The following is a 72,089-nucleotide window of genomic DNA, read 5'->3' on the forward strand; positions in this document are numbered from 1 at the left end:
TGATATACCATCACCTAACACAAGGAGGCCAAGAGGCAGAACAGAAGGGACATAAATGAGGATGCTACGGAACGATAGACCAACTCCTACTAAAGGCCATACTAGAAAATTGCAATACAAGAACAATATTATCCACATCATGGATAGACTACAAAAATGCTTTTGAGAGTATCCCACGTTCATGGATGATCCAATGCATGCAATTGCCCAAGATCAACCCCCAAATAATCAAATTGATAGAGAAAGCAATGGAGCTTTGCAAACTTCTGGTTCTATATCATCATGAGAAAGGGGCATGGCAGCTATGTTTACATCATCTTTCTCTTACAGACTGTACATTATTATCCATGTACAAAACCCACTGAGCAATCTAAGAAGAGGTCAAATATCCTCATCCAAAAGACCCAGAAGTCATAAAACATGCCAAAGACCCAAAACACAATGGAGACCCAAAATACCCCGAATACCCAAAACACCCCGAAGACCTAAAAGTCCTGGAAGACCCAAAAGTCCCTGAAGACCCAAAAGACCCCCGAAGACCCAAAACACCCTGAAGACCCAAAACACCCTTAAGACCCCAAAGACCCTGAAGACCCAAAAGACCCTCAATTACCCTGAAGAACCAAAATACCCCAAAAACCCTTAAAGACCCAAACGTATTGACATACCATATTGATATTACAGCATTCGGAAGGAAATATCGAAATACCAGGAGGGTAGATACTTTGAGGAATCTTCCAGTGAGATGGCCTATGTTTTGCCTGGCACTAGATCCACTGAAAAACTGAACCTCATTAATGAGCAAGGACATGGATACACCCTGACATCAAATAAGAGAACTCCAAAGAGACTAAAAAGGTGACACATCTACTTTACAAGGATTATTTAACAATATTTGCACCAAACGACTAAAAATTGGCAGAAAACTCAAATTAGTGAAACAATATTCCGACAACAGTCATATGGAATTTCGCCTGGATAAGTGTGCCAAGTGAACATTCATACAAGGTAGATCAACAACAACGGACAACATCAAAATTGACACAAATACAACAATACAGGAGCTAGATAACGAAGCATCATAAAATACCTTGGAGTATAAGAGGGCCACCAAACATGTCACAAACAAATGCGCAAAACAATTACCAAAGAATACCTGTGTAAAACGAGGGTGATCCTGAAACCATACCTATCTCCAAGGACCGACTGTGAGAAGATCTGCTTGGTATGCCCACAGTGAAGCCATCCTCCTGTCGTGGAAGTGGTTTGGGAATCAAGACTCCAATAATAATCGGAAACAGGTTTTACAAAAGGTCATGACTTTATTAACTAGTTGTTCAGTTCATTCAAATAATAATAACTACCGTTAACTCAATGGACCAGATAACTCTATCCGCATAGTCCCTCTTTCTCAGCCGATGTTTCTCCGTAGCGCCGTACTCGTTCATTCCATCGGGCAGGGCTTCTGATGGCAAGTGATCCTGACTCATAGTTTGCTCTGGTTTATATGGGCCTTGTCGCGCTAATCCCTTCTCCGCAAATGCCCCGAGGTCATGCATGCTCGCCCCCCTGCTGGGGAGTTCCTTCACCCTCTTTGCATCCCGATGTCCCAAGTCAATAGTGAAGGCTTGGGAATGTGTGTTAGCCCGGGGCCGTGCTAAAGCTACACAACAGGACTCCCAGCTTCGACAGGGCGAGATGCATTCCTGACATTCTTACGACCACGTGCTCGTACCTTGGTTCGTTACCAGTTCCAACCAATGAGTTACACTGAGTTACACTTCCACAATTCCCTCATCTTTTTGTTTTTGTTTATATTAACCATTAATCTAAACATCAATATAAGTAAACAATCAGTCACTACAAGTAAACATCAATACAAGTACTCAATCAATCACTACAAGTAAACATCAATACTAGTACTCAATCAATCACTACAAGTAAACATCAATACAATTTCCTTAGGCATACACCGTCATCCTGCAAGAATCTGATCACAAAACATTTCGTTGGTCTTTGACTCCTTCCATATTGTTAATTCAATCTATTTCATTTGCATCAAAAATATCTTTGCAAAACAACACTTCACCATCACCAAGATACAACAATTTTGCTTCACCATTTTCAAGTTTTTAAAGCATCTGCAACATCTGGCAAAAACGTTTCCCTCCAAACAAATGTTGATTCTTTGTTTGAAAGGAAGGGCTGATCACTTGTGTTTGAATTCAGGTATGAAACATTTTCTTCTGTCTTTATAAACACCTGCACTACTTCGTGTAGGATTTCGCTGTTGTGGTAACGGTGCGGAGTCATAGACTGACCCTGCTCTCCATGTAGCATTCTTGCCACTCTTGCTGTGAACCATAATGATTCCTTGAACAAGGCCTTCGCCCAGTTGTAGTCGACTTGCCTCCTCCCTCATTATGAGTGGGCAGCAAGTGTTGGTGTAATGTTGATTGGCCAGCAAGATGTGGAACAGGGATGCTGGATGCATCCACAATGATGTTGGGACCATGGTGTTCAGGTCATTCATGGTCCATACCAGGAGCAACCAGCAGAATCGTGCACAGCTGTTGTGACAAGGGCACAGCCGTTATTTGCAGCTCCATGCTGGTTCCCCGGACGTTGGTGAAGTAATAACATATGTCCCCGCATTTCACAGAGGTTGCAGGTAAAATGTCGTTGTCCTGCAACTTCTGATGTGATGAATGTTCGAAGCCTTCGAACAAGAGTAAGTGATCGCCTTTCTTTCATATGTTGCAGTGTGATCCAGGCAAATGGTCACATAAATTTCCTTGGTGAAGGTAAGCATCCATCTCCAAGTTACATGGGAGAATGTCTTCATCATTCTTTGAGAAAGAGGGTGTATGCCACGATTAACTTCATTTTTTAGCCACAAATTTTCTTTCTCGAACTTCTTCCCAATTCCGTTAGCACCCCCTTCAACTGTGATCTCGTCTTATCCTTATGCTCAGTCACATCTGAATCTGCTTTCCACACACACTGAATCAGATAGGGTGCATCTTACCATGAAATCAGCATAATTATGTATATCTTCCGACAGTTTCACATTCAACAATTTGTTGTTTTCCCTTACAACATTCAAAAAGTTATATTCATTTATATGCGTCACACAAGTAATATTCAATCAGGTATTGAATCAGGAAAATAAATTGTATATGATTACAATCACAAACAGGAATATCTAATTCCCACCAAAAATTTCTCCCAAACCAACAATTAAGCATAATGTATTATTACCATAATTCCTCCCCACTTTTCCTTTTCCTTCTTTTTTTTTTTTTTTTTTTACTAACAGTGTGTCACTCGTGGTGATATGAGTTCACTGATCTTGTAATTGACACAACTCATAACATTGTCGTTATGTCATTATCTTAATTCTACTGTATTCATTTGCAACATCACTTGATTTAATCTTTTCATCTCAGTATTTATGTCGCCATAAAAGTCTTCCTCTTGTGGTTCCACATTTCTTTCCTCATTTGTCACTTCAAGCGTTATCATCGTGTTGTTGGTTACCTTATTCAAACACACCGTCACTAAGGCTTTCAAGCAAGCCACCACTAAAACAATTGCCAATATAACTACTAAATCCACAAACAAGTCTGCTACTCCTTGTATATATTCATACCTATGACATAATTATATGTCGACGACATTCAACATTATATACCAAACTAACAAGCTTCCTAAAAGGTAAAAAAAGAAAATCCCTTAATATGTAACATAAATCAGATTATTTGTCTTACCCTGATCCCCCTATCTCCTGGGGTCGAACTAAATCCCCTAATCATGAGTGTAGTTGTGATACATTATCCCTCATGCTGTATTAATATCAGTAGGTAATTGTATGTCATGTAGGCAAATAAATGTCACTATCTTCCCTAATTCAAGTAGGAATATTAAATGTTGAAAATGTAATGTTTATCAATGCAAGGGGTGTTAAAATGTAATTCAAATGAATGTAAATCACGATTATCATTTGTCTCCTCCACTGTATCCTGTATCCTTTTTATTTTAAGTTCTAGATCCGTTATCCGTTCTTGCTGTTCCCGTTGTCTGGATTCACCATCCCAAAGATGGAATGCAAGCCAGTCTACTGTTAGATTCTGTCTCTTCCTGGCTTTCAATCTTTGTTCCCATCTTTCCAATCGACTTCGCTCAAATGTACCATCTCTTGGAAACTCCTCATCATGTCCCTTTGTCCACAAATACCAATTCTCGACCTGCCTTATAGCTTCGGCACCATAACGGTCGTACATATGATGTGTACAAGTACCTTTCTGTGGAATCTCTGGTTGTCCTTGTGTATTCTTGCAGGCTCCATTTCCCATTCCGCCTTTTATCAAAGTAGCGTTGGATGTGTTGTAGCTTGTTCCTCTAAAGCTTCACTCGTACCTCCAGGAAGGATCTCTCCACCTGTTCAAACGGTGATTTCCAGAGAATCTCTCTCACCTGTGGCTTTTGCACAATCCAATCTCACAGATCAGTATTTGCAGATGACCCAGATGGTCAGTATGAAATGGGTGAATCCTCAGGTGTCCGCTCTGTTGAAGGGGAAATCACACAATGGTAACCGCACATATATATCTATATATAAACTCACCACCTTGCTCAATTTTCCAAGGTTGTCTTCACATTGATAATATCTCACAAAGATATCAAAGCTTCTTTCTTGAGACCGCATTTTCATCAATCCGAATGCCTCAACTCTGTGCTTGCCTCAAAATCTTTAGTCCCAAACCCATCTCTCTCTGTCCCCACCTTTCCCAGTCGAACCCAACTGCTCCTGGACTCTGTGTCCTTCTCTCCTGACAAGGTGGAGGAGTTTTTGTCTAACCTCGACTCTGATTCTGCAACTGGACCAGACGGCAGCAGCCCACGGATCCTAAAATCCTGCTCTGCCGCTCTATCTCACCCTCTCTCTGTTCTTTTCACCCTATCTTTTGCTCAAGGTCATCTGCCAGCATCCTGGAAATCAGCAAACATTACCACTTTACACAAAAAAGGTGCAAAAACAGATCCTTTTAACTACAGACCAATCAGCCTGCTCCCAATTATCAGCAAAGTCATGGAATCCATCATTGCTTCGGATATGAAATCTTTCCTCTTCTCCAATGGCTTGATCTCTGATCATCAATTTGGATTCAGACCAGGTCACTCTACTCTGGACATGCTGCTTCTCCTGTCTCAACAATGGATGGAGGTCCTCAATGCCAAACAGGAAATCAGAGCTGTCTCCCTCGACATATCACGTGCCTTCGATACGGTCTGGCACCCAGCTCTGCTCACCAAACTCTACTCCTATGGTATCCATGGAAATCTCCATGCATGGCTTGCGGACTTCCTCTCTGGTCGTAGTCAACGTGTGGCCCTGAATGGATTTCTCTCATCTCCCCTTCCTGTTCAGGCTGGAGTTCCCCAAGGCAGTGTGCTGGGCCCTGTGCTTTTTCTGGTCTTTATCAATGATCTCTCCGACTCTCTGGAAAATCCTCTCTATCTCTTTGCTGATGACTCCACTCTCTGCCGCTCCATTCCTCTTCCCTCAGATCGGCAGTCTGCAGCCTCCTCACTCTCTGAAGACCTGGACAAAATCACAGACTGGTCAAACAAGTGGAACATGTCTTTCAATCCTGACAAATCTCACACTCTTACTATGTCTCTCCGAAAAGATCGACTGGACAACCCTCCCATCTACTTTCTCAACAATCCTCTCCAAGAAGTTCTGTCGCTGAAGCTTTTGGGTCTCACTATCTGCCATGATCTTTCTTGGGAAAACCACATTTCCAAGCTGGCCTGCAAAGCCAGTCGCCAACTGGGCATCCTCCGTCGTGCGAAGTCCTTCCTTGGCACACCTGAGCTCCTCACCACGTACAAGGCTTTCATCCGCAGCTCAATGGAATACTGCTCTCCCCTCTGGGCTGGTGCTCCTGCCTCACACCTAGCTCGGCTTCACGCTGTTGAAAGCAAAGCATTCAGAATCATTGGAATCTCCCGTGATGAAGCTAACTCCAAGGGCCTCTCACTCACTCACCGCAGGCAGGTTGGTGGTCTTTCCGTCTTCTACCGACTCCTCTCCGGCCTTGCTCCCCCAGCTCTCTCTGTGCTCTGTCACCCAAATATTCCTACAGGTCGCACAAGATCTGCCAGCAAGCCTCTGATGGTTAAACTGCCGAAATCTCGGCTCTCTGCTCACCTTCACTCCTTCATTCCTCTTTTCTCCCACCTCTGGAACAAACTCCCACACTCCCTTCAATCCCACTCCTCCCTCCAGGTCTTTAAAACAGCTGTTCACCACCATCTCTTATCTTCCCCCATCCAAAACCTTGATCTTTTCTACCCCCACTAATTCACCCCAGATCCACCTTGTTTGTAATTCCAACTTCTTTCCTGGTAGTCCTGGCAGTGTCCATATGTTTTATGCCTCTCCCACCCCCTTTCCAATGCCTCCCCCCCAAAGCCCTCTCCCTCCCACAGATCTCTCGATGTCTCCATGTCTCTCGGTCCCTGCTCTAAAATGTTGTGTTTGTGTGCTTCCCCCTCTCTCCCCATCTTGTCTACCGCTCCCGATGTTATTTGTTCTATGTGTCGGTTTGTCGGTTATGTGTCGGTTTGTCGGTTTGTCTTTCTGTGTGATAAATGTTCGCTCTTTCACGAGCCTCGATCTTGTATACAAAAAAAAAAAAAAAAAAAAAAATCAAACGATCAATATATTCAATTCAATTTATTCAATTCAATTTATCCAGTTAAATTTATTCAATTAAATTCAATCAATTAGATTCAATCAATCAACAATTCAATCAATTATTCAATTTCAATTAATTCATCAATATTCATCAATAAATCAAATTAATCATTTTGGATGACTCCTTGCATAAGCCCTTTCCCCAATGATGTCAGGACAGGTCCATCCATTGACTGAGATCGTAGCTCATCGGTCGTCACCTCTGGTTCATACCTCATGTCAATTGATGAATCACCGTTCTGTCCTTGGGTCATATCTGACATATTTCCCCATTTTGCCTGGTCTCCACAAATTTTCTTTGCAACCACTAAAGGCAACTCATCCTTCATTCGTGAGACAGCCAAAATGGATGGCAGATATTAAAGTTCATTGGGAAAAATATCTGATCATTTTTCTTTTAATAGTACCCAAAATCTCTTGGCAATATAATTTTCGTAAAAGTCCTGAAATGGGACTGTCAAATTCCTTCAATCATGCTAAATTTTGAAACTCCATCGCTTGTAATACCCAATTTATCCCATAGGGCTTGAAAGTTCTTTTCCAAGTTCGTGCAATCATTCTGCATTGGAACCCTATGATATCATTCATAATAATCATCATGATTTTATAATCATGGTCATATCATAATCATCTATTTGAAAAACAAACATTTCCTTTATCACCACACCTATGTGGTATAATCAACAATAAAATAAACTGTACATAGCAAAAGGCTACCTCCTGACCACTTAGTATACCTATTGACAATAAGTCATAACAATATCGAATAATCATTGAACAATTAAAAAATCGCTTCTACTGCTCCAGCCGCAGCATTCATCATTTTGTCTGCTCATCCGCGTGACCAAAACGAAATAAAGGGAGCTCAACCATTACACAGCGCTTTTAATGGCGCATGCCATAGGAACTCAACGCAATTTCGACTCGGCCAGAAAAACGAGCAAATTTTGCAGGATGTTAACTGGAATTAGCCGTGAAAATATATACAAAATACACAAAGATACACACCCACAAAAATAAACAACAAAACCCAAACAAAACCAAGGTCGACCATAAATTACACCATTTCAGCATCGTATTGATTGCTGAACTGTTCATGGGTTTATACACACCTTAAAAGAGGTATGCTTTGTGGTGTTGCCCACCTACCACGTTTAATTAAATTACATCATTTCAATTAAAAAAAGAAACATCGCTTCTACTGCTCCAGCTGCAGCATTCGTCACTTTGTCTGCTCATCCGCATGACCAAAACGAAATAAAGGGAGCTCAACCATTACACAGCGCTTTTAATGGCGCATGTGTTACGTGGTCCTCCCTGTGACTACCTGGTCTCGGTGACCCCCAGACCGTGAGAGGAACTCCGCCAGAAAGATTTATTATGTATGCGCTTTCGTAACGCAATCAATATGAATTCCAACCAAGGAAAAACCCCACACCAAGGATCCGGAATAATCAATGATATATTCCCCGAGCAATGAACCATCAACAATCCACAATCAACAATCAATCCCCGAGATGATTAAGATGGCCATCTTACATACGTGTGTCCCCTTTCCCCACTCCCGACCCCTTGGGTACTCACGACCCCTTTGGTCTCTGTCCCTCACAATGTCTCTGGGCCCCTCCTGACCATGATGATGGTCGGCTTCGCCGCACACGGGCGGTTGATCGAACCCCGGACGGATGTGCTTCCACCGGGCACGTACCGTACCGGGAACCACGGCTGCAGCGCACACCTCCTGGCCAAGCAAAGCGGGCAAAGCGGGCAAAGCAAGCGCCGCTTGCAACGCGCGCGAGGCCCCAAAGTGCGACCCGTACGCGTCCTTGTAGACGGTGCGGTGAACTGTGCCGGACGCTGGGTCGGTGCACGGCCCCACGGCAACTTGACGTGTCAAAAGAGTAGTTACACGTCCCGGTAACTCCTCTCGCCAGACAGGCTTGGGAACGCAGCTTTTCCACGCTGCTCAATATCGATCCCAACTCTCGTCGGAGCTGGGCGAGGAAGAAAAAGAAAACGTCGCTTCTCCCGGACCTCGTGTCTTTTCTTCTTCCGTTTCCGGTCTCCTTTTTCCCAGAAGGGCTCCTGACCCTTTAATCACAACAACCCTTAATCGACTACACATTGATAAGCAAAGACCTGAATAGTAATTCACATACATTCACATAAATATGTAACACTCCCCCCCTTCAAGAAAGAAAGTTTGAACCCAGCGAAAACTTTCTTTGCCGGCCAACTTGGATAAACAAACCAGATAACTCACCCCCCCCCCCCCCAACTCATCAGTTCCCCCCGGGCACAGTCATCACTTAAAAATAAAGCAACAAAATTTCACACAATCCCCTAGATTAATTCCCTCTGGACCAAGCGTCAACCACTTCTAGTTTCTCTTGAATGACGGTTAAGAGGTGGTGACCAAAGCCCCCAAATTTAAACCTCTCTATAGCACTTTTTCGGGAGGCCCAGCGGAGTATTCCCTACATGGACGCCTTAAGGAATGTGGAGTTCACGGTTAGTCCGGGGAGGAAAGTTCATTACATGGACACCTTTAAGAACGGGGAGTTCATGGTTAGTCCATGCAGGCAGGAAAGTTCACTACCTGGACGCCTTTAAGAACGTGGCGTTCACGGTTATTCCGTGTAGGAGCCCTGGCTCGGCGGCTCCCCCGTATATATAGTGTTTCAACTTCTCCAGACTCCTAACAGTTACGGTGGGACCACTTGTCCCAGCCGTTACCTGACTGGCGGTCTCCTTCTCGGCCAGTGCTCTGACATTCATTTTTTCGGGAGGTGCCGTAACTCTGGGAGCCTCCATAGTAATATCGGCTGCTGCCAACCCCAAAACTACTGCCAAGTTGTCCTCTTCTGTAGACCTCTCGACGCCTACGAAATGCCTTCCCTACTGTTATGGTCCGACCCTCCAAATCCTTACCATTCCAATTCTTCTCTGCCCCCCTGGCGTCTCTTGTGCTTGCAAACGTGACAAAGCCGAACCCTCTTGACCGTTGTGTTTTCCTGTCTTTTACCACCCGCACTTCCACCAGCGGCCCATATCTGTTGAAGACAGAGGTCAGAACTTCTTCCTCTGTGTTGAAGTTCAGTCCCCCTACAAATAACTTGGAACTTTTGTCGCCATCCCGAGCTGGTGGGGTGTTATTTTCCCTGCTGTGCTCTTTACCAACCCTCGGGTTACCATAAATTTGCCCCCCGGCCAAATCATTCCCAATAATCACAGATACTCCCTCTACAGGAAGCGTGGCTTGTAAACCGACTGTAACCGGTCCTGACACCAAATCGGATTCCAAATGGATGACATGAAGTGGGGCACTAACACAGCCACCGATCCCTTGTAACCGAACACTATCACCCGTTGCGGTACTCTTTGACAATGGCAAAATGCCTTCAAGCATTAAGGATTGATGGGCTCCTGTGTCCCTCAAAACCCTAACCGGTCTTGGGTTAGTCAAGTCTCCCTTGATTGAGACCAACCCCTCATAAATAAATGGTCGGTAACTCTTCTGTGGGCGATTTCTTACGCTTGCCATCGCATTTGGAGTGGTAATAGTCGGCCTCCGCTCTGGTTCTACCCTTTTCATGCGGTAACAAGTGGACATCAAGTGTCCAGGTTTCTTGCAAAAAGCGCAAGTAGGCCCGGAGGAAAAACTCGTGGTCTGCCTCGGGCCCCCCGAAATATAAGTTTGTCTTGGGCCCGCAGCCCTCTGATTTCGAACAGGTGGGGTATCCGCGTTGTCCCCATAATCCTCTCGAGGCCGCCGCCATCTATTGTCGTTCTCCGCACCTGCTGTTCCCCACCTCCCCTGCGGAGATCTAGGCGAGGAGTTAGGTTCGTGGACCCCTATCCGGTGTGTTAAGGCATAATCATCTGCCATGGTGGCTGCGTCCCACAACTTCGGTACTTTCTTTTCCTGCAGGTACACTTTGATGTCCTCGTGGACACACTGTTGAAATTCCTCCACCAGGATCAAGTCACGCAATGTTTCGAAGTCTTTCCCGACTCCTTTTGACTCACACCACCGATCAAACATGTTTTCTTTCACTCTGGCAAACTCCACATGGGTCTCACTCTCCCTCTTCCTGGCATTCCTGAATTTTTGCCGGTAAGCTTCCGGAACCAACTCATAGGCTTTGAGGATGTGCTTCTTCAATACCTCATAATCTGCACATTGGTCCATTGGTAGCGCCGAATAAATCTCTTGAGCTTTTCCCACAAGCACACTTTGCACTAGTATGGTCCAGGCCTCCTCTGGCCAGTTTAACTGTCGAGCCACTTTCTCAAAGTGTGGAAAAAATTTAGCGACTTCCTTTTCACTGAAGGGTGGAACCAGCCTCACATGTCTGCCCACATCCCAGGTGTTCTGGCGAGGTGTCGACCCCGTCAGCAAGGGTGGTACCTCTCCCCGTTCTCTCATTAACTGCAGCTCCTTGAATTTAATTTCTTGCTGAAGCGCCATGTCACGTTCCTTCAATTCCCTTTCCGCTTTTCTCTCCTCTGCTTCGAGTTCCCTTGCAGCTCTCCTCTCCTCTGCTTCTGCTTTCCTTTCCTCTGTTTTCATCCTTTCTAACCTTTCCTGGAGTTCTTGTTCCACTCTCCTTTCTTCTTCTGCTCTTTCCTTTTCTGCTTTCCTTTTTTCTTCTGCTAACCTTTCCTGGAGTTCTCGTTCCACTCTCCTTTCCTCTGCTTGTTTCTCTTCTCTCCTCTCTTCTGCTTTCCTTTCTTCTTCTTTTAACCTTTCCTGGAGTTCTCGTTCCACTCTCCTTTCCTCTGCTTGTTTCTCTTCTCTCCTCTCTTCTGCTTTCCTTTCTTCTTCTGCTCTTTCCTTTTCTGCTTTCCTTTCTTCTTCTGCTCTTTCCTTTTCTGCTTTCCTTTCTTCTTCTTTGATCCGTTCCTGGCTCCGTAATTGCAACTCCAGTTTCCGGAGCTCAACGTCTTCTGGTTCTTCGGGTAGCCACTGCCAGGCTAACTCGTCCCATGTTCCTAATCCCACCATAGACTGTATCACCGTGGTCTGCAACTCTGCCTTCCTCAAATTAGTTCGGACCTCCAAGTTAAAATGTTTGGCCAATTTCAAGAGGTCCGACCTTAGTAACGCTCGGAACTGTGCCTCACTCGGGGTTTCCGCCAAGTTCTGTGCCACAAACGCCATGGTGCCTATCGTTAACACCTGTTAACCTTCACCCAAGACTTTACCCCACTTTCCCCAAAAATTTACCAATTAATACTTAATTAATAAATTTTAATTAATAAAAATATTATTTTATACAATTTTAGATCCCGGACGTAGACCCAATTGCGAATCCGCAAATCGTAATTTGGACGAGCCCCCAATTCTGTTACGTGGTCCTCCCTGTGACTACCTGGTCTCGGTGACCCCCGGACCGTGAGAGGAACTCCGCCAGAAAGATTTATTATGTATGCGCTTTCGTAACGCAATCAATATGAATTCCAACCAAGAAAAAACCCCACACCAAGGATCCGGAATAATCAATGATATATTCCCCGACCAATGAACCATCAACAATCCACAATCAACAATCAATCCCCGAGATGATTAAGATGGCCATCTTACATACGTGTGTCCCCTTTCCCCACTCCCGACCCCTTGGGTACTCACGACCCCTTTGGTCTCTGTCCCTCACAATGTCTCTGGGCCCCTCCTGACCAAGATGATGGTCGGCTTCGCCGCACACGGGCGGTTGAACGAACCCCGGGCGGACGTGCTTCCACCGGGCACGTACCGTACCGGGAACCACGGCTGCAGCGCACACCTCCTGGCCAAGCAAAGCGGGCAAAGCGGGCAAAGCAAGCGCCGCTTGCAACACGCGCGAGGCCCCAAAGTGCGTCCCGTACGCGTCCTTGTAGACGGTGCGGCGAACTGTGCCGGACGCTGGGTCGGTGCACGGCCCCACGGCAACTTGACGTGTCAAAAGGGTAGTTACACGTCCCGGTAACTCCTCTCGCCAGACGGGCTTGGGAACGCAGCTTTTCCACGCTGCTCAATATCGATCCCAACTCTCGTCGGAGCTGGGCGAGGAAGAAAACGAAAACATCGCTTCTCCCGGACCTCGTGTCTTTTCTTCTTCCGTTTCCGGTCTCCTTTTTCCCAGAAGGGCTCCTGACCCTTTAATCACAACAACCCTTAATCGACTACACATTGATAAGCAAAGACCTGAATAGTAATTCACATACATTCACATAAATATGTAACACATGCCATAGGAACTCAATGCAATTTCGACTCGGCCAGAAAACGAGCAAATTTTGCAGGATGTTAACTGGAATTAGTCGTGAAAATATATCCAAAATACACAAAAATACACACCCACACAAATAAACAACATTTCTTCCGTTCAACAGAACAAACATTTCCTATATCATGACATGCATGTCTTCAAAATTATATGACCAAGAGAAAAAGTAAAACTAATTAAAACTGCGGGCATTGATGATCCGGGGACCATACCGCTCCATCCTGATTGGACGGATGCATGCCAGAGTCGTTAACAACGACAGTCCAGATCCGATTGTTCAAAATTTCAACTCAATCGATCGAAAAATGAACGCAGGGATGCATTTTAAAGGTGCAGTGGCACTAACTGAGTTGCCACGAACTCCAATATGGCCATCACAAAATATTTTCCTTAATCAATTGGCTCATAGCATAACCAATCTGCAAGTATTTCATCCGAAGATGTATCTCTGAGGAATTTTAATTAAATAAGTCATTTATAAATCAACGAGTTAATTTATTAAATGATTAATCAATAAATCAAAATTTTCCTTGACAGCCACATCACTTGGTCAGTGTCATGTCCAAATATCAGCTTCCTTACTCAAAAGGTGCCTGAGTTAATGTAATGTAATTACTGTAATAAGATTACTGTAATTACTGTAATGATTACTGTAATTACTGTAATTACCAGAACTGTAATTACTGTAATTACCTCAGGTAATTACTGTAATGTAATTACTGTAATGTAATAAGAAATGTAATTAATTAAATAAGTACTTCATTAATCGCTAATAATTAAATAACTCGTGAATTCTTATCCGATTTACTTAACATTTGAGTGTCCCCAAAACGTTGGAGCAAAACGTTGCAACAACGAAAGTGAAACGTTGTAGCGACGTTGTGGAAACGTTAGCAAAACCCAACATTTGAATGTTCCCAAAACGTTGGAGCAAAACGTTGCAACAACGAAAGTGAAACGTTGTGGCGACGTTGTGGAAACGTTAGCAAAACCCAACATTTGAATGTTCCCAAAACGTTGGAGCAAAACGTTGCAACAACGAAAGTGAAACGTTGTGGCGACGTTGTGGAAACGTTAGCAAAACCCAACATTTGAATGTTCCCAAAACGTTGGAGCAAAACGTTGCAACGACGAAAGTGAAACGTTGTAGCGACGTTGTGGAAACGTTAGCAAAACCCAACATTTGAATTGGATTTGCTTATCAGCAAACTGAAATTGAACCAACATCAATTTATCAACTTCTGTCTGTCTCTCTCTCTCTCTGTCTGTCTCTCTCTGTCTGTCTATCTCTCTGTCTGTCTGTCTCTCTCTCTATCTATCTCTCTCTGCCTATCTCTCTCTGTCTGTCTGTCTCTCTCTCTGTCTCTCTCTATGTCTGTCTCTTTCTCTGTCTATCTCTCTCTTTCTGTCTGTCTATCTCTCTGTCTGTCTCTCTCTGTCTGTCTGTGTCTCTCTCTGTCTGTCTCTCTCTCTCTGTCTGTCTATCTCTCTGTCTGTCTATCTCTCTCTGTCTATCTCTCTCTGTCTGTCTGTCTCTCTCTCTTTCTGTCTATCTCTCTGTCTGTCTGTCTCTCTCTCTGTCTATCTCTCTCTGTCTATCTCTCTGTCTGTCTGTCTCTCTCTTTCTGTCTATCTCTCTGTCTGTCTATGTCTCTCTCTGTCTGTCTCTCTCTCTCTGTCTGTGTCTCTCTCTGTCTGTCTCTCTCTCTGTCTGTCTATCTCTCTATCTGTCTATCTCTCTCTGTCTATCTCTCTCTGTCTGTCTGTCTCTCTCTCTTTCTGTCTATCTCTCTGTCTGTCTATGTCTCTCTCTGTCTGTCTCTCTCTGTCTATCTATCTCTCTGTCTGTCTATCTCTCTCTGTCTATCTCTCTCTGTCTGTCTGTCTCTCTCTCTCTTTCTGTCTATCTCTCTGTCTGTCTATGTCTCTCTCTCTCTGTCTGTCTCTCTCTGTCTGTCTATCTCTCTGTCTGTCTGTCTCTCTCTCTGTCTATCTCTCTCTGTCTATCTCTCTCTGTCTGTCTGTCTCTCTCTGTCTGTCTATCTCTCTGTCTGTCTATGTCTCTCTCTCTCTCTGTCTGTCTCTCTCTGTCTGTCTATCTCTCTGTCTGTCTGTCTCTCTCTGTCTATCTCTCTCTGTCTATCTCTCTCTGTCTGTCTGTCTCTCTCTCTGTCTCTCTCTATGTCTGTCTTTTTCTCTGTCTATCTCTCTCTGTCTATCTCTCTCTGTCTGTCTGTCTCTCTCTCTTTCTGTCTATCTCTCTGTCTGTCTATGTCTCTCTCTGTCTGTCTCTCTCTCTCTGTCTGTGTCTCTCTCTGTCTGTCTCTCTCTCTGTCTGTCTATCTCACTATCTGTCTATCTCTCTCTGTCTATCTCTCTCTGTCTGTCTGTCTCTCTCTCTTTCTGTCTATATCTCTGTCTGTCTATGTCTCTCTCTGTCTGTCTCTCTCTCTCTGTCTGTGTCTCTCTCTGTCTGTCTCTCTCTCTGTCTGTGTATCTCTCTGTCTATCTCTCTCTCTGTCTGTCTATCTCTCTATCTGTCTATCTCTCTCTGTCTATCTCTCTCTGTCTGTCTGTCTCTCTCTCTGTCTATCTCTCTCTGTCTATCTCTCTCTGTCTATCTCTCTCAAAGCTTATCAATTTTTTTTTTTTTTTTTTTTTTTGAAGCTTAATCGCAGATAAATCTTTCACCTTTCAATAAAATATTTGTACCAACCAAATCTGCGAGCATGGGGCGCAGAGAAAATACACAAAAAAAACAATAACCCTGCAGTAACAACTTCAACTAGGTTGAGGTTGAGGGTTCACACAAACGCTTTGCTCCTCGCAAAGCGTCCGCCAATGGGAACTAAAGGGAGGGAGAAGGAGCGGGAGCAAGAGACAGGTAGCCGGAATGAACATGAGGGACAATGAGGGACAGTGAGGGAGTGTCGGTATGCAATTTTCATCCAATTTGAATGAGAGAGAAAAAATATCTGTATTCCAAGTGCCACACAAATGTACCGGCCTTACAAGACTTGGGAGCCGATCGTCTCATGGTGCACTCATGGCAGGATGTTGCTCCAAGTACATGGTAAGGCTTCTAATAACCAGCGTCGAACTGGCGCATTTATTTACACAGCGCAAAAATACGTTAAACACCTCGGATTATCGTTATGTTACCTATATCGCGGCATGTTACCTATATCGCGGGATGTTACCTATATTGCGGGAAGTTACCTATATCGCGGGAAGCCCCACACCACCTCCTCAACCATGTATGTACAAGAACTAAACGCAGGTTTGTAGATCATATTTTGGACAAGAATAACAAAGAATAACTTACCTTTTCAGATGTTGTGTCCAAATTGACCCCTATCTGGCTCGCCAAATTGTCGTGGAAGTGGTTTGGGACTCAAGACTCCAATAATCGGAAACAGGTTTTACAAAAGGTCATGACTTTATTAACTAGTTGTTCACTTCATTCAAATACTAATAACTACCGTTAACTCAATGGACCAGATAACTCTATCCGCATAGTCCCTCTTTCTCAGCCGATGTTTCTCCGTAGCGCCGTACTCGTTCATTCCATCGGGCAGGGCTTCTGATGGCAAGTGATCCTGACTCATAGTTTGCTCTGGTTTATATGGGCCTTGTCGCGCTAATCCCTTCTCCGCAAATGCCCCGAGGTCATGCATGCTCGCCCCCCTGCTGGGGAGTTCCTTCACCCTCTTTGCATCCCGATGTCCCAAGTCAATAGTGAAGGCTTGGGAATGTGTGTTAGCCCGGGGCCGTGCTAAAGCTACACAACAGGACTCCCAGCTTCGACAGGGCGAGATGCATTCCTGACATTCTTACGACCACCTGCTCGTACCTTGGTTCGTTACCAGTTCCAACCAATGAGTTACACTGAGTTACACTTCCACACTCCAAACACTGCTGTGCTCTGAGGATCAGAAGGAGAGGACTGAGGGGGTGGAGAGAATCCTGGCCATCAGGGGAGAGGGGGACCCAGACACTCAGCTGGGGGACTCCTCTGTCAGGACCAGAAAGACACCTGACATCAACTGTGATGCTTCCAGCATTGGTAACTTGTTCAGCTGGTCAGAAGGTGTGTCAGAGCCACCTCTCACCTGCTCCCTAAGCACCTCGGAGGTGAAGAACTTCATCAACACCCCTATGGTGGTGTTCAACTGGCCTTGCCACACACAAAGCATTGAGAGGGTTGTTAAAATGTTGACTGAGGCTTCTGCTAAGTACTTCTCACAGGGAAAGAGGGATGGAGGCATCAGGGCTCTGGAGACCACCAGGAGGCTGATGTCCAAGAATGAGTCAAAGCAGGACTTGTGCAACCTGGTAAAGTTCAAGAAGTAAGGAGATTGATCTTTGTAATTGTAACCAGTGATATACATGCAGTTCACCTGTTAATAAATATGTACATTTGATTTGGCTGTGTCAATATGAATGATTTCCCTTATATCTTTTAATATCTTATAAAGGGGTTCGAAAGGGTAAAATTGGCAATTTAGAAATACAAATTGATGTAGGTTAGAGTTATCCTATCCAAAAAATAAACTCATATTTGAATTCCCCATAAAAAACACATCATATAGACAGACACCCCTCGTGTTAGGATTTCCTTCAGATTCATTTTGGCACCTGAGTATGACCCGCCCTAATTGTAGCAATATAAAAAGCGTCTAAGTAGTAATATAACAAGTGTGCATGCAGCAATATAACAAGCGTATAAGTAGTAATATAACAAGTGTGCATGCAGCAATATAACAAGCGTATAAAGTAGTAATATAACAAGTGTGCATGCAGCAATATAACAAGCGTATAAGTAGTAATATAACAAGTGTGCATGCAGCAATATAACAAGCGTATAAGTAGTAATATAACAAGTGTGCATGCAGCAATATAAAAAGTGTGTAAGTAGTAATATAACAAGTGTGTATGCAGCAATATAACAAGCGTATAAGTAGCAATATAACAAGCGTATAAGTAGTAATATAACAAGTGTGTATGCAGCAATATAACAAGTGTGTAAGTAGTAATATAACAAGTGTGTATGTCGCAATATAACAAGTGTGTATGTCGCAATATAACAAGTGTGCATGCAGCAATATAAAAAGTGTGTAAGTAGTAATATAACAAGTGTGCATGCAGCAATATAACAAGTGTGTAAGTAGTAATATAACAAGCATGTATGCAGCAATATAACAAGTGTGTATGTCGCAATATAACAAGTGTGCATGCAGCAATATAAAAAGTGTGTAAGTAGTAATATAACAAGTGTGCATGCAGCAATATAAAAAAGTGTGTAAGTAGTAATATAAAAAGTGTGTAAGTAGTAATATAACAAGCGTATAAGTAGTAATATAACAAGTGCGTATGTAGCAATATAACAAGCATATAAGTAGTAATATAACAAGTGTGTATGCAGCAATATAAAAAGTGTGTAAGTAGTAATATAAAAAGTGTGTAAGTAGTAATATAACAAGCGTATAAGTAGTAATATAACAAGTGCGTATGTAGCAATATAAAAAGTGTGTGTGTATCAATATAACAAGTGTGTATGGAGCAATATAACAAGTGTGTATGTAGCAATATAAAAAGTGTGTAAGTAGCAATATAAAAAGTGTGTATGTAGCAATATAACAAGTGTGTATGTAGCAATATAAAAAGTGTGTATGTAGCAATATAACAAGTGTGTATGTAGCAACATAACAAGTGTGTATGTAGCAATATAACAAGTTTGTATGTAGCAATATAACAAGTGTATAAGTAGTAATATAACAAGTGTGTATGTAGCAATATAACAAGCGTATAAGTAGCAATATAACAAGTGTGTATGTAGCACTATAACAAGCGTATAAGTAGAAATATAAACAAGTGTGTATGCAGCAATATAACAAGTGTGTATGTGGCAATATATCAAGTGTGTATGTAATAATATAGCAAGCGTATAAGTAGTAATATAACAAGTTTGTATGTAACAATATAGCAAGCGTATAAGTAGTAATATAACAAGTTTGTATGTAACAATATAGCAAGCGTATAAGTAGTAATATAGCAAGCGTATAAGTAGCAATATAACAAGTGTGTATGTGGCAATATAACAAGTGTGTATGTAACAATATAACAAGTGTGTATGTAGCAATATAACAAGCGTATAATTAGTAATATAAACAAGTGTGTGTGTATCAATATAACAAGTGTGTATGTGGCAATATAACAAGTGTGTATGTAACAATATTACAAGTGTGTATGTAGCAATATAACAAGTGTATAAGTAGTAATATAACAAGTGTGTATGTAGCAATATAACAAGCGTATAAGTAGCAATATAACAAGTGTGTATGTAGCAATATAACAAGCGTATAAGTTGTAATATAAACAAGTGTGTATGTAGCAATATAGCAAGCGTATAAGTCGTAATACAAACAAGTGTGTGTGTATCAATATAACAAGTGTGTATGTGGCAATATAACAAGTGTGTATGTAACAATATAGCAAGCATATAAGTAGTAATATAACAAGTTTGTATGTCGCAATATAACAAGCGTATAAAGTAGTAATATAACAAGTGTGTATGTAGCAATATAACAAGCGTATAAAGTAGTAATAAAACAAGTTTGTATGTAGCAATATAACAAGCGTATAAGCAGTAATATAACAAGTGTGTATGTAACAATATAGCAAGCGTATAAGTAGTAATATAACAAGTTTGTATGTAGCAATATAACAAGCGTAGAAGTAGCAATATAACAAGTGTGTATGTAGCAATATAAGAAGTATGTATGTAGCAATATAACAAGTGTGTATGTCGCAATATAACAAGTGTGTATGCAGCAATATAAAAAGTGTGTGTGTGTATCAATATAACAAGTGTGTATGTATCAATATAACAAGTGTGTGTGTATCAATATAACAAGTGTGTGTGTATCAATATAACAAGTGTGTATGTAGCAATATATCAAGTGTGTGTAGCAATATAACAAGTGTGTATGTAGCAATATAACAAGTGTGTATGTAGCAATATATAAAGTGTGTATGTAGCAATATAACAAGTGTGTATGTAGCAATATAATAAGTGTGTATGGAGCAATGTAACAAGTGTGTATGTCGCAATATAACAAGTGTGTATGTAGCAATATAACAAGCGTATAAGTAGTAATATAACAAGTGTGTATGCAGCAATAAGAACAAGTGTGTATGCAGCAATATAACAAGCGTATAAGTAGTAATATAACAAGTGTGTATGTAGCAATATAACAAGTGTGTATGTTGCAATATAAACAAGTGTGTATGCAGCAATATAACAAGTATGTATTTAGCAATATAACAAGCATATAAGTATCAATATAACAAGCATATAAGTAGTAATATAACAAGTGTGTATGCAGCAATATAACAAGTGTGTATGCAGCAATATAACAAGTGTGTATGTAGCAATATAACAAGCATATAAGTATCAATATAACAAGCATATAAGTAGTAATATAACAAGTGTGTATGCAGCAATATAACAAGTGTGTATGTCGCAATATAACAAGCGTATAAGTAGCAATATAACAAGCGTATAAGTAGTAATGTAACAAGTGTGTATGCAGCAATATAACAAGTGTGTATGCAGCAATATAACAAGTGTGTATGTAGCAATATAACAAGCGTGTATGCAGCAATATAACAAGTGTGTATGTAGCAATATAACAAGCGTGTATGCAGCAATATAACAAGTGTGTATGTAGCAATATAACAAGTGTGTATGTAGCAATATAACAAGTGTGTATGCAGCAATATAACAAGTGTGTATGTAGCAATATAACAAGCGTATAAGTAGCAATATAACAAGCGTTTAAGTAGTAATATAAAAAGTTTGTATGTAGCAATATAACAAGCGTATAAGTAGCAATATAACAAGCGTGTATGCAGCAATATAACAAGCGTATAAGTAGCAATATAACAAGCGTATAAGTAGTAATATAAACAAGTGTGTATGTAGCAATATAACAAGTGTGTGTGTATCAATATAACAAGTGTGTATGTATCAATATAACAAGTGTATAAGTAGCAATATAACAAGCGTATAAGTAGTAATATAAACAATTGTGTATGTGGCAATATAACAAGTGTGTATGTAACAATATAAGAAGCATATAAGTAGCAATATAACAAGTGTGTATGTAGCAATATAACAAGCGTGTATGCAGCAATATAACAAGCGTATAAGTAGCAATATAACAAGTGTGTATGTGGCAATATAACAAACGTGTATGCAGCAATATAACAAGCGTATAAGTAGCAATATAACAAGCGTATAAGTAGTAATATAAACAAGTGTGTATGTGGTAATATAACAAGTGTGTATGTAACAATATAACAAGCGTATAAGTAGTAATATAACAAGTGTGTATGTAGCAATATAACAAGCGTATAAGTAGTAATATAACAAGTGTGTATGTAGCAATATAACAAGTGTGTATGTCGCAATATAACAAGCATGTATGTAGCAATATAACAAGCGTGTAAGTAGCAATATAACAAGTGTGTATGCAGCTATATAACAAGCGTGTATGTAGCAATAAAACAAGCATGTATGTAGTAATATAACAAGCGTGTATGTAGCAATATAACAAGTGTGTATGTCGCAATATAACAAGTGTGTATGTAGCAATATATCAAGCGTGTGTTACATATTTATGTGAATGTATGTGAATTACTATTCAGGTCTTTGCTTATCAATGTGTTGTCGATTAAAGGTTGTTGTGATTAAAGGGTCAGGAGCCCTTCTGAGAAAAAGGAGACCGGAAACGGAAGAAGAAAAGACACGAGGTCCTGGAGACGCGACGATTCTTCTTCTTCCTCGCCGAGTTCGGAGGCGAGCGGTCTCGATTGAGCAACGTAAGAGAATCGGCGTTTCAAAGCCCGTCTGGCGAGAGGAGTTACCGGGACGTGTAACTACCCTTTGACACGTCAAGTCACTGTGGGTTCGTGCACAGAACCAAGCAGCTGGCACAGTTCGCCTCGACGTCTACCAGGCCGCGTACGGGTCGCACCTTGGGCTGCGCGCGCTGGGCAAGCCGCGTGTTGCTTTGCTTGGCCAGGAGGTGCGCGCTGCAGCCGTTGTTCCTGGTACGGGACGTGCCCGGTGAAAGCACGTCAGGAAGGGTCCGTTCAACCGCCCACGTGCGGAGATCGAACTACAGGAGTACGGAGACATTGTGAGAGACATTGACCACGGAGGGAGTCGGGAGGGGGGCTCACGTGAGGAATGTATAAGATGGCCATCTTAGAGTTAATGCAGAGGAGTTTACATCTTTGTACTATTGATTGCTGATGGTTGATGGTTGATTGCTCGGGGAATATATCATTGATTATTCCGGATCCTTGGTGTGGGGTTTTTTTCTTGGTTGGAATTCATATTGATTGCGTTACGAAAGCGCATACATAATAAATCTTTCTGGCGGAGTTCCTCTCACGGTCCGGGGGTCACCGAGACCAGGTAGTCACCGGGAGGACCACGTAACAGAATTGGGGGCTCGTCCGGGATCTAAGATTGTATAACATAATAAAATAATAGTTTTTATTAATTAAAATTTATTAATTAATTATTAATTGGTAAATTTTTGAGAAATTGTGGTAAAGTCTTGGGTGAAGGTTAACAGGTGTTAACGATAGTCACCATGGCGTTTGTTGCACAGAACTTTGCGGTAACACCTAGTGAGGCACAGTTCCGAGCATTACTAAAAGCGGACCTCTTGAAATTGGCCAAACATTTTAACTTGGAGGTCTGAACTAATTTGAGGAAGGCAGAGTTGCAGACCACGGTGATACAGTCTATGGTGGGATTAGGAACATGGGACGAGTTAGCCTGGCAGTGGCTACCCGAAGAACCAGAAGACGTTGAGCTCCGGAAACTGGAGTTGCAATTACGGAGCCAGGAACGGATCAAAGAAGAAGAAAGGAAAGCAGAAGAGAGGAGAGAAGAGAAACAAGCAGAGGAAAGGAGAGTGGAACGAGAACTCCAGGAAAGGTTAGCAGAAGAAGAAAGGAAAGCAGAAAAGGAAAGAGCAGAAGAAGAAAGGAAAGCAGAAAAGGAAAGAGCAGAAGAACAAAGGAAAGCAGAAAAGGAAAGAGCAGAAGAAGAAAGGAAAGCAGAAAAGGAAAGAGCAGAAGAAGAAAGGAAAGCAGAAGAGAGGAGAGAAGAGAAACAAGCAGAGGAAAGGAGAGTGGAACGAGAACTCCAGGAAAGGTTAGAAGGAAGAAAAGCAGAGGAGAGGAGAGCTGCAAGGGACCTCAAAGCAGAGGAGAGAAAAGCGGAAAGGGAATTAAAGGAACGTGACATGGAGCTTCAGCAAGAAATTAAATTCAAGGAGCTGGAGTTAATGAGAGAACGGGGAGAGGGACCACCCTTGCTGACGGGGTCGACACCTAGCCAGAACACCTGGGATGTGGGCAGACATGTGAGGCTGGTTCCACCCTTCAGTGAAAAGGAAGTCGCTAAATTTTTTCCGCACTTTGAGAAAGTGGCTCGACAGTTAAATTGGCCGGAGGAGGCCTGGACCATACTAGTACAAAGTGTGCTGGTGGGAAAAGCTCAAGAGATTTATTCGGCGCTACCAATGGACCAATGTGCAGATTATGAGGTATTGAAGAAGCACATCCTCAAAGCCTATGAGTTGGTTCCGGAAGCTTACCGGCAAAAATTCAGGAATGCCAGGAAGAGGGAGAGTGAGACCCATGTGGAGTTTGCCAGAGTGAAAGAAAACATGTTTGATTGGTGGTGTGAGTCAAAAGGAGTCGGGAACGACTTCGAAGCATTGCGTGACCTGATGCTGGTGGAGGAGTTTCAACAGTGTGTCCACGAGGACATCAAAGTGTACCTGCACGAAAAGAAAGTACCGAAGTTGTGGGACGCAGCCACCATGGCAGATGATTATGCCTTAACACACCGGATAGGGGTCCACGAACCTAACTCCTCGCCTAGATCTCCGCAGGGGAGGTGGGGAACAGCAGGTGCGGAGAACGACAATACATGGCGGCGGCATCGAGAGGATTATGGGGACAACGCGGATACCCCACCTGTTCGAAATCAGAGGGCTGCGGGCCCAAGACAAACGTATTTTTCGGGGGGCCCGAGGCAGACCACGAGTTTTTCCTCCGGGCCTCCTTGCGCTTTTTGCAAGAAACCTGGACACTTGATGTCCAGTTGTTACCTCATGAAAAGGGAAGACCCAGAGCGGAGTCCGATTATTACCACTCCGAATGCGATGGCAAGCGTAAGAAATCGCCCACAGAAGAGTTACCAACCATTTATTTATGAGGGGTTGGTCTCACTCAAGGGAGACTTGACTAACCCAAGACCGGTTAGGGTTTTGAGGGACACAGGAGCCCATCAATCCTTAATGCTTGAAGGCATTTTGCCATTGTCAAAGAGTACCGCAACTGGTGATAGTGTTCGGTTACAAGGGATCGGTGGCTGTGTTAGTGCCCCACTTCATGTCATCCATTTGGAATCCGATTTGGTGTCAGGACCGGTCACCGTCGGTTTACAAGCCACGCTTCCTGTAGAGGGAATATCTGTGATTATTGGGAATGATTTGGCCGGGGGGCAAATTTATGGTAACCCGAGGGTTGGTAAAGAGCACAGCAGGGAAAATAACACCCCACCAGCTCGGGATGGCGACAAAAGTTCCAAGTTATTTGTAGGGGGACTGAACTTCAACACAGAGGAAGAAGTTCTGACCTCTGTCTTCAACAGATATGGGCCGCTGGTGGAAGTGCGGGTGGTAAAAGACAGGGAAACGCAACGGTCAAGAGGGTTCGGCTTTGTCACGTTTGCAAGCACAAGAGACGCCAGAGAGGCAGAGAAGAATTGGAATGGTAAGGATTTGGAGGGTCGGACCATAACAGTAGGGAAGGCATTTCGTAGGTGTCGAGAGGTCTACAGAAGAGGACCACTTGGCAGGAGTTTTGGGGTTGGCAGCAGCCGATATTACTATGGAGGCTCCCAGAGTTACGGCACCTCCCGAAAGAATGAAGGTCAGAGCACTGGCCGAGAAGGAGACCGCCAGTCAGGTAACGGCTGGGACAAGGGGTCCCACCGTAACTGTTAGGAGTCTGGAGAAGTTGAAGCACTATATACGGGGGAGCCGCCGAGCCGAGGCTCCTACACGGACTAACCGTGAACGCCACGTTCTTAAAGGCGTCCAGGTAGTGAACTTTCCTGCACGGACTAACCGTGAACTCCACGTTCTTAAAGGCGTCCATGTAATGAACTTTCCTCCCCGGACTAACCGTGAACTCCACATTCCTTAAGGCGTCCATGTAGGAATACTCCGCTGGGCCTCCTGAAAAAGTGCTATCGAGAGGTTTTAATTTGGGGGGCTTTGGGTCACCACCTCTTAACCGTCATTCAAGAGAAACTAGAAGTTGTTGACGCTTGGTCCAGAGGGAATTAATCTAGGGGATGGTGTGAAATTTTGTTGCTGTATTTTTAAGTGATGACTGTGCCCGGGGGGAACGGATGATTTGGGGGGGGGAGGGGGGTGAGTTATCTGGTTTGTTTATCCAAGTTGGCCGGCAAAGAAAGTTTTCGCTGGGTTCAAACTTTCTTTCTTGAAGGGGGGGAGTGTTACATATTTATGTGAATGTATGTGAATTACTATTCAGGTCTTTGCTTATCAATGTGTAGTCGATTAAAGGTTGTTGTGATTAAAGGGTCAGGAGCCCTTCTGAGAAAAAGGAGACCGGAAACGGAAGAAGAAAAGACACGAGGTCCTGGAGACGCGACGATTCTTCTTCTTCCTCGCCGAGCTCGGAGGCGAGCGGTCTCGATTGAGCAACGTAAGAGAATCGGCGTTTCAAAGCCCGTCTGGCGAGAGGAGTTACCGTGACGTGTAACTACCCTTTGACACGTCAAGTCACTGTGGGTTCGTGCACAGAACCAAGCAGCTGGCACAGTTCACCTCGCCGTCTACCAGGCCGCGTACGGGTCGCACTTTGGGCCGCGCGCTGGGCAAGCCGCGTGTTGCTTTGCTTGGCCAGCAGGTGCGCGCTGCAGCCGTTGTTCCTGGTACGGGACGTGCCCGGTGAAAGCACGTCAGGAAGGGTCCGTTCAACCGCCCACGTGCGGAGATCGAACTACAGGAGTACGGAGACATTGTGAGAGACATTGACCACGGAGGGAGTCGGGAGTGGGGCTCACGTGAGGAATGTAGAAGATGGCCATCTTAGAGTTAATGTAGAGGAGTTTACATCTTTGTACTATTGATTGCTGATGGTTGATGGTTGATTGCTCGGGGAATATATCATTGATTATTCCGGATCCTTGGTGTGGGGTTTTTTTCTTGGTTGGAATTCATATTGATTGCGTTACGAAAGCGCATACATAATAAATCTTTCTGGCGGAGTTCCTCTCACGGTCCGGGGGTCACCGAGACCAGGTAGTCACCGGGAGGACCACGTAACACGTGTATGTAGCAATATAACAAGCGTGTATGTATCAATATAACAAGCGTGTATGTAGCAATATAACAAGCGTGCATGTAGCAATATAACAAGCGTGTATGTAGCAATATAACAAGCGTGTATGTAGTAATATAACAAGTGTGTGTGTAGCAATATAAGAAGAGTGTATGTAGCAATATAACAAGTGTGTGTGTTTCAATATAACAAGTGTGTATGTAACAATATAACAAGCGTATAAGTAGCAATATAACAAGTGTGTATGTAACAATATAACAAGCGTATAAGTAGCAATAGAACAAGCGTATATGTCGTAAAATAACAAGCGTATAAGTCGCAAAATAACAAGTGTATAACAGCAATATAACAAGTGTGTATGTGCAATATAACAAGTGTGTATGGAGCAATATAACAAGAGTGTTTGAAGCAATATAACAAGTGTGTATGTAGCAATATAACAAGTGTGTATGTAGCAATATAAAAAGTGTGTAAGTAGCAATATAACAAGTGTGTATGTAGCAATATAAAAAGTGTGTATGTAGCAATATAACATGTGTGTATGTAGCAATATAAAAAGTGTGTATGGAGCAATATAACAAGTGTGTAAGTAGTAATATAACAAGAGTGTTTGTAGCAATATAACAACTGTGTATGTAGCAATATAACAAGTGTGTATGTAGCAATATAAAAAGTGTGTATGGAGCAATATAACAAGTGTGTAAGTAGTAATATAACAAGAGTGTTTGTAGCAATATAACAACTGTGTATGTCGCAATATAACAAGTGTGTAAGTAGTAATATAACAAGTGTGTATGTAGCAATATAAAAAGTGTGTGTGTATCAATATAACAAGTGTGTATGGAGCAATATAACAATTGTGTATGTCGCAATATAAAAAGTGTGTATGTAGCAATATAACAACTGTGTATGTCGCAATATAAAAAGTGTGTAAGTAGCAATATAACAAGTGTGTATGTAGCAATATAAAAAGTGTGTATGTAGCAATATAACAAGTGTGTATGTAGCAATATAAAAAGTGTGTATGTAGCAATATAAAAAGTGTGTATGTAGCAATATAACAACTGTGTATGTCGCAATATAAAAAGTGTGTAAGTAGCAATATAACAAGTGTGTAAGTAGCAATATAAAAAGTGTGTATGTAGCAATATAACAAGTGTGTATGTAGCAATATAAAAAGTGTGTATGTAGCAATATAACAACTGTGTATGTCGCAATATAAAAAGTGTGTAAGTAGCAATATAACAAGTGTGTATGTAGCAATATAAAAAGTGTGTTTGTATCAATATAACAAGTGTGTATGGAGCAATATAACAAGTGTGTATGTAGCAATATAAAAAGTGTGTAAGTAGCAATATAAAAAGTGTGTATGTAGCAATATAACAAGTGTGTATGTAGCAATATAAAAAGTGTGTATGTAGCAATATAACAAGTGTGTATGTAGCAATATAACAAGTGTGTATGTAGCAATATAACAAGTTTGTATGCAGCAATATAACAAGCGTATAAGTAGTAATATAACAAGTGTGTATGTAGCAATATAACAAGCGTATAAGTAGCAATATAACAAGTGTGTATGTAGCACTATAACAAGCGTATAAGTATTAATATAAACAAGTGTGTATGTAGCAATATAACAAGTGTGTATGTGGCAATATATCAAGTGTGTATGTAATAATATAGCAAGCGTATAAGTAGTAATATAACAAGTTTGTATGTAACAATATAGCAAGCGTATAAGTAGTAATATAACAAGTTTGTATGTAACAATATAGCAAGCGTATAAGTAGTAATATAGCAAGCGTATAAGTAGCAATATAACAAGTGTGTATGTGGCAATATAACAAGTGTGTATCTAACAATATAACAAGTGTGTATGTAGCAATATAACAAGCGTATAATTAGTAATATAAACAAGTGTGTGTGTATCAATATAACAAGTGTGTATGTGGCAATATAACAAGTGTGTATGTAACAATATAACAAGTGTGTATGTAGCAATATAACAAGCGTAAGTAGTAATATAACAAGTGTGTATGTAGCAATATAACAAGCGTATAAGTAGCAATATAACAAGTGTGTATGTAGCAATATAACAAGCGTATAAGTTGTAATATAAACAAGTGTGTATGTAGCAATATAGCAAGCGTATAAGTAGTAATATAAACAAGTGTGTGTATCAATATAACAAGTGTGTATGTGGCAATATAACAAGTGTGTATGTTACAATATAGCAAGCATATAAGTAGTAATATAACAAGTTTGTATGTAGCAATATAACAAGCGTATAAGTAGTAATATAACAAGTGTGTATGTAGCAATATAAGAAGCGTATAAGTAGTAATATAACAAGTTTGTATGTAGCAATATAACAAGCGTATAAGTAGTAATATAACAAGTGTGTATGTAACAATATAGCAAGCGTATAAGTAGTAATATAACAAGTTTGTATGTAGCAATATAACAAGCGTATAAGTAGCAATATAACAAGTGTGTATGTAGCAATATAAGAAGTATGTATGTAGCAATATAACAAGTGTGTATGTCGCAATATAACAAGTGTGTATGCAGCAATATAAAAAGTGTGTGTGTGTATCAATATAACAAGTGTGTGTGTATCAATATAACAAGTGTGTGTGTATCAATATAACAAGTGTGTGTGTATCAATATAACAAGTGTGTATGTAGCAATATATCAAGTGTGTGTAGCAATATAACAAGTGTGTATGCAGCAATATAACAAGTGTGTATGTAGCAATATATCAAGTGTGTATGTAGCAATATAACAAGTGTGTATGTAGCAATATAATAAGTGTGTATGGAGCAATGTAACAAGTGTGTATGTCGCAATATAACAAGTGTGTATGTAGCAATATAACAAGCGTATAAGTAGTAATATAACAAGTGTGTATGCATCAATATAACAAGTGTGTATGCAGCAATATAACAAGCGTATAAGTAGTAATATAACAAGTGTGTATGTAGCAATATAACAAGTGTGTATGTTGCAATATAAACAAGTGTGTATGCAGCAATATAACAAGTATGTATTTAGCAATATAACAAGCATATAAGTATCAATATAACAAGCGTATAAGTAGTAATATAACAAGTGTGTATGCAGCAATATAACAAGTGTGTATGCAGCAATATAACAAGTGTGTATGTAGCAATATAACAAGCATACAAGTATCAATATAACAAGCATATAAGTAGTAATATAACAAGTGTGTATGCAGCAATATAACAAGTGTGTATGTCGCAATATAACAAGCGTATAAGTAGCAATATAACAAGCGTATAAGTAGTAATGTAACAAGTGTGTATGCAGCAATATAACAAGTGTGTATGCAGCAATATAACAAGTGTGTATGCAGCAATATAACAAGCATGTATGCAGCAATATAACAAGTGTGTATGTAGCAATATAACAAGCGTGTATGCAGCAATATAACAAGTGTGTATGGAGGAATATAACAAGTGTGTATGTAGCAATATAACAAGTGTGTATGCAGCAATATAACAAGTGTGTATGGAGGAATATAACAAGTGTGTATGCAGCAATATAACAAGCGTGTATGCAGCAATATAACAAGCGTATAAGTAGCAATATAACAAGCGTATAAGTAGTAATATAAACAAGTGTGTATGTAGCAATATAACCAGTGTGTGTGTATCAATATAACAAGTGTGTATGTATCAATATAACAAGCGTATAAGTAGCAATATAACAAGCGTATAAGTAGTAATATAAACAATTGTGTATGTGGCAATATAACAAGTGTGTATGTCACAATATAACAAGCGTATAAGTAGTAATATAACAAGTGTGTATGTCGCAATATAACAAGCGTGTATGCAGCAATATAACAAGTGTATAAGTAGCAATATAACAAGTGTGTATGTGGCAATATAACAAGCGTGTATGCAGCAATATAACAAGCGTACAAGTAGCAATATAAAAAGCGTATAAGTAGTAATATAAACAAGTGTGTATGTGGCAATATAACAAGTGTGTATGTAACAATATAACAAGCGTATAAGTAGTAATATAACAAGTGTGTATGTAGCAATATAACAAGCGTATAAGTAGTAATATAACAAGTGTGTATGTAGCAATATAACAAGTGTGTATGTCGCAATATAACAAGCATGTATGTAGCAATATAACAAGCGTGTATGTAGCAATATAACAAGCGTGTATGTAGTAATATAACAAGTGTGTGTGTAGCAATATAAGAAGAGTGTATGTAGCAATATAACAAGTGTGTGTGTTTCAATATAACAAGTGTGTATGTAACAATATAACAAGCGTATAAGTAGCAATATAACAAGTGTGTATGTAACAATATAACAAGCGTATAAGTAGCAATAGAACAAGCGTATATGTCGTAAAATAACAAGCGTATAAGTCGCAAAAATAACAAGTGTATAACAGCAATATAACAAGTGTGTATGTGCAATATAACAAGTGTGTATGGAGCAATATAACAAGAGTGTTTGAAGCAATATAACAAGTGTGTATGTAGCAATATAACAAGTGTGTATGTAGCAATATAAAAAGTGTGTAAGTAGCAATATAACAAGTGTGTATGTAGCAATATAAAAAGTGTGTATGTAGCAATATAACATGTGTGTATGTAGCAATATAAAAAGTGTGTATGGAGCAATATAACAAGTGTGTAAGTAGTAATATAACAAGAGTGTTTGTAGCAATATAACAACTGTGTATGTAGCAATATAACAAGTGTGTATGTAGCAATATAAAAAGTGTGTATGGAGCAATATAACAAGTGTGTAAGTAGTAATATAACAAGAGTGTTTGTAGCAATATAACAACTGTGTATGGAGCAATATAACAAGTGTGTAAGTAGTAATATAACAAGAGTGTTTGTAGCAATATAACAACTGTGTATGTCGCAATATAACAAGTGTGTAAGTAGTAATATAACAAGTGTGTATGTAGCAATATAAAAAGTGTGTGTGTATCAATATAACAAGTGTGTATGGAGCAATATAACAAGTGTGTATGTAGCAATATAAAAAGTGTGTAAGTAGCAATATAAAAAGTGTGTAAGTAGCAATATAACAAGTGTGTATGTAGCAATATAAAAAGTGTGTATGTAGCAATATAACAACTGTGTATGTCGCAATATAAAAAGTGTGTAAGTAGCAATATAACAAGTGTGTATGTAGCAATATAAAAAGTGTGTTTGTATCAATATAACAAGTGTGTATGGAGCAATATAACAAGTGTGTATGTAGCAATATAAAAAGTGTGTAAGTAGCAATATAAAAAGTGTGTATGTAGCAATATAACAAGTGTGTATGTAGCAATATAAAAAGTGTGTATGTAGCAATATAACAAGTGTGTATGTAGCAATATAACAAGTGTGTATGTAGCAATATAACAAGTTTGTATGCAGCAATATAACAAGCGTGTAAGTAGTAATATAACAAGTGTGTATGTAGCAATATAACAAGCGTATAAGTAGCAATATAACAAGTGTGTATGTAGCACTATAACAAGCGTATAAGTATTAATATAAACAAGTGTGTATGTAGCAATATAACAAGTGTGTATGTGGCAATATATCAAGTGTGTATGTAATAATATAGCAAGCGTATAAGTAGTAATATAACAAGTTTGTATGTAACAATATAGCAAGCGTATAAGTAGTAATATAACAAGTTTGTATGTAACAATATAGCAAGCGTATAAGTAGTAATATAGCAAGCGTATAAGTAGCAATATAACAAGTGTGTATGTGGCAATATAACAAGTGTGTATCTAACAATATAACAAGTGTGTATGTAGCAATATAACAAGCGTATAATTAGTAATATAAACAAGTGTGTGTGTATCAATATAACAAGTGTGTATGTGGCAATATAACAAGTGTGTATGTAACAATATAACAAGTGTGTATGTAGCAATATAACAAGGGTATAAGTAGTAATATAACAAGTGTGTATGTAGCAATATAACAAGCGTATAAGTAGCAATATAACAAGTGTGTATGTAGCAATATAACAAGCGTATAAGTTGTAATATAAACAAGTGTGTATGTAGCAATATAGCAAGCGTATAAGTAGTAATATAAACAAGTGTGTGTGTATCAATATAACAAGTGTGTATGTGGCAATATAACAAGTGTGTATGTAACAATATAGCAAGCATATAAGTAGTAATATAACAAGTTTGTATGTAGCAATATAACAAGCGTATAAGTAGTAATATAACAAGTGTGTATGTAGCAATATAAGAAGCGTATAAGTAGTAATATAACAAGTTTGTATGTAGCAATATAACAAGCGTATAAGTAGTAATATAACAAGTGTGTATGTAACAATATAGCAAGCGTATAAGTAGTAATATAACAAGTTTGTATGTAGCAATATAACAAGCGTATAAGTAGCAATATAACAAGTGTGTATGTAGCAATATAAGAAGTATGTATGTAGCAATATAACAAGTGTGTATGTCGCAATATAACAAGTGTGTATGCAGCAATATAAAAAGTGTGTGTGTGTATCAATATAACAAGTGTGTGTGTATCAATATAACAAGTGTGTGTGTATCAATATAACAAGTGTGTGTGTATCAATATAACAAGTGTGTATGTAGCAATATATCAAGTGTGTGTAGCAATATAACAAGTGTGTATGCAGCAATATAACAAGTGTGTATGTAGCAATATATCAAGTGTGTATGTAGCAATATAACAAGTGTGTATGTAGCAATATAATAAGTGTGTATGGAGCAATGTAACAAGTGTGTATGTCGCAATATAACAAGTGTGTATGTAGCAATATAACAAGCGTATAAGTAGTAATATAACAAGTGTGTATGCATCAATATAACAAGTGTGTATGCAGCAATATAACAAGCGTATAAGTAGTAATATAACAAGTGTGTATGTAGCAATATAACAAGTGTGTATGTTGCAATATAAACAAGTGTGTATGCAGCAATATAACAAGTATGTATTTAGCAATATAACAAGCATATAAGTATCAATATAACAAGCGTATAAGTAGTAATATAACAAGTGTGTATGCAGCAATATAACAAGTGTGTATGCAGCAATATAACAAGTGTGTATGTAGCAATATAACAAGCATACAAGTATCAATATAACAAGCATATAAGTAGTAATATAACAAGTGTGTATGCAGCAATATAACAAGTGTGTATGTCGCAATATAACAAGTGTATAAGTAGCAATATAACAAGCGTATAAGTAGTAATGTAACAAGTGTGTATGCAGCAATATAACAAGTGTGTATGCAGCAATATAACAAGTGTGTATGCAGCAATATAACAAGCGTGTATGCAGCAATATAACAAGTGTGTATGTAGCAATATAACAAGCGTGTATGCAGCAATATAACAAGTGTGTATGGAGGAATATAACAAGTGTGTATGTAGCAATATAACAAGTGTGTATGCAGCAATATAACAAGTGTGTATGGAGGAATATAACAAGTGTGTATGCAGCAATATAACAAGCGTGTATGCAGCAATATAACAAGCGTATAAGTAGCAATATAACAAGCGTATAAGTAGTAATATAAACAAGTGTGTATGTAGCAATATAACCAGTGTGTGTGTATCAATATAACAAGTGTGTATGTATCAATATAACAAGCGTATAAGTAGCAATATAACAAGCGTATAAGTAGTAATATAAACAATTGTGTATGTGGCAATATAACAAGTGTGTATGTCACAATATAACAAGCGTATAAGTAGTAATATAACAAGTGTGTATGTCGCAATATAACAAGCGTGTATGCAGCAATATAACAAGTGTATAAGTAGCAATATAACAAGTGTGTATGTGGCAATATAACAAGCGTGTATGCAGCAATATAACAAGCGTACAAGTAGCAATATAAAAAGCGTATAAGTAGTAATATAAACAAGTGTGTATGTGGCAATATAACAAGTGTGTATGTAACAATATAACAAGCGTATAAGTAGTAATATAACAAGTGTGTATGTAGCAATATAACAAGCGTATAAGTAGTAATATAACAAGTGTGTATGTAGCAATATAACAAGTGTGTATGTCGCAATATAACAAGCATGTATGTAGCAATATAACAAGCGTGTAAGTAGCAATATAACAAGTGTGTATGCAGCTATATAACAAGTGTGCATGTAGCAATACAACAAGCATGTATGTAGCAATATAACAAGCGTGTATGTAGCAATAAAACAAGCGTGTATGTAGTAATATAACAAGCGTGTATGTAGCAATATAACAAGTGTGTATGTCGCAATATAACAAGTGTGTATGTAGCAATATATCAAGCGTGTATGTAGCAATATAACAAGCGTGTATGTATCAATATAACAAGCGTGTATGTAGCAATATAACAAGCGTGCATGTAGCAATATAACAAGCGTGTATGTAGCAATATAACAAGCGTGTATGTAGTAATATAACAAGTGTGTGTGTAGCAATATAAGAAGAGTGTATGTAGCAATATAACAAGTGTGTGTGTTTCAATATAACAAGTGTGTATGTAACAATATAACAAGCGTATAAGTAGCAATATAACAAGTGTGTGTGTAGCAATATAACAAGAGTGTATGCAACAATATAACAAGTGTGTGTATCAATATAACAAGTGTGTATGTAACAATATAACAAGCGTATAAGTAGCAATACAACAAGTGTGTATGTAACCATATAACAAGCGTATAAGTAGCAATAGAACAAGCATATATGTCGTAAAATAACAAGCGTATAAGTCGCAAAATAACAAGCGTATAACAGCAATATAACAAGTGTGTATGTTCAATATAACAAGTGTGTATGGAGCAATATAACAAGAGTGTTTGAAGCAATATAACAAGTGTGTATGTAGCAATATAACAAGTGTGTATGTAGCAATATAAAAAGTGTGTAAGTAGCAATATAACAAGTGTGTATGTAGCAATATAAAAAGTGTGTATGTAGTGTAGTGAAATCGTATTCGTACTGAAACCCGGGGTGATGCTCGTTGCTCGTTGACACCACTAGGTGCGTGACTATAAGACCCGCTGCTGCGGACGGAGCTCCGAGACTTCTCCTGTGACACGTTACATCTAGTAAACTCGCTAACGGTACGCCTGCATAGAATATCCAGCTTGCTTGCATTGAATGTTATGAATGGTCCCATGTGATGTCACATCGTATACTGATTGTATTTCCTACTTTACAGGATGATGTCATGATCTAAATGCAATTAAACCAACCCGTTGGACTAAAGTTGTGTGGACCTGATTGGTTTTCCACAACACTTAATTGCATTTAAGATCTACCGACATGGCTGGCAACAAGACGCTGACGGTGTCCGTATTCTGCGCCGACCCGCAAGCCCCGGATGGTGGCTTGCAACTGAAGCACTGGCTCAGAACACTGGAGAATCTTTTTGATGAGCCTGAGACCGCGCCGACTGCTGCCGCGAAGCTAGCCACACTACATTCAAAAATCGACTACCGGGTGTACAACTCTATCGCTCAATGCGCGACGTATGACCTCTCCATCGCGGAGCTCAAACGGCTGTACATAAAGGAAAAAAGCCCGGTGTATGCACGATATTTGCTGCAAACGCGACGTCAGCAACCCAACGAGGCGATGGACCACTATGCCCAGGAGCTCCGGCAGCTCTTGCTGGACAGCGTCAGGGAGCCACGGACTCCCGCGCAGGCTCAGGATGATCGTCTTTTAGATGCCTTCATTGCAGGGGTCTCCTCCCAGGAACTAAGGCTCAAACTCTTAGAGAAGACCGACCTGACCTTCGCTACGGCACTCGAGCAAGGGACAGTATACACTGAGGCGCGGATGCAATCGAACACCTATGATCGCACGCGCCTCTTGGCGGGCATCACACTACACGCCCGGCCAGAGAGTGCTACCGCCGAGGACGCGGATCCGCTCGCGGAACTCCGGGATGCTCCGGAGGAAGACCCAGCCCTAACGGCTGCTGTTACGACCAGACCCAAGGCCTTACGCGGGGCCACATGCTTTTTCTGTGGGGGGCCACGCCATGCCCGGGTCGTGTGTCCGGCACGAGACGCTATATGCCATTTGTGCTCGCAAAAGGGACATTACGCGAGAGTGTGCAGGAAAACGGCACGCGGCTCGCGGCTCATTGACTCGTGCGGTCGCGGTCGCGTGGGCGCGGCGACCTTGAATGGGCTCATTGCGGAGCCCGAGAGCCGAGCCCGAAACCCGGCGCCTTACCCGAATTCGAAGGGGAGGGCCCATCTCTGCGGGCCCCTGGGTGCTCAGACGTCCTTGGCGGGCGTCACCGGACAGCCACCACCGTCTCATCCTCCATCGGGCACGAAGTACGTGTCCTTGACCAAACTCCGGGCCACGCAAGGGGCTTTGAAGCCTCGCCAAGCCCCAGCGGAACGTTCTCCTCATGTCGTCCACGAGCTAACGGTGGCCCACGCCCCGACAAAGGCGATTCCAAATACTACGGAAGCCTTTTGCTGCCAAAAGTGTCAAAAGGCGATTTCGAATACTACGGAGGCCTTTTTCTGCCAAAAGTGTCAAAAGGCGATTTCAAATACTACGGAGGCCTTTTCCCGTCAGAATTGTCAGATTTTGAATCGCGAAACACCGGAATGCTTGGGAAAGCCCTCTGATGGCGTTAATGGATTCCCCATGGTCAACGCAGACTCCAGCCACGACCGCAAAACTGCTGCTGGCATAGGATCCACCCACGAGGCTGGTCCGACCCATTCGGGGGGCTCAGTCCCACTCCCAGCAGCCTCGTCTGGCCTGGCTCAAGCCCTTTTTCCCCTCATGGTCGAAGGCCATTGTGTTCGAGCCTTGGTGGATACAGGGTCTACGGATAGTTTCATCGACCAGCGACTTGTGCTCAGGCATGGATGGTGGATCTGGAGGTCTACGAGACGGATCTTCATGGCTTCCCAGGGGCTTCGACTCAGCACGAAGGGGGAATGCCGATTGAAACTCGTGCTAAAGGGACGGGTTTTCCCTGATGTACACCTTATGGTTTTACCCGCTTTATGTGCTGATATTCTTTTAGGACATGATTTTCTTAAGCTGCATGGACGTCTGGTAATGGAGTTTGGTGGGCCTGACATGCTTGTTGTGGGGGCGGACGACGCGCTTGCGGTGTGCGCCCTAGCGCAAATGGACGTCCAGCCGCTTTCGCTGTTCCCCAATCTAACCTCCGACTGCACCCCTGTCGCGGTGAAATCACGGCGCTACTCTCGCGCAGACATGCAATTCATTGCAGACGAAACGGCTCAGCTCTTGAAAGACGGCATCATAGAACCTAGTAGGTCGCCGTGGCGCGCCCAGGTCTTGGTGGTGCGCAGCGAGGCCCATCGCAGACGCATGGTAATCGACTATTCCCAAACGATTAACCGCTTTACACAGCTGGATGCCTACCCCCTTCCGGGGATGGACGCGCTAGTGCAACAGGTGTCCCAGTATTCGGTCTATAGCACTCTCGATCTCCGTAGTGCATACCACCAGATCCCTATCTCTAGGGCGGATCGTATCTATACCGCCTTTGAGTCGGGGCAGCGGTTGTACCAATTTACGCGATTGCCTTTTGGGGTAACGAACGGGGTCGCTTGTTTCCAGAGGGCCATGGATGACCTCGTTGCGCGGGAGCACTTAACCGATGTTTTCGTCTACCTCGATAATCTTACGGTTTGTGGATATGACCAAGGGCACCATGATGCTAATCTGAAGCGCTTCCTTGAGGTCGCGCAGCGGTATCACTTAACTATGAACGAAGATAAGTGCCAATACTCCCTACGCACGATAGATCTTCTGGGGTACACCGTGACCCATGGCTCTGTCGCTCCGGATAAGGAGCGTCTGCGACCTTTGCTCGACATGGCCCCTCCCTGTGATCGGGCGTCCCTGAAGCGCGCCCTTGGGCTGTTCGCCCATTACTCCAAATGGGTGCAAAGTTTCTCCGCGAAACTTCGCCCCCTCGTGGCCTGCGACACCTTCCCCCTGAATCCGGCCGCTTTGGCGGCCTTTGAAGGCCTTAAGGCCGACATCGCCCGAGCCGCCGTGGCGACAATCGACGAGAGCGGCTCGTTCGTCCTCGAAAGTGACGCCTCGGAACAGGCCATCGCGGCGACCCTCTCCCAAGGGGGGCGTCCCGTGGCTTTCTTTTCACGGACTCTTACCACCGCTGAGCGGAGACACTCGTCCGTTGAAAAGGAAGCGTATGCGATCGTCGAGTCTATTCGGCGATGGCGCCCGTACTTACTCGGGCGGAGCTTCCAAATCATCACGGACCAGCAAAGCGTTGCGTTCATGTACGACACCTTACACGCCCAGCGCATTAAGAATGAGAAAATCACTCGCTGGCGTATCGAACTCGCCGACTTCTGTTACACCATCAAATATCGCCCGGGGAAGGATAACCAGGCCGCCGATGCCTTATCACGACCGGCTACATGTGCGGGTATCACCTCTTTGGAGGGCCTACGGGTGCTGCATGCCACGGCGGGCCATCCCGGCGTAACGCGTTTCGCTCATTTTGTGCGGTGTGGGAATCTCCCATACTCGATTGATGATATCCGCCGTATCTGTTGCGACTGCGCTATCTGCGCGGAAATCAAACCGCGTTTCTATAACCCTCCCATGGGGACTCCGGTGAAGGCTACACGCCCGTGGGAACGCTTGGCGATGGATTTCAAGGGCCCATTGCCGGTGTCGAGCGGCTCTCGCTACCTGCTCACTATCGTTGATGAGTACTCGCGATTCCCCTTTGCTTATACTTGCGCGGACATGACTGCTGCCACGGTGATGCGATGCTTACAGAACTTGTTCTCAATGTTCGGTTACCCGGCCTATGTCCATACCGACCGGGGTGCGGTCTTCTTGTCTCAGGAGGTGCGCGGCTATCTGCTCCAAAATAACATTGCTTCTAGTTACACCACGCCGTACAGACCCCAGGCTAATGGGCAGATCGAACGCTTCAACGGGATTATCTGGAGGGCCGTCATGCTCCACCTCCGGACCCTCGGCCGGGGCCTCGATAAATGGGCTTGGTCGCTACCTGCGGCGTTGAACTCGATCAGGGCTCTCCTGAGTACGGCAACCAACCAAACTCCCCACGAGCGACTTTTCCACCACCCCAGGAGCTCGGGGTGTATACGGTCTTTGCCCAGTTGGCTCGCTGGGCCCGGGCCGGCCTACCTTAAACGGGCGGTTCGCGCGAGCAAGTACGACCCCCTAGTGGACAAAGTGCAGATTCTCCAGGCTAATCCTGAGCATGCTCGTGTGATGACGACTGATGGCCGTGAGACTACTGTCTCCGTCCGTCACCTTGCCCCTTGCGGGGTCGACAACCTAAGTAGGGAATCGGACGAACCGATCGAACCCATCTATGAGACTATGGCCTCTCCCGACGCTCCCATCGCCGAAAGTCTACCGACCCTCCCCTCGCCGAGACTACCTGGGCCCGACGACTTGGAGTTACCCCCTTCGTCACCCGACCCTGTTGGCGCCTCCGACACCGGGGACACAGGGATACGTGATGCCGTACCCGGGGAATTTCGGACGCGTGCTGGCAGAGAAATTCGCCGCCCGGCCCGATACGGTTGGGTCGACTGATGTTCCGCACCCTATTCGTGCTGACGCTCACTCGCTTTTAGCCGCGCTGCCGTATAATTCTGACGGGGGGAGAATGTAGTGAAATCGTATTCGTACTGAACCCGGGGTGATGCTCGTTGCTCGTTGACACCACTAGGGGCGTGACTATAAGACCCGCTGCTGCGGACGGAGCTCCGAGACTTCTCCTGTGACACGTTACATCTAGTAGACTCGCTAACGGTACGCCTGCATAGAATATCCAGCTTGCTTGCATTGAATGTTATGAATGGTCCCATGTGATGTCACATCGTATACTGATTGTATTTCCTACTTTACAGGATGATGTCATGATCTAAATGCAATTAAACCAACCCGTTGGACTAAAGTTGTGTGGACCTGATTGGTTTTCCACAACATGTAGCAATATAACAAGTGTGTATGTAGCAATATAAAAAGTGTGTATGGAGCAATATAACAAGTGTGTAAGTAGTAATATAACAACAGTGTTTGTAGCAATAAAACAACTGTGTATGTAGCAATATAACAAGTGTGTATGAAGCAATATAAAAAGTGTGTATGGAGCAATATAACAAGTGTGTAAGTAGTAATATAACAAGAGTGTTTGTAGCAATATAACAACTGTGTATGGAGCAATATAACAAGTGTGTAAGTAGTAATATAACAAGTGTGTATGTAGCAATATAAAAAGTGTGTATGTAGCAATATAACAAGTGTGTATGTAGCAATATAAAAAGTGTGTATGGAGCAATATAACAAGTGTGGAAGTAGTAATATAACAAGAGTGTTTGTAGCAATATAACAACTGTGTATGTAGCAATATAACAAGTGTGTAAGTAGTAATATAACAAGTGTGTATGTAGCAATATAAAAAGTGTGTGTGTATCAATATAACAAGTGTGTATGGAGCAATATAACAAGTGTGTATGTAGCAATATAAAAAGTGTGTAAGTAGCAATATAAAAAGTGTGTATGTAGCAATATAACAAGTGTGTATGTAGCAATATACAAAGTGTGTATGTAGCAATATAACAACTGTGTATGTCGCAATATAAAAAGTGTGTAAGTAGCAATATAACAAGTGTGTATGTAGCAATATAAAAAGTGTGTATGTGGCAATATATCAAGTGTGTATGTAATAATATAGCAAGCGTATAAGTAGTAATATAACAAGTTTGTATGTAACAATATAGCAAGCGTATAAGTAGTAATATAACAAGTTTGTATGTAACAATATAGCAAGCGTATAAGTAGTAATATAGCAAGCATATAAGTAGCAATATAACAAGTGTGTATGTGGCAATATAACAAGTGTGTATGTAACAATATAACAAGTGTGTATGTAGCAATATAACAAGCGTATAATTAGTAATATAAACAAGTGTGTGTGTATCAATATAATAAGTGTGTATGTGGCAATATAACAAGTGTGTATGTAACAATATAACAAGTGTGTATGTAGCAATATAACAAGCGTATAAGTAGTAATATAACAAGTGTGTATGTAGCAATATAACAAGCGTATAAGTTGTAATATAAACAAGTGTGTATGTCGCAATATAGCAAGCGTATAAGTAGTAATATAAACAAGTGTGTGTGTATCAATATAACAAGTGTGTATGTGGAAATATAACAAGTGTGTATGTAACAATATAGCAAGCATATAAGTAGTAATATAACAAGTTTGTATGTAGCAATATAACAAGCGTATAAGTAGTAATATAACAAGTGTGTATGTAGCAATATAAGAAGCGTTTAAGTAGTAATATAACAAGTTTGTATGTAGCAATATAACAAGCGTATAAGTAGTAATATAACAAGTGTGTATGTAACAATATAGCAAGCGTATAAGTAGTAATTAACAAGTTTGTATGTAGCAATATAACAAGCGTATAAGTAGCAATATAACAAGTGTGTATGTAGCAATATAAGAAGTATGTATGTAGCAATATAACAAGTGTGTATGTCGCAATATAACAAGTGTGTATGCAGCAATATAAAAAGTGTGTGTGTGTATCAATATAACAAGTGTGTGTGTATCAATATAACAAGTGTGTGTGTATCAATATAACAAGTGTGTGTGTATCAATATAACAAGTGTGTATGTAGCAATATATCAAGTGTGTGTAGCAATATAACAAGTGTGTATGCAGCAATATAACAAGTGTGTATGTAGCAATATATCAAGTGTGTATGTAGCAATATAACAAGTGTGTATGTAGCAATATAATAAGTGTGTATGGAGCAATGTAACAAGTGTGTATGTCGCAATATAACAAGTGTGTATGTAGCAATATAACAAGCGTATACGTAGTAATATAACAAGTGTGTATGCAGCAATATAACAAGTGTGTATGCAGCAATATAACAAGCGTATAGGTAGTAATATAACAAGTGTGTATGTAGCAATATAACAAGTGTGTATGTTGCAATATAAACAAGTGTGTGTGCAGCAATATAACAAGTATGTATTTAGCAATATAACAAGCATATAAGTATGAATATAACAAGCGTATAAGTAGTAATATAACAAGTGTGTATGCAGCAATATAACAAGTGTGTATGCAGCAATATAACAAGTGTGTATATAGCAATATAACAAGCATACAAGTATCAATATAACAAGCATATAAGTAGTAATATAACAAGTGTGTATGCAGCAATATAACAAGTGTGTATGTCGCAATATAACAAGCGTATAAGTAGCAATATAACAAGCGTATAAGTAGTAATGTAACAAGTGTGTATGCAGCAATATAACAAGTGTGTATGCAGCAATATAACAAGTGTGTATGCAGCAATATAACAAGCGTGTATGCAGCAATATAACAAGTGTGTATGTAGCAATATAACAAGCGTGTATGCAGCAATATAACAAGTGTGTATGGAGGAATATAACAAGTGTGTATGTAGCAATATAACAAGTGTGTATGCAGCAATATAACAAGTGTGTATGCAGCAATATAACAAGCGTATAAGTAGCAATATAACAAGCGTATAAGTAGTAATATAACAAGTTTGTATGCAGCAATATAACAAGCATATAAGTAGCAATATAACAAGCGTATAAGTAGTAATATAAACAAGTGTGTATGTAGCAATATAACCAGTGTGTGTGTATCAATATAACAAGTGTGTATGTATCAATATAACAAGCGTATAAGTAGCAATATAACAAGCGTATAAGTAGTAATATAAACACTTGTGTATGTGGCAATATAACAAGTGTGTATGTCACAATATAACAAGCGTATAAGTAGTAATATAACAAGTGTGTATGTCGCAATATAACAAGCGTGTATGCAGCAATATAACAAGCGTATAAGTAGCAATATAAGAAGTGTGTATGTGGCAATATAACAAGCGTGTATGCAGCAATATAACAAGCGTACAAGTAGCAATATAACAAGCGTATAAGTAGTAATATAAACAAGTGTGTATGTGGCAATATAACAAGTGTGTATGTAACAATATAACAAGCGTATAAGTTGTAATATAACAAGTGTGTATGTAGCAATATAACAAGCGTACAAGTAGTAATATAACAAGTGTGTATGTAGCAATATAACAAGTGTGTATGTCGCAATATAACAAGCATGTACGTAGCAATATAACAAGCGTGTAAGTAGCAATATAACAAGTGTGTATGCAGCTATATAACAAGTGTGCATGTAGCAATACAACAAGCGTGTATGTAGCAATATAACAAGCGTGTATGTAGCAATAAAACAAGTGTGTATGTAGCAATATAACAAGTTTGTATGTAGCAATATAACAAGCGTATAAGTAGTAATATAACAAGTGTGTATGTAGCAATATAACAAGCGTATAAGTAGCAATATAACAAGTGTGTATGTAGCACTATAACAAGCGTATAAGTAGAAATATAAACAAGTGTGTATGCAGCAATATAACAAGTGTGTATGTGGCAATATATCAAGTGTGTATGTAATAATATAGCAAGCGTATAAGTAGTAATATAACAAGTTTGTATGTAACAATATAGCAAGCGTATAAGTAGTAATATAACAAGTTTGTATGTAACAATATAGCAAGCGTATAAGTAGTAATATAGCAAGCGTATAAGTAGCAATATAACAAGTGTGTATGTGGCAATATAACAAGTGTGTATGTAGCAATATAACAAGCGTATAATTAGTAATATAAACAAGTGTGTGTGTATCAATATAACAAGTGTGTATGTGGCAATATAACAAGTGTGTATGTAACAATATTACAAGTGTGTATGTAGCAATATAACAAGTGTATAAGTAGTAATATAACAAGTGTGTATGTAGCAATATAACAAGCGTATAAGTAGCAATATAACAAGTGTGTATGTAGCAATATAACAAGCGTATAAGTTGTAATATAAACAAGTGTGTATGTAGCAATATAGCAAGCGTATAAGTCGTAATACAAACAAGTGTGTGTGTATCAATATAACAAGTGTGTATGTGGCAATATAACAAGTGTGTATGTAACAATATAGCAAGCATATAAGTAGTAATATAACAAGTTTGTATGTCGCAATATAACAAGCGTATAAAGTAGTAATATAACAAGTGTGTATGTAGCAATATAACAAGCGTATAAAGTAGTAATAAAACAAGTTTGTATGTAGCAATATAACAAGCGTATAAGTAGTAATATAACAAGTGTGTATGTAACAATATAGCAAGCATATAAGTAGTAATATAACAAGTTTGTATGTAGCAATATAACAAGCGTATAAGTAGCAATATAACAAGTGTGTATGTAGCAATATAAGAAGTATGTATGTAGCAATATAACAAGTGTGTATGTCGCAATATAACAAGTGTGTATGCAGCAATATAAAAAGTGTGTGTGTGTATCAATATAACAAGTGTGTATGTATCAATATAACAAGTGTGTGTGTATCAATATAACAAGTGTGTGTGTATCAATATAACAAGTGTGTATGTAGCAATATATCAAGTGTGTGTAGCAATATAACAAGTGTGTATGTAGCAATATAACAAGTGTGTATGTAGCAATATATAAAGTGTGTATGTAGCAATATAACAAGTGTGTATGTAGCAATATAATAAGTTTGTATGGAGCAATGTAACAAGTGTGTATGTCGCAATATAACAAGTGTGTATGTAGCAATATAACAAGCGTATAAGTAGTAATATAACAAGTGTGTATGCAGCAATAAGAACAAGTGTGTATGCAGCAATATAACAAGCGTATAAGTAGTAATATAACAAGTGTGTATGTAGCAATATAACAAGTGTGTATGTTGCAATATAAACAAGTGTGTATGCAGCAATATAACAAGTATGTATTTAGCAATATAACAAGCATATAAGTATCAATATAACAAGCGTATAAGTAGTAATATAACAAGTGTGTATGCAGCAATATAACAAGTGTGTATGCAGCAATATAACAAGTGTGTATGTAGCAATATAACAAGCATATAAGTATCAATATAACAAGCATATAAGTAGTAATATAACAAGTGTGTATGCAGCAATATAACAAGTGTGTATGTCGCAATATAACAAGCGTATAAGTAGCAATATAACAAGCGTATAAGTAGTAATGTAAGAAGTGTGTATGCAGCAATATAACAAGTGTGTATGTAGCAATATAACAAGCGTGTATGCAGCAATATAACAAGTGTGTATGTAGCAATATAACAAGCGTGTATGCAGCAATATAACAAGTGTGTATGTAGCAATATAACAAGTGTGTATGTAGCAATATAACAAGTGTGTATGCAGCAATATAACAAGTGTGTATGTAGCAATATAACAAGCGTATAAGTAGCAATATAACAAGCGTATAAGTAGTAATATAAAAAGTTTGTATGTAGCAATATAACAAGCGTATAAGTAGCAATATAACAAGCGTGTATGCAGCAATATAACAAGCGTATAAGTAGCAATATAACAAGCGTATAAGTAGTAATATAAACAAGTGTGTATGTAGCAATATAACAAGTGTGTGTGTATCAATATAACAAGTGTGTATGTATCAATATAACAAGTGTATAAGTAGCAATATAACAAGCGTATAAGTAGTAATATAAACAATTGTGTATGTGGCAATATAACAAGTGTGTATGTAACAATATAAGAAGCATATAAGTAGCAATATAACAAGTGTGTATGTAGCAATATAACAAGCGTGTATGCAGCAATATAACAAGCGTATAAGTAGCAATATAACAAGTGTGTATGTGGCAATATAACAAACGTGTATGCAGCAATATAACAAGCGTATAAGTAGCAATATAACAAGCGTATAAGTAGTAATATAAACAAGTGTGTATGTGGTAATATAACAAGTGTGTATGTAACAATATAACAAGCGTATAAGTAGTAATATAACAAGTGTGTATGTAGCAATATAACAAGCGTATAAGTAGTAATATAACAAGTGTGTATGTAGCAATATAACAAGTGTGTATGTCGCAATATAACAAGCATGTATGTAGCAATATAACAAGCGTGTAAGTAGCAATATAACAAGTGTGTATGCAGCTATATAACAAGCGTGTATGTAGCAATAAAACAAGGATGTATGTAGTAATATAACAAGCGTGTATGTAGCAATATAACAAGTGTGTATGTCGCAATATAACAAGTGTGTATGTAGCAATATATCAAGCGTGTGTTACATATTTATGTGAATGTATGTGAATTACTATTCAGGTCTTTGCTTATCAATGTGTTGTCGATTAAAGGTTGTTGTGATTAAAGGGTCAGGAGCCCTTCTGAGAAAAAGGAGACCGGAAACGGAAGAAGAAAAGACACGAGGTCCTGGAGACGCGACGATTCTTCTTCTTCCTCGCCGAGTTCGGAGGCGAGCGGTCTCGATTGAGCAACGTAAGAGAATCGGCGTTTCAAAGCCCGTCTGGCGAGAGGAGTTACCGGGACGTGTAACTACCCTTTGACACGTCAAGTCACTGTGGGTTCGTGCACAGAACCAAGCAGCTGGCACAGTTCGCCTCGACGTCTACCAGGCCGCGTACGGGTCGCACCTTGGGCTGCGCGCGCTGGGCAAGCCGCGTGTTGCTTTGCTTGGCCAGGAGGTGCGCGCTGCAGCCGTTGTTCCTGGTACGGGACGTGCCCGGTGAAAGCACGTCAGGAAGGGTCCGTTCAACCGCCCACGTGCGGAGATCGAACTACAGGAGTACGGAGACATTGTGAGAGACATTGACCACGGAGGGAGTCGGGAGTGGGGCTCACGTGAGGAATGTATAAGATGGCCATCTTAGAGTTAATGCAGAGGAGTTTACATCTTTGTACTATTGATTGCTGATGGTTGATGGTTGATTGCTCGGGGAATATATCATTGATTATTCCGGATCCTTGGTGTGGGGTTTTTTTCTTGGTTGGAATTCATATTGATTGCGTTACGAAAGCGCATACATAATAAATCTTTCTGGCGGAGTTCCTCTCACGGTCCGGGGGTCACCGAGACCAGGTAGTCACCGGGAGGACCACGTAACAGAATTGGGGGCTCGTCCGGGATCTAAGATTGTATAACATAATAAAATAATAGCTTTTATTAATTAAAATTTATTAATTAATTATTAATTGGTAAATTTTTGAGAAATTGTGGTAAAGTCTTGGGTGAAGGTTAACAGGTGTTAACGATAGTCACCATGGCGTTTGTTGCACAGAACTTTGCGGTAACACCTAGTGAGGCACAGTTCCGAGCATTACTAAAAGCGGACCTCTTGAAATTGGCCAAACATTTTAACTTGGAGGTCCGAACTAATTTGAGGAAGGCAGAGTTGCAGACCACGGTGATACAGTCTATGGTGGGATTAGGAACATGGGACGAGTTAGCCTGGCAGTGGCTACCCGAAGAACCAGAAGACGTTGAGCTCCGGAAACTGGAGTTGCAATTACGGAGCCAGGAACGGATCAAAGAAGAAGAAAGGAAAGCAGAAGAGAGGAGAGAAGAGAAACAAGCAGAGGAAAGGAGAGTGGAACGAGAACTCCAGGAAAGGTTAGCAGAAGAAGAAAGGAAAGCAGAAAAGGAAAGAGCAGAAGAAGAAAGGAAAGCAGAAAAGGAAAGAGCAGAAGAACAAAGGAAAGCAGAAAAGGAAAGAGCAGAAGAAGAAAGGAAAGCAGAAAAGGAAAGAGCAGAAGAAGAAAGGAAAGCAGAAGAGAGGAGAGAAGAGAAACAAGCAGAGGAAAGGAGAGTGGAACGAGAACTCCAGGAAAGGTTAGAAGGAAGAAAAGCAGAGGAGAGGAGAGCTGCAAGGGACCTCAAAGCAGAGGAGAGAAAAGCGGAAAGGGAATTAAAGGAACGTGACATGGAGCTTCAGCAAGAAATTAAATTCAAGGAGCTGGAGTTAATGAGAGAACGGGGAGAGGGACCACCCTTGCTGACGGGGTCGACACCTAGCCAGAACACCTGGGATGTGGGCAGACATGTGAGGCTGGTTCCACCCTTCAGTGAAAAGGAAGTCGCTAAATTTTTTCCGCACTTTGAGAAAGTGGCTCGACAGTTAAATTGGCCGGAGGAGGCCTGGACCATACTAGTACAAAGTGTGCTGGTGGGAAAAGCTCAAGAGATTTATTCGGCGCTACCAATGGACCAATGTGCAGATTATGAGGTATTGAAGAAGCACATCCTCAAAGCCTATGAGTTGGTTCCGGAAGCTTACCGGCAAAAATTCAGGAATGCCAGGAAGAGGGAGAGTGAGACCCATGTGGAGTTTGCCAGAGTGAAAGAAAACATGTTTGATTGGTGGTGTGAGTCAAAAGGAGTCGGGAACGACTTCGAAGCATTGCGTGACCTGATGCTGGTGGAGGAGTTTCAACAGTGTGTCCACGAGGACATCAAAGTGTACCTGCACGAAAAGAAAGTACCGAAGTTGTGGGACGCAGCCACCATGGCAGATGATTATGCCTTAACACACCGGATAGGGGTCCACGAACCTAACTCCTCACCTAGATCTCCGCAGGGGAGGTGGGGAACAGCAGGTGCGGAGAACGACAATACATGGCGGCGGCATCGAGAGGATTATGGGGACAACGCGGATACCCCACCTGTTCGAAATCAGAGGGCTGCGGGCCCAAGACAAACGTATTTTTCGGGGGGCCCGAGGCAGACCACGAGTTTTTCCTCCGGGCCTCCTTGCGCTTTTTGCAAGAAACCTGGACACTTGATGTCCAGTTGTTACCTCATGAAAAGGGAAGACCCAGTGCGGAGTCCGACTATTACCACTCCGAATGCGATGGCAAGCGTAAGAAATCGCCCACAGAAGAGTTACCAACCATTTATTTATGAGGGGTTGGTCTCACTCAAGGGAGACTTGACTAACCCAAGACCGGTTAGGGTTTTGAGGGACACAGGAGCCCATCAATCCTTAATGCTTGAAGGCATTTTGCCATTGTCAAAGAGTACCGCAACTGGTGATAGTGTTCGGTTACAAGGGATCGGTGGCTGTGTTAGTGCCCCACTTCATGTCATCCATTTGGAATCCGATTTGGTGTCAGGACCGGTCACCGTCGGTTTACAAGCCACGCTTCCTGTAGAGGGAATATCTGTGATTATTGGGAATGATTTGGCCGGGGGGCAAATTTATGGTAACCCGAGGGTTGGTAAAGAGCACAGCAGGGAAAATAACACCCCACCAGCTCGGGATGGCGACAAAAGTTCCAAGTTATTTGTAGGGGGACTGAACTTCAACACAGAGGAAGAAGTTCTGACCTCTGTCTTCAACAGATATGGGCCGCTGGTGGAAGTGCGGGTGGTAAAAGACAGGGAAACGCAACGGTCAAGAGGGTTCGGCTTTGTCACGTTTGCAAGCACAAGAGACGCCAGAGAGGCAGAGAAGAATTGGAATGGTAAGGATTTGGAGGGTCGGACCATAACAGTAGGGAAGGCATTTCGTAGGTGTCGAGAGGTCTACAGAAGAGGACCACTTGGCAGGAGTTTTGGGGTTGGCAGCAGCCGATATTACTATAGAGGCTCCCAGAGTTACGGCACCTCCCGAAAGAATGAAGGTCAGAGCACTGGCCGAGAAGGAGACCGCCAGTCAGGTAACGGCTGGGACAAGGGGTCCCACCGTAACTGTTAGGAGTCTGGAGAAGTTGAAGCACTATATACGGGGGAGCCGCCGAGCCGAGGCTCCTACACGGACTAACCGTGAACGCCACGTTCTTAAAGGCGTCCAGGTAGTGAACTTTCCTGCACGGACTAACCGTGAACTCCACGTTCTTAAAGGCGTCCATGTAATGAACTTTCCTCCCCGGACTAACCGTGAACTCCACATTCCTTAAGGCGTCCATGTAGGAATACTCCGCTGGGCCTCCTGAAAAAGTGCTATCGAGAGGTTTTAATTTGGGGGGCTTTGGGTCACCACCTCTTAACCGTCATTCAAGAGAAACTAGAAGTTGTTGACGCTTGGTCCAGAGGGAATTAATCTAGGGGATGGTGTGAAATTTTGTTGCTGTATTTTTAAGTGATGACTGTGCCCGGGGGGAACGGATGATTTGGGGGGGGGAGGGGGGTGAGTTATCTGGTTTGTTTATCCAAGTTGGCCGGCAAAGAAAGTTTTCGCTGGGTTCAAACTTTCTTTCTTGAAGGGGGGGAGTGTTACATATTTATGTGAATGTATGTGAATTACTATTCAGGTCTTTGCTTATCAATGTGTAGTCGATTAAAGGTTGTTGTGATTAAAGGGTCAGGAGCCCTTCTGAGAAAAAGGAGACCGGAAACGGAAGAAGAAAAGACACGAGGTCCTGGAGACGCGACGATTCTTCTTCTTCCTCGCCGAGCTCGGAGGCGAGCGGTCTCGATTGAGCAACGTAAGAGAATCGGCGTTTCAAAGCCCGTCTGGCGAGAGGAGTTACCGTGACGTGTAACTACCCTTTGACACGTCAAGTCACTGTGGGTTCGTGCACAGAACCAAGCAGCTGGCACAGTTCACCTCGCCGTCTACCAGGCCGCGTACGGGTCGCACTTTGGGCCGCGCGCTGGGCAAGCCGCGTGTTGCTTTGCTTGGCCAGCAGGTGCGCGCTGCAGCCGTTGTTCCTGGTACGGGACGTGCCCGGTGAAAGCACGTCAAGAAGGGTCCGTTCAACCGCCCACGTGCGGAGATCGAACTACAGGAGTACGGAGACATTGTGAGAGACATTGACCACGGAGGGAGTCGGGAGTGGGGCTCACGTGAGGAATGTAGAAGATGGCCATCTTAGAGTTAATGTAGAGGAGTTTACATCTTTGTACTATTGATTGCTGATGGTTGATGGTTGATTGCTCGGGGAATATATCATTGATTATTCCGGATCCTTGGTGTGGGGTTTTTTTCTTGGTTGGAATTCATATTGATTGCGTTACGAAAGCGCATACATAATAAATCTTTCTGGCGGAGTTCCTCTCACGGTCCGGGGGTCACCGAGACCAGGTAGTCACCGGGAGGACCACGTAACACGTGTATGTAGCAATATAACAAGCGTGTATGTATCAATATAACAAGCGTGTATGTAGCAATATAACAAGCGTGCATGTAGCAATATAACAAGCGTGTATGTAGCAATATAACAAGCGTGTATGTAGTAATATAACAAGTGTGTGTGTAGCAATATAAGAAGAGTGTATGTAGCAATATAACAAGTGTGTGTGTTTCAATATAACAAGTGTGTATGTAACAATATAACAAGCGTATAAGTAGCAATATAACAAGTGTGTATGTAACAATATAACAAGCGTATAAGTAGCAATAGAACAAGCGTATATGTCGTAAAATAACAAGCGTATAAGTCGCAAAATAACAAGTGTATAACAGCAATATAACAAGTGTGTATGTGCAATATAACAAGTGTGTATGGAGCAATATAACAAGAGTGTTTGAAGCAATATAACAAGTGTGTATGTAGCAATATAACAAGTGTGTATGTAGCAATATAAAAAGTGTGTAAGTAGCAATATAACAAGTGTGTATGTAGCAATATAAAAAGTGTGTATGTAGCAATATAACATGTGTGTATGTAGCAATATAAAAAGTGTGTATGGAGCAATATAACAAGTGTGTAAGTAGTAATATAACAAGAGTGTTTGTAGCAATATAACAACTGTGTATGTAGCAATATAACAAGTGTGTATGTAGCAATATAAAAAGTGTGTATGGAGCAATATAACAAGTGTGTAAGTAGTAATATAACAAGAGTGTTTGTAGCAATATAACAACTGTGTATGGAGCAATATAACAAGTGTGTAAGTAGTAATATAACAAGAGTGTTTGTAGCAATATAACAACTGTGTATGTCGCAATATAACAAGTGTGTAAGTAGTAATATAACAAGTGTGTATGTAGCAATATAAAAAGTGTGTGTGTATCAATATAACAAGTGTGTATGGAGCAATATAACAAGTGTGTATGTAGCAATATAAAAAGTGTGTAAGTAGCAATATAAAAAGTGTGTATGTAGCAATATAACAAGTGTGTATGTAGCAATATAAAAAGTGTGTATGTAGCAATATAACAACTGTGTATGTCGCAATATAAAAAGTGTGTAAGTAGCAATATAACAAGTGTGTATGTAGCAATATAAAAAGTGTGTTTGTATCAATATAACAAGTGTGTATGGAGCAATATAACAAGTGTGTATGTAGCAATATAAAAAGTGTGTAAGTAGCAATATAAAAAGTGTGTATGTAGCAATATAACAAGTGTGTATGTAGCAATATAAAAAGTGTGTATGTAGCAATATAACAAGTGTGTATGTAGCAATATAACAAGTGTGTATGTAGCAATATAACAAGTTTGTATGCAGCAATATAACAAGCGTATAAGTAGTAATATAACAAGTGTGTATGTAGCAATATAACAAGCGTATAAGTAGCAATATAACAAGTGTGTATGTAGCACTATAACAAGCGTATAAGTATTAATATAAACAAGTGTGTATGTAGCAATATAACAAGTGTGTATGTGGCAATATATCAAGTGTGTATGTAATAATATAGCAAGCGTATAAGTAGTAATATAACAAGTTTGTATGTAACAATATAGCAAGCGTATAAGTAGTAATATAACAAGTTTGTATGTAACAATATAGCAAGCGTATAAGTAGTAATATAGCAAGCGTATAAGTAGCAATATAACAAGTGTGTATGTGGCAATATAACAAGTGTGTATCTAACAATATAACAAGTGTGTATGTAGCAATATAACAAGCGTATAATTAGTTATATAAACAAGTGTGTGTGTATCAATATAACAAGTGTGTATGTGGCAATATAACAAGTGTGTATGTAACAATATAACAAGTGTGTATGTAGCAATATAACAAGCGTATAAGTAGCAATATAACAAGTGTGTATGTAGAAATATAACAAGCGTATAAGTTGTAATATAAACAAGTGTGTATGTAGCAATATAGCAAGCGTATAAGTAGTAATATAAACAAGTGTGTGTGTATCAATATAACAAGTGTGTATGTGGCAATATAACAAGTGTGTACGTAACAATATAGCAAGCATATAAGTAGTAATATAACAAGTTTGTATGTAGCAATATAACAAGCGTATAAGTAGTAATATAACAAGTGTGTATGTAGCAATATAAGAAGCGTATAAGTAGTAATATAACAAGTTTGTATGTAGCAATATAACAAGCGTATAAGTAGTAATATAACAAGTGTGTATGTAACAATATAGCAAGCGTATAAGTAGTAATATAACAAGTTTGTATGTAGCAATATAACAAGCGTATAAGTAGCAATATAACAAGTGTGTATGTAGCAATATAAGAAGTATGTATGTAGCAATATAACAAGTGTGTATGTCGCAATATAACAAGTGTGTATGCAGCAATATAAAAAGTGTGTGTGTGTATCAATATAACAAGTGTGTGTGTATCAATATAACAAGTGTGTGTGTATCAATATAACAAGTGTGTGTGTATCAATATAACAAGTGTGTATGTAGCAATATATCAAGTGTGTGTAGCAATATAACAAGTGTGTATGCAGCAATATAACAAGTGTGTATGTAGCAATATATCAAGTGTGTATGTAGCAATATAACAAGTGTGTATGTAGCAATATAATAAGTGTGTATGGAGCAATGTAACAAGTGTGTATGTCGCAATATAACAAGTGTGTATGTAGCAATATAACAAGCGTATAAGTAGTAATATAACAAGTGTGTATGCATCAATATAACAAGTGTGTATGCAGCAATATAACAAGCGTATAAGTAGTAATATAACAAGTGTGTATGTAGCAATATAACAAGTGTGTATGTTGCAATATAAACAAGTGTGTATGCAGCAATATAACAAGTATGTATTTAGCAATATAACAAGCATATAAGTATCAATATAACAAGCGTATAAGTAGTAATATAACAAGTGTGTATGCAGCAATATAACAAGTGTGTATGCAGCAATATAACAAGTGTGTATGTAGCAATATAACAAGCATACAAGTATCAATATAACAAGCATATAAGTAGTAATATAACAAGTGTGTATGCAGCAATATAACAAGTGTGTATGTCGCAATATAACAAGCGTATAAGTAGCAATATAACAAGCGTATAAGTAGTAATGTAACAAGTGTGTATGCAGCAATATAACAAGTGTGTATGCAGCAATATAACAAGTGTGTATGCAGCAATATAACAAGCGTGTATGCAGCAATATAACAAGTGTGTATGTAGCAATATAACAAGCGTGTATGCAGCAATATAACAAGTGTGTATGGAGGAATATAACAAGTGTGTATGTAGCAATATAACAAGTGTGTATGCAGCAATATAACAAGTGTGTATGGAGGAATATAACAAGTGTGTATGCAGCAATATAACAAGCGTGTATGCAGCAATATAACAAGCGTATAAGTAGCAATATAACAAGCGTATAAGTAGTAATATAAACAAGTGTGTATGTAGCAATATAACCAGTGTGTGTGTATCAATATAACAAGTGTGTATGTATCAATATAACAAGCGTATAAGTAGCAATATAACAAGCGTATAAGTAGTAATATAAACAATTGTGTATGTGGCAATATAACAAGTGTGTATGTCACAATATAACAAGCGTATAAGTAGTAATATAACAAGTGTGTATGTCGCAATATAACAAGCATGTATGCAGCAATATAACAAGTGTATAAGTAGCAATATAACAAGTGTGTATGTGGCAATATAACAAGCGTGTATGCAGCAATATAACAAGCGTACAAGTAGCAATATAAAAAGCGTATAAGTAGTAATATAAACAAGTGTGTATGTGGCAATATAACAAGTGTGTATGTAACAATATAACAAGCGTATAAGTAGTAATATAACAAGTGTGTATGTAGCAATATAACAAGCGTATAAGTAGTAATATAACAAGTGTGTATGTAGCAATATAACAAGTGTGTATGTCGCAATATAACAAGCATGTATGTAGCAATATAACAAGCGTGTAAGTAGCAATATAACAAGTGTGTATGCAGCTATATAACAAGTGTGCATGTAGCAATACAACAAGCATGTATGTAGCAATATAACAAGCGTGTATGTAGCAATAAAACAAGCGTGTATGTAGTAATATAACAAGCGTGTATGTAGCAATATAACAAGTGTGTATGTCGCAATATAACAAGTGTGTATGTAGCAATATATCAAGCGTGTATGTAGCAATATAACAAGCGTGTATGTATCAATATAACAAGCGTGTATGTAGCAATATAACAAGCGTGCATGTAGCAATATAACAAGCGTGTATGTAGCAATATAACAAGCGTGTATGTAGTAATATAACAAGTGTGTGTGTAGCAATATAAGAAGAGTGTATGTAGCAATATAACAAGTGTGTGTGTTTCAATATAACAAGTGTGTATGTAACAATATAACAAGCGTATAAGTAGCAATATAACAAGTGTGTGTGTAGCAATATAACAAGAGTGTATGCAACAATATAACAAGTGTGTGTATCAATATAACAAGTGTGTATGTAACAATATAACAAGCGTATAAGTAGCAATACAACAAGTGTGTATGTAACCATATAACAAGCGTATAAGTAGCAATAGAACAAGCATATATGTCGTAAAATAACAAGCGTATAAGTCGCAAAATAACAAGCGTATAACAGCAATATAACAAGTGTGTATGTGCAATATAACAAGTGTGTATGGAGCAATATAACAAGAGTGTTTGAAGCAATATAACAAGTGTGTATGTAGCAATATAACAAGTGTGTATGTAGCAATATAAAAAGTGTGTAAGTAGCAATATAACAAGTGTGTATGTAGCAATATAAAAAGTGTGTATGTAGTGTAGTGAAATCGTATTCGTACTGAAACCCGGGGTGATGCTCGTTGCTCGTTGACACCACTAGGGGCGTGACTATAAGACCCGCTGCTGCGGACGGAGCTCCGAGACTTCTCCTGTGACACGTTACATCTAGTAAACTCGCTAACGGTACGCCTGCATAGAATATCCAGCTTGCTTGCATTGAATGTTATGAATGGTCCCATGTGATGTCACATCGTATACTGATTGTATTTCCTACTTTACAGGATGATGTCATGATCTAAATGCAATTAAACCAACCCGTTGGACTAAAGTTGTGTGGACCTGATTGGTTTTCCACAACACTTAATTGCATTTAAGATCTACCGACATGGCTGGCAACAAGACGCTGACGGTGTCCGTATTCTGCGCCGACCCGCAAGCCCCGGATGGTGGCTTGCAACTGAAGCACTGGCTCAGAACACTGGAGAATCTTTTTGATGAGCCTGAGACCGCGCCGACTGCTGCCGCGAAGCTAGCCACACTACATTCAAAAATCGACTACCGGGTGTACAACTCTATCGCTCAATGCGCGACGTATGACCTCTCCATCGCGGAGCTCAAACGGCTGTACATAAAGGAAAAAAGCCCGGTGTATGCACGATATTTGCTGCAAACGCGACGTCAGCAACCCAACGAGGCGATGGACCACTATGCCCAGGAGCTCCGGCAGCTCTTGCTGGACAGCGTCAGGGAGCCACGGACTCCCGCGCAGGCTCAGGATGATCGTCTTTTAGATGCCTTCATTGCAGGGGTCTCCTCCCAGGAACTAAGGCTCAAACTCTTAGAGAAGACCGACCTGACCTTCGCTACGGCACTCGAGCAAGGGACAGTATACACTGAGGCACGGATGCAATCGAACACCTATGATCGCACGCGCCTCTTGGCGGGCACCACACTACACGCCCGGCCAGAGAGTGCTACCGCCGAGGACGCGGATCCGCTCGCGGAACTCCGGGATGCTCCGGAGGAAGACCCAGCCCTAACGGCTGCTGTTACGACCAGACCCAAGGCCTTACGCGGGGCCACATGCTTTTTCTGTGGGGGGCCACGCCATGCCCGGGTCGTGTGTCCGGCACGAGACGCTATATGCCATTTGTGCTCGCAAAAGGGACATTACGCGAGAGTGTGCAGGAAAACGGCACGCGGCTCGCGGCTCATTGACTCGTGCGGTCGCGGTCGCGCGGGCGCGGCGACCTTGAATGGGCTCATTGCGGAGCCCGAGAGCCGAGCCCGAAACCCGGCGCCTTACCCGAATTCGAAGGGGAGGGCCCCTCTCTGCGGGCCCCTGGGCGCTCAGACGTCCTTGGCGGGCATCACCGGACAGCCACCACCGTCTCATCCTCCATCGGGCACGAAGTACGTGTCCTTGACCAAACTCCGGGCCACGCAAGGGGCTTTGAAGCCTCGCCAAGCCCCAGCGGAACGTTCTCCTCATGTCGTCCACGAGCTAACGGTGGCCCACGCCCCGACAAAGGCGATTCCAAATACTACGGAAGCCTTTTGCTGCCAAAAGTGTCAAAAGGCGATTTCGAATACTACGGAGGCCTTTTTCTGCCAAAAGTGTCAAAAGGCGATTTCAAATACTACGGAGGCCTTTTCCCGTCAGAATTGTCAGATTTTGAATCGCGAAACACCGGAATGCTTGGGAAAGCCCTCTGATGGCGTTAATGGATTCCCCATGGTCAACGCAGACTCCGGCCACGACCGCAAAACTGCTGCTGGCATAGGATCCACCCACGAGGCTGGTCCGACCCATTCGGGGGGCTCAGTCCCGCTCCCAGCAGCCTCGTCTGGCCTGGCTCAAGCCCTTTTTCCCCTCATGGTTGAAGGCCATTGTGTTCGAGCCTTGGTGGATACAGGGTCTACGGATAGTTTCATCGACCAGCGACTTGTGCTCAGGCATGGATGGTGGATCTGGAGGTCTACGAGACGGATCTTCATGGCTTCCCAGGGGCTTCGACTCAGCACGAAGGGGGAATGCCGATTGAAACTCGTGCTAAAGGGACGGGTTTTCCCTGATGTACACCTTATGGTTTTACCCGCTTTATGTGCTGATATTCTTTTAGGACATGATTTTCTTAAGCTGCATGGACGTCTGGTAATGGAGTTTGGTGGGCCTGACACGCTTGTTGTGGGGGCGGACGACGCGCTTGCGGTGTGCGCCCTAGCGCAAATGGACGTCCAGCCGCTTTCGCTGTTCCCCAAGCTAACCTCCGACTGCACCCCTGTCGCGGTGAAATCACGGCGCTACTCGCGCGCAGACATGCAATTCATTGCAGACGAAACGGCTCAGCTCTTGAAAGACGGCATCATAGAACCTAGTAGGTCGCCGTGGCGCGCCCAGGTCTTGGTGGTGCGCAGCGAGGCCCATCGCAGACGCATGGTAATCGACTATTCCCAAACGATTAACCGCTTTACACAGCTGGATGCCTACCCCCTTCCGGGGATGGACGCGCTAGTGCAACAGGTGTCCCAGTATTCGGTCTATAGCACTCTCGATCTCCGTAGTGCATACCACCAGATCCCTATCTCTAGGGCGGATCGTATCTATACCGCCTTTGAGTCGGGGCAGCGGTTGTACCAATTTACGCGATTGCCTTTTGGGGTAACGAACGGGGTCGCTTGTTTCCAGAGGGCCATGGATGACCTCGTTGCGCGGGAGCACTTAACCGATGTTTTCGTCTACCTCGATAATCTTACGGTTTGTGGATATGACCAAGGGCACCATGATGCTAATCTGAAGCGCTTCCTTGAGGTCGCGCAGCGGTATCACTTAACTATGAACGAAGATAAGTGCCAATACTCCCTACGCACGATAGATCTTCTGGGGTACACCGTGACCCATGGCTCTGTCGCTCCGGATAAGGAGCGTCTGCGACCTTTGCTCGACATGGCCCCTCCCTGTGATCGGGCGTCCCTGAAGCGCGCCCTTGGGCTGTTCGCCCATTACTCCAAATGGGTGCAAAGTTTCTCCGCGAAACTTCGCCCCCTCGTGGCCTGCGACACCTTCCCCCTGAATCCGGCCGCTTTGGCGGCCTTTGAAGGCCTTAAGGCCGACATCGCCCGAGCCGCCGTGGCGACAATCGACGAGAGCGGCTCGTTCGTCCTCGAAAGTGACGCCTCGGAACAGGCCATCGCGGCGACCCTCTCCCAAGGGGGGCGTCCCGTGGCTTTCTTTTCACGGACTCTTACCACCGCTGAGCGGAGACACTCGTCCGTTGAAAAGGAAGCGTATGCGATCGTCAAGTCTATTCGGCGATGGCGCCCGTACTTACTCGGGCGGAGCTTCCAAATCATCACGGACCAGCAAAGCGTTGCGTTCATGTACGACACCTTACACGCCCAGCGCATTAAGAATGAGAAAATCACTCGCTGGCGTATCGAACTCGCCGACTTCTGTTACACCATCAAATATCGCCCGGGGAAGGATAACCAGGCCGCCGATGCCTTATCACGACCGGCTACATGTGCGGGTATCACCTCTTTGGAGGGCCTACGGGTGCTGCATGCCACGGCGGGCCATCCCGGCGTAACGCGTTTCGCTCATTTTGTGCGGTGTGGGAATCTCCCATACTCGATTGATGATATCCGCCGTATCTGTTGCGACTGCGCTATCTGCGCGGAAATCAAACCGCGTTTCTATAACCCTCCCATGGGGACTCCGGTGAAGGCTACACGCCCGTGGGAACGCTTGGCGATGGATTTCAAGGGCCCATTGCCAGTGTCGAGCGGCTCTCGCTACCTGCTCACTATCGTTGATGAGTACTCGCGATTCCCCTTTGCTTATACGTGCGCGGACATGACTGCTGCCACGGTGATGCGATGCTTACAGAACTTGTTCTCAATGTTCGGTTACCCGGCCTATGTCCATACCGACCGCGGTGCGGTCTTCTTGTCTCAGGAGGTGCGCGGCTATCTGCTCCAAAATAACATTGCTTCTAGTTACACCACGCCGTACAGACCCCAGGCTAATGGGCAGATCGAACGCTTCAACGGGATTATCTGGAGGGCCGTCATGCTCCACCTCCGGACCCTCGGCCGGGGCCTCGATAAATGGGCTTGGTCGCTACCTGCGGCGTTGAACTCGATCAGGGCTCTCCTGAGTACGGCAACCAACCAAACTCCCCACGAGCGACTTTTCCACCACCCCAGGAGCTCGGGGTGTATACGGTCTTTGCCCAGTTGGCTCGCTGGGCCCGGGCCGGCCTACCTTAAACGGGCGGTTCGCGCGAGCAAGTACGACCCCCTAGTGGACAAAGTGCAGATTCTCCAGGCTAATCCTGAGCATGCTCGTGTGATGACGACTGATGGCCGTGAGACTACTGTCTCCGTCCGTCACCTTGCCCCTTGCGGGGTCGACAACCTAAGTAGGGAATCGGACGAACCGATCGAACCCATCTATGAGACTATGGCCTCTCCCGACGCTCCCATCGCCGAAAGTCTACCGACCCTCCCCTCGCCGAGACTACCTGGGCCCGACGACTTGGAGTTACCCCCTTCGTCACCCGACCCTGTTGGCGCCTCCGACACCGGGGACACAGGGATACGTGATGCCGTACCCAGGGAATTTCGGACGCGTGCTGGCAGAGAAATTCGCCGCCCGGCCCGATACGGTTGGGTCGACTGATGTTCCGCACCCTATTCGTGCTGACGCTCACTCGCTTTTAGCCGCGCTGCCGTATAATTCTGACGGGGGGAGAATGTAGTGAAATCGTATTCGTACTGAACCCGGGGTGATGCTCGTTGCTCGTTGACACCACTAGGGGCGTGACTATAAGACCCGCTGCTGCGGACGGAGCTCCGAGACTTCTCCTGTGACACGTTACATCTAGTAGACTCGCTAACGGTACGCCTGCATAGAATATCCAGCTTGCTTGCATTGAATGTTATGAATGGTCCCATGTGATGTCACATCGTATACTGATTGTATTTCCTACTTTACAGGATGATGTCATGATCTAAATGCAATTAAACCAACCCGTTGGACTAAAGTTGTGTGGACCTGATTGGTTTTCCACAACATGTAGCAATATAACAAGTGTGTATGTAGCAATATAAAAAGTGTGTATGGAGCAATATAACAAGTGTGTAAGTAGTAATATAACAACAGTGTTTGGAGCAATAAAACAACTGTGTATGTAGCAATATAACAAGTGTGTATGTAGCAATATAAAAAGTGTGTATGGAGCAATATAACAAGTGTGTAAGTAGTAATATAACAAGAGTGTTTGTAGCAATATAACAACTGTGTATGGAGCAATATAACAAGTGTGTAAGTAGTAATATAACAAGTGTGTATGTAGCAATATAAAAAGTGTGTATGTAGCAATATAACAAGTGTGTATGTAGCAATATAAAAAGTGTGTATGGAGCAATATAACAAGTGTGGAAGTAGTAATATAACAAGAGTGTTTGTAGCAATATAACAACTGTGTATGTAGCAATATAACAAGTGTGTAAGTAGTAATATAACAAGTGTGTATGTAGCAATATAAAAAGTGTGTGTGTATCAATATAACAAGTGTGTATGGAGCAATATAACAAGTGTGTATGTAGCAATATAAAAAGTGTGTAAGTAGCAATATAAAAAGTGTGTATGTAGCAATATAACAAGTGTGTATGTAGCAATATAAAAAGTGTGTATGTAGCAATATAACAACTGTGTATGTCGCAATATAAAAAGTGTGTAAGTAGCAATATAACAAGTGTGTATGTAGCAATATAAAAAGTGTGTATGTGGCAATATATCAAGTGTGTATGTAATAATATAGCAAGCGTATAAGTAGTAATATAACAAGTTTGTATGTAACAATATAGCAAGCGTATAAGTAGTAATATAACAAGTTTGTATGTAACAATATAGCAAGCGTCTAAGTAGTAATATAGCAAGCATATAAGTAGCAATATAACAAGTGTGTATGTGGCAATATAACAAGTGTGTATGTAACAATATAACAAGTGTGTATGTAGCAATATAACAAGCGTATAATTAGTAATATAAACAAGTGTGTGTGTATCAATATAATAAGTGTGTATGTGGCAATATAACAAGTGTGTATGTAACAATATAACAAGTGTGTATGTAGCAATATAACAAGCGTATAAGTAGTAATATAACAAGTGTGTATGTAGCAATATAACAAGCGTATAAGTAGCAATATAACAAGTGGGTATGTAGCAATATAACAAGCGTATAAGTTGTAATATAAACAAGTGTGTATGTAGCAATATAGCAAGCGTATAAGTAGTAATATAAACAAGTGTGTGTGTATCAATATAACAAGTGTGTATGTGGCAATATAACAAGTGTGTATGTAACAATATAGCAAGCATATAAGTAGTAATATAACAAGTTTGTATGTAGCAATATAACAAGCGTATAAGTAGTAATATAACAAGTGTGTATGTAGCAATATAAGAAGCGTATAAGTAGTAATATAACAAGTTTGTATGTAGCAATATAACAAGCGTATAAGTAGTAATATAACAAGTGTGTATGTAACAATATAGCAAGCGTATAAGTAGTAATTAACAAGTTTGTATGTAGCAATATAACAAGCGTATAAGTAGCAATATAACAAGTGTGTATGTAGCAATATAAGAAGTATGTATGTAGCAATATAACAAGTGTGTATGTCGCAATATAACAAGTGTGTATGCAGCAATATAAAAAGTGTGTGTGTGTATCAATATAACAAGTGTGTGTGTATCAATATAACAAGTGTGTGTGTATCAATATAACAAGTGTGTGTGTATCAATATAACAAGTGTGTATGTAGCAATATATCAAGTGTGTGTAGCAATATAACAAGTGTGTATGCAGCAATATAACAAGTGTGTATGTAGCAATATATCAAGTGTGTATGTAGCAATATAACAAGTGTGTATGTAGCAATATAATAAGTGTGTATGGAGCAATGTAACAAGTGTGTATGTCGCAATATAACAAGTGTGTATGTAGCAATATAACAAGCGTATAAGTAGTAATATAACAAGTGTGTATGCAGCAATATAACAAGTGTGTATGCAGCAATATAACAAGCGTATAGGTAGTAATATAACAAGTGTGTATGTAGCAATATAACAAGTGTGTATGTTGCAATATAAACAAGTGTGTGTGCAGCAATATAACAAGTATGTATTTAGCAATATAACAAGCATATAAGTATGAATATAACAAGCGTATAAGTAGTAATATAACAAGTGTGTATGCAGCAATATAACAAGTGTGTATGCAGCAATATAACAAGTGTGTATATAGCAATATAACAAGCATACAAGTATCAATATAACAAGCATATAAGTAGTAATATAACAAGTGTGTATGCAGCAATATAACAAGTGTGTATGTCGCAATATAACAAGCGTATAAGTAGCAATATAACAAGCGTATAAGTAGTAATGTAACAAGTGTGTATGCAGCAATATAACAAGTGTGTATGCAGCAATATAACAAGTGTGTATGCAGCAATATAACAAGCGTGTATGCAGCAATATAACAAGTGTGTATGTAGCAATATAACAAGCGTGTATGCAGCAATATAACAAGTGTGTATGGAGGAATATAACAAGTGTGTATGTAGCAATATAACAAGTGTGTATGCAGCAATATAACAAGTGTGTATGCAGCAATATAACAAGCGTATAAGTAGCAATATAACAAGCGTATAAGTAGTAATATAACAAGTTTGTATGCAGCAATATAACAAGCGTATAAGTAGCAATATAACAAGCGTATAAGTAGTAATATAAACAAGTGTGTATGTAGCAATATAACCAGTGTGTGTGTATCAATATAACAAGTGTGTATGTATCAATATAACAAGCGTATAAGTAGCAATATAACAAGCGTATAAGTAGTAATATAAACACTTGTGTATGTGGCAATATAACAAGTGTGTATGTCACAATATAACAAGCGTATAAGGAGTAATATAACAAGTGTGTATGTCGCAATATAACAAGCGTGTATGCAGCAATATAACAAGCGTATAAGTAGAAATATAACAAGTGTGTATGTGGCAATATAACAAGCGTGTATGCAGCAATATAACAAGCGTACAAGTAGCAATATAACAAGCGTATAAGTAGTAATATAAACAAGTGTGTATGTGGCAATATAACAAGTGTGTATGTAACAATATAACAAGCGTATAAGTAGTAATATAACAAGTGTGTATGTAGCAATATAACAAGCGTATAAGGAGTAATATAACAAGTGTGTATGTAGCAATATAACAAGTGTGTATGTCGCAATATAACAAGCATGTACGTAGCAATATAACAAGCGTGTAAGTAGCAATATAACAAGTGTGTATGCAGCTATATAACAAGTGTGCATGTAGCAATACAACAAGCGTGTATGTAGCAATATAACAAGCGTGTATGTAGCAATAAAACAAGCGTGTATGTAGTAATATAACAAGCGTGTATGTAGCAATATAACAAGTGTGTATGTCGCAATATAACAAGTGCGTATGTAGCAATATATCAAGCGTGTATGTAGCAATATAACAAGCGTGTATGTATCAATATAACAAGCGTGTATGTAGCAATATAACAAGCGTGCATGTAGCAATATAACAAGCGTGTATGTAGCAATATAACAAGCGTGTATGTAGTAATATAACAAGTGTGTGTGTAGCAATATAAGAAGAGTGTATGTAGCAATATAACAAGTGTGTGTGTTTCAATATAACAAGTGTGTATGTAACAATATAACAAGCGTATAAGTAGCAATATAACAAGTGTGTGTGTCGCAATATAACAAGAGTGTATGCAACAATATAACAAGTGTGTGTATCAATATAACAAGTGTGTATGTAACAATATAACAAGCGTATAAGTAGCAATACAACAAGTGTGTATGTAACCATATAACAAGCGTATAAGTAGCAATAGAACAAGCATATATGTCGTAAAATAACAAGCGTATAAGTCGCAAAATAACAAGCGTATAACAGCAATATAACAAGTGTGTATGTGCAATATAACAAGTGTGTATGGAGCAATATAACAAGAGTGTTTGAAGCAATATAACAAGTGTGTATGTAGCAATATAACAAGTGTGTATGTAGCAATATAAAAAGTGTGTAAGTAGCAATATAACAAGTGTGTATGTAGCAATATAAAAAGTGTGTATGTAGCAATATAACAAGTGTGTATGTAGCAATATAACAAGTGTGTATGGAGCAATATAACAAGTGTGTAAGTAGTAATATAACAAGAGTGTTTGTAACAATAAAACAACTGTGTATGTAGCAATATAACAAGTGTGTATGTAGCAATATAAAAAGTGTGTATGGAGCAATATAACAAGTGTGTAAGTAGTAATATAACAAGAGTGTTTGTAGCAATATAACAACTGTGTATGGAGCAATATAACAAGTGTGTAAGTAGTAATATAACAAGTGTGTATGTAGCAATATAAAAAGTGTGTATGTAGCAATATAACAAGTGTGTATGTAGCAATATAAAAAGTGTGTATGGAGCAATATAACAAGTGTGGAAGTAGTAATATAACAAGAGTGTTTGTAGCAATATAACAACTGTGTATGTAGCAATATAACAAGTGTGTAAGTAGTAATATAACAAGTGTGTATGTAGCAATATAAAAAGTGTGTGTGTATCAATATAACAAGTGTGTATGGAGCAATATAACAAGTGTGTATGTAGCAATATAAAAAGTGTGTAAGTAGCAATATAAAAAGTGTGTATGTAGCAATATAACAAGTGTGTATGTAGCAATATAAAAAGTGTGTATGTAGCAATATAACAACTGTGTATGTCGCAATATAAAAAGTGTGTAAGTAGCAATATAACAAGTGTGTATGTAGCAATATAAAAAGTGTGTGTGTATCAATATAACAAGTGTGTATGGAGCAATATAACAAGTGTGTATGTAGCAATATAAAAAGTGTGTAAGTAGCAATATAAAAAGTGTGTATGTAGCAATATAACAAGTGTGTATGTAGCAATATAAAAAGTGTGTATGTAGCAATATAACAAGTGTGTATGTAGCAATATAACAAGTGTGTATGTAGCAATATAACAAGAGTGTGTGTATCAATATAATAAGTGTGTATGTAGCAATATAACAAGTGTGTATGGAGCAATATAACAAGTGTGTATGTAGCAATATAACAAGTGTGTATGGAGCAATATAAAAAGTGTGTATGTAGCAATATAACAAGTGTGTATGTAGCAATATAAAAAGTGTGTATGGAGCAATATAACAAGCGTATAAGTGGCAATATAACAAGCGTGTTAGTAGTAATATAAACAAGTGTGTATGTAGCAATATAACAAGTGTGTGTGTATCAATATAATAAGTGTGTATGTGGCAATATAACAAGTGTGTATGTAGCAATATAACAAGTGTGTATGTAGCAATATAACAAGTGTGTGTGTATCAATATAATAAGTGTGTATGTCGCAATATAACAAGTGTGTATGTAGCAATATAACAAGTGTGTATGGAGCAATATAACAAGTGTGTATGTAGCAATATAACAAGTGTGTATGTAGCAATATAAGAAGCGTGTTTGTAGCAATATAACAAGCGTGTATGTAACAATATAACAAGAGTGTATGCAGCAATATAACAAGTGTGTATGTAGCAATATAACAAGTGTGTGTGTATCAATATAATAAGTGTGTATGTCGCAATATAACAAGTGTGTATGTAGCAATATAACAAGTGTGTATGGAGCAATATAACAAGTGTGTATGTAGCAATATAAGAAGCGTGTTTGTAGCAATATAACAAGCGTGTATGTAGCAATATAACAAGAGTGTATGCAGCAATATAACAAGTGTGTATGTAGCAATATAACAAGCGTGTATGTAGCAATATAACAAGAGTGTATGCAGCAATATAACAAGTGTGTATTTCGCAATATAACAAGTGTGTATGTAGCAATATAACAAGAGTGTATGTAGCAATATAATAAGTGTGTATGTCGCAATATAACAAGTGTGTATGTAGCAATATAATAAGTGTGTATGTCGCAATATAACAAGTGTGTATGTAGCAATATAACAAGTGTGTATGTAGCAATATAATAAGTGTGTATGTCGCAATATAACAAGTGTGTATGTAGCAATATAATAAGTGTGTATGTCGCAATATAACAAGCGTGTATGTAGCAATATAACAAGAGTGTATGCAGCAATATAACAAGTGTGTATGTCGCAATATAACAAGTGTGTATGTAGCAATATAATAAGTGTGTATGTAGCAATATAACAAGTGTGTATGTCGCAATATAACAAGTGTGTATGTAGCAATATAACAAGTGTGTATGGAGCAATATAACAAGTGTGTATGTAGCAATATAAGAAGCGTGTTTGTAGCAATATAACAAGCGTGTATGTAGCAATATAACAAGAGTGTATGTAGCAATATAACAAGTGTGTATGTAGCAATATAACAAGTGTGTGTGTATCAATATAATAAGTGTGTATGTCGCAATATAACAAGTGTGTATGTAGCAATACAACAAGTGTGAAAGTAGCAATATAACAAGCATGTGTGTAGCACTATAACAAGAATGTATTGTGCAATATAACAAGCGTGTATGCAGCAATATAACAAGCATTATGTAACTATGTAACAAGCATTATGTGACAATATAACAAGCATGCATGTAGCAATATAACAATCGTGTATGCAGCAATATATCAAGTGTTTATGTCTCTTATTATAAGAGAGCAAAATTATGGTTATGTTTACATGCGACCCAAATGTCTTCTTCCTGTTTTAAATAAAATTAACACCCAAAACACAATCTGTGAACTCTTAATTACGTTTCGACTGCTGAGATCCCTCAGACCTTTGACGACTCTTTAAGTCCCCCAAGATCCTCAAGACCACCAAGACCCCTGAAGCCCCAAAATACCCTAAAAGACCGAAAAGCCCCTGAAGACACAAAAGACCCAAAACATCGGAGGGCCAAAAATACTTTTAAAGGCCCTGAGGATCCAAAGACCCCGAAGACCCAAAACACCCCAAAGACCCAAAACACCCCAAAGACCAAAAATACCCTTGAAGGGCCATGGGATCCAAAAGACCCTGAAGACCCAAATGGCCCTGAAGACCCAAAACACAATGGAGACCCAAAATACCCTGTAGACCCAAAAGACACCGAAATGGTCAAAGATGCCTATTCATCTGAAACTATTTGTGGTGAGGCACGAGGAGCTCGCTGAGTCATGCTCGTACACATAATACAGGTGTATTGAAACCTATGTGACCACATGTCCACACATACTCATCCACTCAAGCACCACGGAGGAAACCAGGCAATATCTCGAGCATACAGTGCAGGCAGGCTCATCTTTAAAGGGCAGCATGGGGGAAGACTCCAGGAAGGCACAAGATATCCCTCCAGACACTTCACCAGGTGGCTCTCCAACAACTGGCTAACTGCACCTTGACACCCCCACCTCTCACGGCCGATATAAAAGGGCAACTTCACTCTCAGCAACTATTGAGGTTGCCAATTTGTAAGATTGTACCTCCAAATGCAAGTCCAGAGCCAAATCCTCCCCATTCTTCCCTATTGCCCATATTTGTCAGGGCAACACAGCCATCATCAGTGTGCCTATCAGTCCCCATGGACTGACCCACTCCCTCTTGTCTCTGTCTCTCCCTCTCTCTCTCTCTCCCTCTCTCTCTCCCACTCTCATGGGCCTGACTTCGCAAAGGCAGGGGTATACCATCTTGGATGTGGGAGACCTCTGGGTCGCTCTGGGAGATGGATCAGCTGTCTCCATGCCATGGGTCTGCTCCAGAAAACTGTCTGGGGCATAACAACAACAATGACTTCACTCTATAATAACTTCAACATTGTAGCGGCTGCCGCTGAGTTTTCACAATCGCCTTGCACCTATCAAGGACGCGGAGCGATCACCATTCCGGGCTCGTCCAGGACGCCCAGGCCCGCGCTCAACTTGCCAGGCCTCAGTCGGGACGCCCGGGCATGCCCGGGCATGCCCGGGCAGGCTCGCCCTCAACTTGCCAGGCCGCAGCCAGGACGCTGGGCCACGCCCCCTGGCGCCGGGCCTGGGCAAACCCCCTGGCGGAATAGATATATATTGCTGACTGATAAACGGTTTTTCAGAGTGCCTGAGTGTTTGATTTCATTAAAGCAACTCAGATGAATTCTAGCTTTTTGTCGCGTCCATTCTTCCGATCGACGTGGGAGCCCCGGCTCCTTCATTGGTGACCTATCGACATGGACACGGCAGTCGCCCTTAAACTGCCTACCTTCTGGGAGGCTCACGCGGCGGTTTGGTTCGCACAGGCGGAGTCCCTGTTCGCCCTGCGAGGCATCACGGCCGACGACACCCGCTTCCACCATGTGGTAGCTGCGCTCGGGTCGGTTACCGCGGCCCGCGCCCTGAGCCTCCTCGAAAGCCCGCCAGCCGCTGACAAATACGGCGCGATTAAGAAGCTGCTCCTCGATGCTTTCGCCCTCCCATCGGCGGAACGCGCACGGCGCCTGCTCGATCTGCCTGAGCTCGGCGACACGCGCCCTTCCGAGCGCATGGACTACATGCTTTCACTGCTCGGCGAGCACTCTCCGGCATTCCTGTTCCGGGAGCTGTTCTTCCGTCAGCTGCCTAACCCGGTACGCCTCGCCCTGGCAAGCACGACGATCACAGATCCCCGGGCCCTTGCCAGAGAAGCCGACAAGATCTCCGCCGCAGGACAGCGCATCGTAGCGGCGACATGGGACCCACCGCCGTCCGACGCAACACCCAGGGCGCCCGAGCACCCGGCACGGTCGACGGCCGAACTGCCGACGCCATTGGCGGCCGCTCTACCGAGCCGACCACCTCCGGCACGACGACCGAGGCCTCCACCTGACCAAGCGTGGTGTTACTATCATGCCAGGTTCGGACAGAAGGCCCGGACATGCCGACCCCCGTGCACCTTCGGCAGGCCGGGAAACGGCCGGGCCGGCGTTCATTACCAGCCATGAGCGCCGGCCACACGGGCAACTTACTGTTCATCACGGATAAAGCGTCCGGACGGCGCTTCCTGTGCGACACCGGCGCCCAACTGAGCGTCATACCCGCCTCTGACCAGGACAGGCAATCCGCGGTTTGCGGCCCCTCCTTAGTTGCGGCGAACGGATCGACTATCCGCACCTTCGGCCCACGCAACGTCACCCTCTGCTTCGGCGGCCAACGCTTTGCTTGGACGTTTGTAACCGCCAACGTGCCCGTGGCTCTGCTAGGCGCCGACTTCCTCTGCGCACACGGACTGCTGGTGGACGTCCAACGGCGTCGTTTAATCAACGCTGAAACCTTCAGCTTCCTGGTATGCACATTGAGCAGCTCCGCGCCGACCGAGCTGGCATGCGCCGTCCCGGCGGCGAACGAGTTTGCTCGCCTGCTCACGGAGTTCCCGGCCCTCACGCGGCCGACGTTTTCGGCCGTCGCAGTACGGCATGGGATCGAGCACCACATACCAACCACGGGCCCGCCGGTCTACGCCAGGGCCCGCCGCCTCGACCCAGCCAAGCTCGCCGTAGCGAAGGCCGAATTCGACGCGTTGGAGCACCTCGGCATCGTGCGGCGCTCCGATAGCGCGTGGGCCTCGCCACTGCACATCGTGCCAAAGCCGGGGGGTGGATGGCGCCCGTGTGGCGACTACCGCCGTCTCAATGACGCTACCACCCCCGACAGGTACCCGATCCCGCATATCCAAGACTTCTCCGCCCGTCTGGCGGGACGGGTCATTTTTTCGAAAATTGACCTCATACGGGGATATCACCAGGTACCTGTCAGGGCGGCCGACGTCCCTAAAACGGCAGTCATCACGCCGTTCGGCTTATTCGAATTCTTGCGGATGCCGTTTGGTCTCAAGAACGCGGCTCAGGCGTTCCAGCGCTTGATGGACGGCGTGCTGCGTGACCTGCCGTTCCTTTTCGTTTACCTGGACGACATCCTCGTCGCCAGCACGTCCCGGGCCGAGCACCTCCTCCACCTCCGGACACTGTTCGAGCGCCTCAGCGAGCACGGCCTCATCGTCAACCCGGCCAAATGCCACTTCGGCACGACGGCCGTTGATTTTTTGGGCCATCACATCACCAAGAACGGGGCCGTGCCGCTGCCAACCAAGGTCGAGGCCATCACCACGTTCCCGCGTCCCCGCACCATAAAGGCCCTGCAGGAATTCCTGGGAATGGTGAATTTTTATCACCGCTTCGTGCCCCGCGCTGCTCAGCTCATGCGGCCCCTCTACGAAGCCCTCCGGGGCATGCCGGCCAAGCACGACATCGCCTGGTCCGCAGCAATGGATGCGGCCTTCCAAGGCTCAAAGCGGGCCCTCGCCGACGCAACACTGCTCGCTCACCCGGTGCTCAACGCTCCCATCGCCCTCACCACGGATGCCTCCGACTACGCGGTGGGCGCCGTACATGAGCAATGGGTGAACGGGGTTTGGCAGCCACTCGCTTTTTTCAGCCGGCAGCTCCGGCCGAACGAGCTCAAATATAGCACGTTTGACCGGGAGCTCCTCGGTCTACACCTGGCCGTCCGCCATTTCCGCCACCTCCTGGAGGGCCGACCTTTCACGGCGTTCGTCGACCACAAGCCGTTGGTTTACGCCATGGCCAAGGTCATGGAGCCATGGTCGGCCCGCCAACAGCGCCACCTCTCCGC

The sequence above is a fragment of the Myxine glutinosa genome, chromosome 1 (genome assembly GCF_964187855.1).
Source record: "Myxine glutinosa chromosome 1, kmMyxGlut1.1, whole genome shotgun sequence".
In the NCBI taxonomy this organism is placed as follows: domain Eukaryota; kingdom Metazoa; phylum Chordata; class Myxini; order Myxiniformes; family Myxinidae; genus Myxine; species Myxine glutinosa.